The following is a 72,089-nucleotide window of genomic DNA, read 5'->3' as shown; positions in this document are numbered from 1 at the left end:
ATTAGCCCTGGTTCTAAGTCCAGTTTCAGTTGATGAAGCAACATATTCAGATAGTGAAATTTGAGCTAATGTCTCATTTCTTGCACTTCGCAAAGGTAAGTCACTAAAAACAGAGACGTGTATTGTTTTAGCTAATGGCCTGTTATTACTGGCATATCTCTTAAGAATGCCAATACAATGCAAACGAAAATGAGAAACTGAACGAGTGTGGTAAATGGCACAACAATGAAGAACACCAATTCAAATAAAAAATATACGGTTGGAAATAATTAGAACCACCTCAAGAATCCATTATTTTTTCAATTAATGTAAAACGCTTCCATGCTTGAAAATTAACTAAGTACTATAAACAAATTGTGAAACTAAATTTTCTTACAGTCCAATGTTTAATTAGGTCCCAAATATTATTTAGAGTATTGGATAGAATCTGATCTAGTTCAGTGGTAACAATCTCAGAATCGTTGGGAACCTATGGCCTACAGAAAAGTGTAAGCATAGGCCATATTTATCTGATTAACAATCATAAGTAGGAGTTGCGACCTAAAGACACACAGACAATCTGCGACGATTATGAGACTGCTGAGCTCACGGTTTCTCTCCGCTTTATTCGGTAGCTATCCACAACAGACCATTTGTTATACATACACTCCTGGAAATGGAAAAAAGAACACATTGACACCGGTGTGTCAGACCTACCATACTTGCTCCGGCATTTGTGCACCGCCGCCGTCAGTGTCAGCCAGTTTGCCGTGGCATACGGAGCTCCATCGCAGTCTTTAACACTGGTAGCATGCCGCGACAGCGTGGACGTGAACCGCATGTGCAGTTGACGGACTTTGAGCGAGGGCGTATAGTGGGCATGCGGGAGGCCGGGTGGACGTACCGCCGAATTGCTCAACACGTGGGGCGTGAGGTCTCCACAGTACATCGATGTTGTCGCCAGTGGTCGGCGGAAGGTGCACGTGCCCGTCGACCTGGGTCCGGACCGCAGCGACGCACGGACGCACGCCAAGACCGTAGGATCCTACGCAGTGCCGTAGGGGTCCGCACCGCCACTTCCCAGCAAATTAGGGACACTGTTGCTCGTGGGGTATCGGCGAGGACCATTCGCAACCGTCTCCATGAAGCTGGGCTACGATCCCGCACACCGTTAGGCCGTCTTCCGCTCACGCCCCAACATCGTGCAGCCCGCCCCCAGTGGTGTCGCGACAGGTGTGAATGGAGGGACGAATGGAGACGTGTCGTCTTCAGCGATGAGAGTCGCTTCTGCCTTGGTGCCAATGATGGTCGTATGCGTGTTTGGCGCCGTGCAGGTGAGCTCCATAATCAGGACTGCATACGACCGAGGCACACAGGGCCAACACCTGGCATCATGGTGTGAGGAGCGATCTCCTACACTGGCCGTACACCTCTGGTGATCGTCGAGGGTACACTGAATAGTGCACAGTACATCCAAACCGTCATCGAACCCATCGTTCTACCATTTCTAGACCGGCAAGGGGACTTGCTGTTCCAACAGGACAATGCACATCCGCATGTATCCCGTGCCACCCAACGTGCTCTAGAAGGTGTAAGTCAACAACCCTGGCCGGCAAGATCTCCGGATCTGTCCCCCATTGAGCATGTTTGGGACTGGATGAAGCGTCGTCTCACGCGGTCTGCACGTCCAGCACGAACGCTGGTCCAACTGAGGCGCCAGGTGGAAATGGCATGGCAAGCCGTTCCACAGGACTACATCCAGCATCTCTACGATCGTCTCCATGGGAGAATAGCAGCCTGCATTGCTGCGAAAGGTGTATATACACTGTACTAGTGCCGACATTGTGCATGCTGTGTTGCCTGTGTCTATGTGCCTGTGGTTCTATCAGTGTGATCATGTGATGTATCTGACCCCAGGAATGTGTCAATAAAGTTTCCCCTTCCTGGGACAATGAATTCACGATGTTCTTATTTCAATTTCCAGGAGTGTAGTATATTGCTTTATGCAGTTCACACATAGCCCATTGTCAGAACTCCACGTAGCACGACGTAATCCACATAGTATCATGCTAGATGGTTTCACTCTGAAGACTGATGTTAAATAAAGACTGAAATCACTGAGATACATTATGTCTTGTGAATAAAACGATTTTGTTAGTGTTGTGTTCCAGACTGCGCAATTCTTGATTCTATATGCAATTTATGTTGCATAACTTTTTAATTAACTGTATATTGCTTATTGTTGCGAGAACAAAAGAGAACATGCGATTCTCACTATTAGTTTCTGTAGTTGAAACATTTTAACTCTGTGCACCTCGACTTATTATGTGGGGATACGCACAAAACTAAAAGATTTCCTGCTGTCGACGTGTGATTTTTAATTTGCAACCTATTTTCATATAACTCTGATCTGGCCTGTTAGAAATGGAACGCGTTATTATTACTGTAACTAATAGTGAACCTAAACATATCCTTCTCTATTTTCATCTCGGAAATGCACTGAAAATTACTCTTATTTACACGTACAAAAGTTACAGTATGCTATGTTCGCTAAACATAAAAGCTGCAGTGGATTTTTTTTTTTTTTTTTTTACATATGAACTCTATTGATTGCCACGACTGACACGAGAGAATGAAACAAAAACTGAAATTTGACTATTATTATTATTAGCCAGAAAAAGTTTCAGCACAACAGTCTTTGATACCACACAAGTAAAGTTTTACCACTTGATTTACGTAAATTATTTACGCCACTGAGATTTTAATAGCAGTTGCCCATGTCCACCTGAAAATGACACAATAAAATCAAAAATTCTCCTCTGCGGTCTCTGCGAAGCTGAAAGAAATGATTTTATTGTACCATTTCCTGCCCGATTAATTGCGAGAAAACTGCTTACAATCAATCATAATTAGAATTTGCCGTAGCAGCGGCTCCCGTCATCACGGCGCAGCTCTGCTTCATGAAAAATTGTAAATATGCGGAAAACGGCTAAATAAATTATTAAAAGTATTTTTAACAATTTCTATATTTTAAAAAATCTACATAAATTCAAAGTACACACCTTTTTTATACATCGGCCACCAATGGGATCTTTCTCGAAGAAAGAACAAAAGAAAACTAACCAAGCATTCAAGTGAGCGTCACAGGCTCTTTCAGCGTTAACATCTACAAGAAGACATAGAGAGTAACATTTAAGCTCCACTACTTATAATCAATTCAGTATGCTGGTAAATACCTTTGTTACTTTTATCAGTTACCCTTGTCTGCTTCGATTTTCACACTCGCTGACCACAGACGTTATTTGCAAAATATAGGTACATAAATACTGCACAAACACAAAAAATTGAACAAATGATTATTTACTTTTTTACAGACTTTACATATCAGACAATCGTTCACACTGAAATGAAATAATAATAATAATAATATAGACAAATGTTCCACATATATTACATATATTACATCGATTTTGGAAATATCTTGTCAGGAGACGACACAGTAGCTTAATATGACGTAATGGCGCTGTGTTGCGGGTGGGATACAAGAAGTGTTTATTCCATTCACGGAGTGTTGGGGAAGTTTCAGTCATAATCTGGTTGTCAACGAACAGTGTTAATGAATTCTGGAAGTTGAACTTCATGAAATATCAACGGGTGGATAGTCTCAACATATTCCAGCGCCAACTGCCAAACCAACCTTCGTATATCTAGATGTTGCTGTGGGTCGCTTCAGGTTATTTCTTTTTAATCTGTTTTTATTTGTGAGCTTGCTGCCTTTCAGGACTTCATTATAACTATTATTTGTTTTCATATCTACACTCACACTAGCTTTCAGCTGTAACAATTGCTCCCTAGAAGATTCTCATCGGATTATTCTGATAATTTACAGAATGAAACAAAAATAAAATAAAGACAGGCATAATGAGGAGCGCTACACAATTAATTTCCCCTGCTCTTAATTTATGGTGTATCTGTTGGCTCACGTGCAGTATTTCAAGTATATGTCACTTTGGTAGCTGTTACCATTGCGTCTTTGAACTCTTCAATTACTTGGTCGTTCTAGAAACACATCAGCCGTGTAATCATATTCCATTGCGCTGAGACGACGATTCGGGCTTGGCAACATTGTAGAAAATATCTGCTGGCAACGTTGTAGATTATGTCTGGCAACCCTGTGATAGGTTATTTCCTCGAGTGACACAGCTGCTAAATCTGTCGGAAATTTTTTGGTATTTCAATTAAGTAGTCTGACCAAATTTCATTTGTGATGTGTCATCTAACAATGAAGCAGAAATGCAGTCGCTGGACGTCCTGAATGTGGCGAGTAAGTCATGTTAAAGCGATCCTATGTGAAGGGGAAAGACTTTTTTCTGACGTAGTTTCTTCGATTGAAACCACACCATACAAGCCACAAATGTACGAGTTCCCTCCACTGCTTTCAAACTTCTATTAAATCCAGAGAGAACTAAAATGCCACAAACGTTAAATTTTTGTACATGAATGAGTGGATCTGTTCTTTTGGACATATCAGAAGGAACAGAGGGCACGCATTCATATAATTAATCCGCCTAGATGTGTAATGAATTCTTCACGTTCGTGTGCATACATAATTAGGTTTGGTATCCTGCGGGAATACCAAATGTACTGCAGATAGGTGGCACTAGGTGGGAACGTGGGTCGGACGAGGGGCGTGTCGAGACAGTGCACACAACTGCCTGGTGGCTCTGCAACTGCCCACTGAACAGCAGTTGCCGGGTTCGAGTCCCAGACATACGCACTTTTTAATTCGTCACCGCTCAATCCACGCTAAGTCCCAATGCATTTGACCAACAGTTTCTTTACCTTCACCTCACTCCACCCTCAGTTTTTAAAACGTAAAACATTTTTTCTTCTCAAGCTCCAGTTTCTCACTCATAAAAAAGCACGACATAAAACTTTCAAATATGTAACATTCAAGTGTCAAAGAACACTGCTAAATTCTCAAATAAACGGCGACATTTGACAACTACACTTACAACAACTTGTGTGACAGTACACCAAACTTAATCGTCTCGAACTAATGCAGCAATCTCTTATTTTGTGTATAAATTTTTTCCACAGTTGTAGACTATATACCTGGTATTTCCCATGTCGTAATACTGCATGAGGTCAAACGTTATTGCTACTGAGTGGTGTACACAGTGTTTATCGAATACATTTCATGCTGGAATCCAAATTACGTTATTAAATAATCTTATGCTAGGCAATGTGAGCGCAGGCACTTCCATTGTAGATCACAGTCTCAATGTGCGATTCATCGCGATCATCTATGCCGGCTGGCATCAGGAGATCACATGACGATGGTGCAGAGACTGTTCTGGCCAGGACAGGCAGCCACGTACTCTTTCTCAAAAACGTTTTTCCATGGTTTGTGCTCTTGCTGGAGGGTGCAAAAGTGAAGCAGGTCACTTATGAGTTTGCAACAGACTGATACTGTTGGCAGAAAGACGAGGAGTGGTTTACTAATTCATGAAGAAATCTGGTTCAGTAACACAGCTTTTCTTTTGCGGTGCCAGACGTTTACCACGATTAGATATTTCGTTAGAAAAACTCAAGGGGAAGGCGACAATTTCTACCAAAACTTCCGCATTACTGTGTCGGCAGTCTGTGTAGATGGCAGCTATGTGATTTTATTTCAATGATTTAAAAACTAGGTAGAAATTAGGCATTGGTTAGCAGACCCATCTGGTTAATGTCAAGTCAATCCTAAAAGAAAATGGAGGTATTGAACAGGACGTTATTCACTTTAGGGAGTAAGGGAGTCGGAATTTTCGTTCTTTATTGTGAACCTGTTTTACGAGAAAGTCACTACAAACCGACATGTGGAGTTTGCTGTTTTGGAGGATCGCTTGTAGATTTGTGTACTGAGAGTATGTGTACATTACCACCTCATGCGACAGTTTATAGTAATTACAAACAGACTGGAATCATACTTGCCTAACGCCATTTAACAACGTAAGATTGCATCGCAGTTCCAAATTCACATTAAATATGATGACACTTCGCTACCGTCTAAAGGTTAGTTAGGGCTGCAACAGACACCGATGTGTAGAAATTTCTTATACTTATCCCTTTATCTTAGTTATGGGATCAAACGCTATGTAACGTCACGGAACATTTATCCCATTTCCTTTTGAATTTGAGATGTTGAGTATATTTGTTCACGACTAGGATTCGTGGACTTCACTTGTGATCCACGGGTTGTCGGCATGGCAGCTCACCGTGTTCTGTCAGAGGGCTTGCCGCCCGCTGTAATAAGAAAACTGAGTCAAGAAGCAACAATGAAATTGAACGAGTGTCGTGTGAAGTCTGCCTTGACCAAGTGCCATGGAAAATAACGCACAAAATTAAAAAAAGGACAGGTAGCGTGGTTCATTAATGATCTAAACGTTCCTGGTCTCAGGGTATGAATAAGAAGCTGGGCAAAGAGTGAGTTACTGTGAACGGTTCCATTACAAGGATATTCTCATTAGATTCAACAGCAAAACCAGCACAGACATCGATAATTCAGTTGCACATGCCGCCGTCGCAAGCTGAAAATGAAGAGACAGAAAGTGTATGAGGCTAGTGAAAGAGTAATTCAGTACGTAAAGGGAGATGAAAATCTAATAGTCAGGGGGGATTGGAATATAATTGTATATATTTACACAAACAGCAGTACGTTTGAGGAATTTGACTTCAATGTAGAAGAAAGGATTAAGGTAGAATATGGATTTTGTACTAGGAATGAGAGAGGGGAAACACTAATTGAGTTCTGCAATAAATTTCACCTAGTAATAGCGAATACTGTTGTGAAGGATCACAGGAGGAAGAAGTATTCTTGGAAAATGCCAAGAGATGCAGGTCTCTTTCAGTTAGATTATATAATAGTCAGGCAAAGATTTCAAATTCAGATACTGGATTCTAAGACATGCCAAAGAACAGACGTAGATTCAGATCACTTCAGCCTACTCTTCGCAGTAACTATGAAGAGTAGGCTGAAGTTTAAGAGACTAGTCAGGAAAAATCAGCGTGAAAACATGTGGGATACAGACATACTACCGAATAATGAGATACGCTCGGAGTTCTCTGAGGCTATGGAAATGCGGTGAGGAATCGATCAGTAGGCAGTTCAGATTAAGACGAATCGACTCTCTGAAAGGGAAATCACGGAAGTTGGAAACAAAAATAAAGATTCAAAGAAGTGAGTGCGAAGAAATCATTGGAAACACAAGAAATACTTCAACTGATCATAAGGATGTTTGCGATATTCACCCACCAAATAATTGATAAAATTCATGGTGAAACCTTTGGCTATCCTTTGCGCAATTCGCTGCTAGTTTCGGTCTAATGACCATTATCAAGCTAAGCTGGAATAAACGACAGGGAAGTTATATCATAATCTCAAAAAAAAGATGAAAGAAGGAAGTACAGAAATGTTCAGAGCAGAACAGAAATAGAGAAATTCAAGTCACTTAGGAATTAAATATATAGGAGGTGCAAGGAAGCTAAGGCGAAATGGCTATATGGAAAATGTGAAGAATTTGAAAAATATATAGTTGTCAGAATGACTGACTCAGCATGTGGAAAGGTGAAAATAATCTCCCGTGAAATTAAAAGCAAGAGTGGTAACGTTAAGTCTGCAGTGACAATTCCACTGTCAAATGCGGAGGAGGAAGCCTATTGGTGGAACAGTTGTGCAGAAGGACCCTTCGAAGGGACGACGCAATAGAAGTGATAGAAGAAGAGGCAGAAGTCGATGTAGAACTGATAGGGGATCCACCATTAGAATCATAATTACAATAGTTTTGGAAAACTTAAAACAAAGTAAGGCAGAATGGATAGATAACATTCCATTAGAATTTATAAAATAATTGGGGAAACTGGCAAAGAAACGACTATTCATATTGGTTGTAGAATGTATAAGGCTCCGATACACCATCTGATTTTCGAAAGGACATCATCCACGCAATTCCCGAAGACTGAAAGAGCTAACAAGTACGACAATTATCACACAATCAGCTTAACAGCTCACGCATTCAACTTGCTGACAAGAATAATAATGCACAGAAGAATGGAAAAGGAAATTGAGGATGTGTTATATGATGATTAGTTTGGCTTTAGCAAAGATAAAGTCACCAGAGAGGCAATTCTGAAGTTGCGGTTGATAATGTAAGCAAGACTAAAGAAAAATCAAGACATCCACATAGGCTTTGTCGACCTGCAAAAGGTGTTCGAGAATGTAAAATGCTGCAAGGTGTTCGAAACTCTGAGAAAAGTAGCGATAAGTCATAGGCAGAGGCGGGTAATATACAGAATATGCAAGAGCCAAGAGGGAATAACAAGAGTGGACGACGAAGAACAAAATGCTCGGATTGAACAGGTGTAGAACAAGGATGTAGTCTTCAGGTTTTGACGACGCAAAGACTGTTCCATTAAGTTACGGCTGGACAGCCACAAGAATTCTCCTTCTTCTTCTTCTAATATTTCGGCAGTATAATGTTCAGCCATCTTCAGAGTGAGCCGGAAGGCTGCCTCTCCAGTGCTCGCTTCGTCCCTTTACACTCGTTATCGCGCAATTGCGCATGCGGCCACAGATGAAAATGCGCCAGAGACGTTGGTCGGCGGCAAAGACGTGTACAATGCGTGTGTTACATCTATGAGTCCGCAGTCGACCTGTGTTGGCACGTCGATATATCAATGTAAGCTGCACTGAGACGGCGTCTTTGTGAGTTTATTACAGTAAGTGCCGGATTCCATGATTTATCAAGGTTGAAACCACTATCTCTATTAATTAAATTCGACGTCAAGCGGATTTCAATTGCCTCCTTACCTACCGAGTCTCATAAAGATAATGTAGTGGCCAAACTTTCGATGTTGTCATACAATATACTGTAACCAGTGTCAATACAGTGTTCTGCCACTGCTGTCTTGTTAGGTAGTAAAAGTCGTGTGTACCTCCAGTGTTCTGCACATCTTTCTTGGACAGTACGAGCTGTTTGTCCAATGTAAGAAAGGCCACATTCACATGGAATTTTGTAAACTACCGATTTTCGGAGCAGCAAATCATCTTTGACGGTGCCCACGAGTGCCGCTGTCTTGGGTGGAGGACGAAAAATCACTTTTACTATGTGTCTGCTGAGAATCCGTTCTGTTTTTGATGAGAGGCTACCCACATATGGCAGGAAAGCCATCGATTTAAAGTTTTCTTCGTCTTCTTCTGCTTTCGTTGTGGCCTCTTTCATTTTCATTTTCAGTGCCTTCTGTATTTGCTGTGGGGAGTACCCTTTGTCTTCAAACACTCTTTGTAAGTGGGGAAGTTCATTTTGCAGGCTGCTTTCGTCAGAATTAGTATGCGCTCTGTGGGTCAAAGTTAGAAGCACACTCATCGTCTGGGCGGGATGGTGGCAGCTACTTGTTCGTAAATACAAACCATAGAGACCTGTTTTCAACGCATTTAAATGTGCTCGTGTTAACAAATGTGGCGATGACTCACTTGTGTAGTGATTTCTTCGGTACTACTTCCTTCACTGTCACTTCGAATTGCCCAGGAGCTCTTTAAGCTACTGGAAGGCTGTCAGAATGCTGCACTGGCGTTCTTGGTGAAGGCGCATCTGGGCAAACAATTTGCCTCTTCATTTTTATGATTGCGAAACCCAGAATTTTTGTTATACAGAAATAACAATCATTGGTGTGGTCCATGGGTTCTCTCCACGCCATGGACACAGCGGACAACGCCACATATCCTTTACGTTTCCACCACTGAATTAGTTTCCCGTAAGATGTAACACAACAGAAATGTGGTACTCATTCTTTATGTTGGTCACCAGGCTTAATCTGTTTAAACACAGGAACTTAAAAGTTCAACTGTGCTCGAAAATATGACAGAGACGGGTACTTGTAACACACACGGTTACGTGTAATACACACTCGCTAAGATTGGCACAACTTACAGCTAAAACCATTGTTATAAACTCGATGGACCTACCTCTGGGAAGCGTGAAGGTTTAATGCCGAGGAAGTGGTCGGCTGTCGCCGTGCGAGTTAATATGCAATTGAAGGTTGTATTAATGACATGGTTGTGGCGGGGCATATCGCAATGGGGTAAGATTCTTCCCACCTGCTGTTGAGCAAGAAATTGTCACGTTTCATCACTACTGGATGGGGCAGCATACCCGTATTTCTCTATAACGTCCCCGAGTTTGCCATGAACGTTATTAAACTGGTTTAGAAGCACACACAGAAACAGGACCATTTTCGAATAGTGCAATCGATTGTCACATCATTGGTGCAAAGTCCACCGCCAAGTGCTATCCAACTTCAAGCCTTCCTCTTTTTACTATTAAAATTATTGTATGTTTCTGAATCTCTGTACCTTCTCTATACATGCGTGCATAATAATGAGATGTCCTGATTAACACGCTCGTCTCCTTAAATTTTATTTCATAAGCACCATTTTTAAAAACATGTTCCGCTACATATGATTTGTCGGTACGTCCCAGTCGACACTTCCTTTTGTGTTCGGTTAAGCGAGTATTGACGCGTCTTCTAGTCGTTCCAGTATAAAACTTCCCATACGTACATGGAATTTTAAACACCCTACGAGCTGCTAAGGGGTGTCGAGCGTCTTTCGCCGATCTTCCACCACGTTGATCTACTTGGTGGGTCTAAAGATTGCTTCAACTTGATTCTTGGCCACAAGTTTCGCAATACGGTCCGCAATATTGCGAATAAATGGAAGAAAAACTCTACCAGCTAACAGTTATTGCTGATGAATGTTCTCAGGCGCTTTCCTTCTCGGGTGGACTACTCCACCTATCACGTTGTCAGCGTATCCATTTTCCTTAAAAGCTGTTCTCTAATGGTTTAGTTCATCTTGCAAATAAACTAGCTCACAGATCTTATTAGCTCTGTCGACTAATGTTCTAATGATGCATCTCTTCTGCTTGCGATGATGGATCGAATTGTTATGGAGGTAACGGTCGTTGTGTGTATATTTTCTGTACACTTTATGCCCTAGATTCCCATCTGCCTGTTAAATTACTGATACATCCAAAAAATTGGGATTCAGGAACACACAGTAATACTATTAGGAAGGATTAAAGTTAGATAAGGTATGACGGTCGAGTTTGCACCAATGATGTGACAGTCGATTACCTTCAATCGAGAATAATGGCGTTAGTCAGAGATAGACTTATAGTCAGCCTGACGTGACGTATGATGGAGCCCTCTATGCGCTGTGTATAAACGGCAGCCAATGGCCTACAGCCAGTAGTCGACTCACTTCATAAGATATTGCCTACAGCTGGCAACGAAACGTCAGGAATAAGACGTTTGTCACATCGATCACGGTCTCTAAGCTTTTAACCAATGGAGACGAAGGCCTTGAAAGCCTACACGTTATGATTAGACGCCACTACGGGGAGAAGATGTCCATTATGGTACGACCACTGGAAGGGCTACGTAAGAAGAAAACTCAACCACTTTGTGCGCTCACTTTTCTGATACATTGTCGTGACACCGGAACAATTTCTAACCTACGACTCATTTTGTATGGTAGTTACACTTTAAATCGCCAGTACTCATTCTGCTAGCTATTCTCTAGTTATTTACAGTGGTTTTTCTTCTACGATTTTATAATCATACAATAATGGGGCTTTCTAACTGTTTACTCGCGGTTCTAGGCGCGCAGTCCGGAACCGTGCGACTGCTACAGTCGCAGGTTCGAATCCTGCCTCGGGCATGGATGTGTGTGATGTCCTTAGGTTAGTTAGGTTTAAGTAGTTCTAAGTTCTAGGTGACTAATGACCACAGCAGTTGAGTCCCATAGTGCTCAGAGCCATTTGAACCATTTTTTTCTAACTGTTTACGCACAGTATGAAACCCTTGTTTATATCGAGTGTCAACTGCCAATCCGAGCACCAAGCGTTGATACGTCACAAGGCTTTCTGAATTAATAATGATTTATCTCGCTTACCACCCACCCCCAGCCAATCTTTTCATCGATTCTCGATTTTCACATTTCGACATTGATGGATGTGCTTGCTGCATCTTGAGGGTATTTGTTACTATTGACTTTGGTGTGTATTGTGTGATTTTTAGTGCCTTTTGAAGGCGCCCCACCCCCCCTCGCCCGCTATAGGCAAGGTACATATTATAATGAAAGTCTCTTCTGCTAAATGTGTTCCATAGGGTCTTGTCTAGATCAAGTATAGACTTTGTTCTCTGCTGTGGCAAGTTACTGTAATGACACAGACAAAGAGGATGAGAGAGAAAGAAATTCTCTGGACAAAGTACTTCGCTGGCCCTGGTTATCGCTCGGTGATGAATGCGCGTTACATAAACTTGTAGGTACTAGCGAAATGTCTTGCGCCACACTTGTGTCCCGCGAATAATTTTTCAGAAGGAATATGTCAGAACGTCTTATCACGGTCGAATTAAGAACACCCTGAATTCATTGTCCCAGGAAGGGGAAACTTTATTGACACATTCCTGGGGTCAGATACATCACATGATCACACTGACAGAACCACAGGCACATAGACACAGGTAACAGAGCATGCACAAAGTCGGCACTAGTACAGTGTATATCCACCTTTCGCAGCAATGCAGGCTGCTATTCTCCCATGGAGACGATCGTAGAGATGCTGGATGTAGTCCTGTGGAACGGCTTGCCATGCCATTCCCACCTGGGGCCTCAGTTGGACCACCGTGCGTGCTGGACGTGCAGACCGCGTGACACGACGCTTCATCCAGTCCCAAACATGCTCAATGGGGGACAGATCCGGAGATCTTGCTGGCCAGGGTAGTTGACTGACACCTTCTAGAGCACATTGGGTGGCACGTGATACATGCGGACGTGCATTGTCCTGTTGAAACAGCAAGTTCCCTTGCCAGTCTAGGAACGGTAGAACGATGGGTTCGATGACGGTTTGGATGTACCGTGCACTATTCAGTGTCCCTCGACGATCAGCAGAGGTGAACGGCCAGTGTAGGAGATCGCTCCCCACACGAAGATGCCGGGTGTTGGCCCTGTGTGCCTCGGTTGTATGCACTCCTGATTGTGGCGCTCATCTGCACGGCGCCAAACACGCATACGACCATCATTGGCACCAAGGCAGAAGCGACTCTCATCGCTGAAGACGACACGTCTCCATTCGTCCCTCCATTCACGCCTGTCGCGACACTACTGTAGGAGGGCTGCACGATGTTGGGGCGTGAGTGGAAGACGGCTTAACGGTGTGCGGGACCGTAGCCCAGCTTCATGGAGACGGTTGCGAATGGTCCTCGCCGATACCCCAGGAGCAACAGTGTCCCTAATTTGCTGGGAAGTGGCGGTGCGGTCCCCTACGGCACTGTGTAGGATCCTACGTTCTTGGCGTGCATCCTTGCGTCGCTGCGGTCCGGTACCAGGTCGATGGGCACGTGCACCTTCCGCCGACCACTGGCGACAACATCGATGTACTGTGGAGACCTCACGCCCCACGTGTTGAGCAATTCGGCGGTACGTCCACCCGGCCTCCCTCATGCTCACTATACGCCGTCGCTCAAAGTCCGTCAGCTGCACATACGGTTCATGTCCACGCTGTCGCGGCATGCTACCAGTGTTAAAGACTGCGATGGAGCTCCGTATGCCACGGCAAACTGGCTGACACTGACGGCTGCGGTGCACAAATGCTGTGCAGCTAACGCCATTCGACGGCCAACACCGCTGTTCCTGGTGTGTCCGCTGTGCCGTGCGTGTGATTATTGCTTGTACAGCCCTCTCGCAGTGTCCGGAGCAAGTATGGTGGGTCTGACACACTGCTGTCAATGTGTTCTTTTTTCCATTTCCAGGAGTGTATTAATGGGGAAAACTTCCAAGTGTTGCAGGAAATGTAATAACCTCCTTACAGTGTTAACTCTCTACATGAAAAACGATGGAAGTTGTAGATAATAAATAACACACGATAGTTAAGACCCTGTCCCTCAGTATGCAGTACAGTGAACAGACTTTTGTGTAATATTTCTTCCTGCTGTCCGCAACTATTAGTACTGTAATTGTGGCGGTTCGGTTGCTTGGTGCGATTTGCTGGGACGTGGGTCCGACTGCTGTCTGTTCCATACTCCCGTTTCTGAGCGCGTTAGTAAACATGTGGTACTGAGGCAGGAGAAATATCTATCAAATGAACAGCTGATAGTCGACTAAACTATGTGCGTCTGACTGGATCCTAAATAATTCTGATCCTCACCTAACCAAGTACGTGTTACGTGGCAAATAAACATTACAGGCACTGCGCCCCATTAAGTCCTGGCTATCCTTTAAATATTTCAGACAATTCTAACAAGGCGTTCATTGAAATAAGCTGGCCGAGCATAACTAAAATCATTACGTCAGTCTGCTACATACACACATCAAAGACAGGCGTATTCTAGAATTTAACTCTAATGTTCGTTGAATGGTGATGGCCCCTGGACGCTCCTTACCCTCCTACCCAGTGTGACGCTGCCGTCTCCACGCAAAATGCTGCTACCAGATACTTGATTCACCAGTGACTCGAATTACTTTGTGGAGGTGCGCCATTTATTATACGATTTATCAAAATGGTTACTACGACATTTATCCCCACTTGTATTTCAATTCTGACGTTCATCAGAGTTTTTCCACGTCGCCCTAGATTTATTCCTTGCTTTGAGGAAAGCAGATAGGCTATTGGTCAGCTGATATTAGTAGACTGTCACACAGTGAGAAGACTACAGACCTGAAGTGTTCTTTTTGCAATCGGTGTCAAATAGTCGAACAATAGAGTAGAACAGACATGCAAAGTTTATTGTATTAGAAGAAACCATTGCGGTACAAATCAATAAACGACAATACACCAAACAATATGGCCACAAGACACAAAGGAATGAAATACACTAGCTGACAATGACCATTAATTTATATCGATGGGGCAAGGAGAAAATTTTTGCCAGACTTCGACTCGAACTCAGGTCTTCTGAATACTTTTCTTTCAGAGGTGTGGCATGGAAGCGAGGGGGGGGGGGGGGAGGGGAGGGGAGGCAGAATGGGCAGGGGTTGTAACCTCAGGCCTGGCCACAATGTCCCGATCGCCAGTCAAGGTGTCAGGGATGGTGAGAGGAAATCAACTGGTAGAATTTTCTATTTATTTGTTTGTTTAAATATATTTGAAATTTGTATTCACTTTATACTACAACGAAAATAAATGTACCTAGCACCGCACCGTGCTCTGAGTAAACAACATAAACATTTCGGTACTTTCCTACACCTACACCGCGGTAATATATGTGGGGACACGAAAAATGTGCTTCGTACACGATGCAAAAAAGTGTGTCGCTACTTTTCACGCATGTCGTACGTTATTCCACCGATAAGCGGACGTGTTCTTATCAGCTCAGTCAATGGGGATATTCTCCTAGCGGCTAATCATCCAGCTGCCTGGAGGTTCGCGTAGGGCACTCCCTCAATAATTAGAAAAATATTGCCCATATTTTGGGTTCCGTACAATTTTGCAATGACGTTGTTGTAGGTAGTTACAGAAGTGTAATACATCTTTAGGTCCATCGTGAAATAAGTCCTGTACCGCGTTCCCACGGACCCACCTGAGTACATTGGGTTTGGTGCGCGGGAAATACTGTTCATCCGGAAATAGTAGGAAACTAGGTGTGATGTGTTCCGGAGTCAGTAATAGAAAATACGACAAAATTTGCCGCACCAAGAGTCACACGTCTTCTGCCACGCCACATGTGAGACGGTGCTCGTCCGTGTCCGCTATACCGCAATCTCCACACAGAGTCGAGTCCGCCACATTTATCTTGTGGAGGGGTGATCACGTGATCTGTTTACCGATGACTGTGATGTACCATGTGGGTCGGACGCCAGTATCCAGTATAAGCGCGTATATCGTCCGCCACACCACCTTGCAATTAAACTAAGAGTTTTTGGTCTCCACGATGTTTGGTGGGCGCCTCTGCTGTAGGACACGATATATATCCCGCGCCGACCCCTCTTTCGTTGCTGGATCTGCGATACGGATGTAACAGTGTTCAATGTAAAACTTCCCCTTAGTAGTGGAAGGGTGGGGGTATGTCTTGCGTCGTCAGCGGGGGCATGCGGGAGGACCGAGCTAAGGACTCCAGTAGCAAACCTGTCAAACTATCCGAGTAGTGGTGCCAGAGCTTGATGTGCGATCTGACAAACAGGGCTATCGCTCTTTCATGGACATGGACAAGGCCAAGACCTCCCCTTTCTGGCTGAAAGGGTCGGCGTCTCATAACTGACTTTGAAGAGCATGCCTCTACTGACGTAGGCTCCGAATGCCGGTAACATACGTCGAGCCATCAGTAATGGTATTGGAAGAACGCGCGCTATGTGTGGAAGGTGCGATGCGAGTTAACATTGACGAAGTGTGTCCATAAGGAGAATGTCAACGGTCCGCAGACGAAGGCTGGATATCAGGACCCGAATTTATTGTAATAAGTGGCGGCACTCAACCGCCTCACCGCGCCGTATGTGGCCCTGAAACTGTGTTTCGAGATATTTGATGGTGCCACTGAGGTGTACGGGGTCGAAACAAGCTGGGGTCAACCCCTCTCCCATGGCCATGGCGATCGATTTGGTGACGTCGAGGCAGCTGCTGGAAGGCACACCGTATGTGGTAATCGAATCAAGTACGCTGGTTAAATCGTCGCGATTGCGGAGCACGAGAACCGGATGGTCTGCATATGCTGTATAGCGAAAAGTGCCGTCACATAAGGTGAGTCCGGTGAGGCATTGACGGTGACCGCGGAGACTAGGCAAGTGCGCTGACCACCACGGCATTCGGACACAGCGATCACCATAACCGCACTGACAATATTAGCGCGCCTCCCTTCAGACCGAAATTTTCAAATTATTACCCACGCCACTGACGTAGTGACCCTGTTCATTAGCTTCATTACTCGCGGCATCTCCCCAATTCACTTAAGAATTAGGGTTTGGTATATATCTGCAATGAAGGGATCATTGGAAGTCATTACCATAATTAATTATACGTATCCCGTCTGTTCTTTCGGTCATGTTTGAAAGAACAGACACCAAAAATAGTATAGTATGACCACAGCTGAATGTCGACGGTACGAGGCAACAATACACTGACATAAGCGACGTTAATAGACGATAGATAGTTATAGCCCTACGCTTTGGGAGAACATATGAGGAATAGCGAAGCCAGTTGGTTGTTGGCCTCCTACTGTCTTGAACATCTACGGAAAGTCGTTGAAATATGGAGAAACTACGGGTAGGTTCATCACACAAAGTGGAAGCCGGAGATTTCCCCACTTTGTGGTACAGGATACGCAGGTATCTGTGGCAGATCTGACTACAGAGTACAGTGCTGGTGGAAACACAAGTGTTTCGGAGCACACCGCTTAATCCACACTGTTAAACGTAAGGCTTCACTACACACGATCCTTACGTCTTCCATATTAGTTCAGGGACGTCATCAACTACTATTGCACAGGATAATAGAGATTTGACATCTTATCAGTAGAAACAAGTCTCTCGCCAGGTGAATCAAGTTTCTTGCTCGTCTACATCGACGGTCATGGTCACCCAGACAAACGACTAACGATGGGAGCAGTCTTATGCGATGAGGAAAGTTCGTCTAGCCTTACATGTGACCTATGGTAGTAATCGAAGTCATAATGGCGGGAGTGTATTACGTGAACAGCGTTACTGACATCATACATCCCTTCATTCTTGATGTGTTACCCATCGATGACGGCATCTTCCAGGAGGATAACAGTCCCTCTTACAAGAGCAGAATGTTGCTACTGAGGTCAGAGGAGCGTGACAGAGAAGTCTCATTGGTGTCTCGATTTAAAAAAATCGCCTGATCTCAAACCAGTAGATATATCTGCGTCGCTATCAGGCGGCATCTGTCCCACAAACAGCCAGCCCATACTTTGCTGGAATTGTGTGACCTGTGCTTTGACGTCTGGTTCCACACATTTTTTCAGAAACCTGTCATAAACTTGACGAATCCACGCGATGTACAACTGGTGCTTTATTATGGTCCAAAGGTGTGGCTCTGAGCACTATGAGGTCATCAGTCCCCTAGAATGTAGAACTACTCAAACCTAACTGACCTAAGGACGTCACTCTCATCCATGCCCGAGGCAGGATTCCAACCTAGTACCGTAGCGGTCACGCGGCTCCAGACTGAAGCGCCTAGAACCGCTCGGCCACACCGGCCGCCCCAATGGTGTACTAACATGTTATTCAGGAGGTGGTTATAATGTTTTGGGTGACCAATGTTCGTCGTTTTGTAGTTGATCCACTTTTGACCACTAACGGATTGGAAACATCATTCAACGACGCTAGACGCTAGGCAAGCTACAATCTCCAACGACCGCCACTAAGCCAATCCTTCGACAGCATGCGTGACTTTGTACGCTGACGGACAGTAGGAAGAAAGTCTCGCAATGTGATTGTTACTTAGTGAGTGCCACAATCACTGGTGGAGAATATGGAGCTAGCTACTGTTTGGAGACGTGTTACCTTCTAAAAATTCGATGGTCTGTTGCCACGATGGGTGACGGTTTTGGACATGTTTTTCCACCTGCAGTTTATTTCCCTCCTAGAATCCTCTTAAATCTCCAATTACTTCGGTATGAAAGAGAAAAAAATGGTTGAAATGGCTCTGAGCACAATGGGACTTAACATCTGAGGTCATCAGTCTCCTAGAACTTAGAACTATTTAAACCTAACTATCCTAAGGACATCACACACATCCATGCCCGAGGCACGATTCGAACCTGCAACCGTAGCGGTCGCGGGGTTCCAAACAGAAGCGCCTAGAACCGCCCGGCCACTCAGGCCGGCATGAAAGAGAAAAATAATGTGCAAATGGGAACCCTTGTCCGAAATCATTATCCACCAAGGCAACACAGCATGACATCCCTAGGAAACAAGGACTGTCTACGCAAAAGCTGGCTACATTTTTTCCATTGGCGATAGTGGCAGTCACTTGCTAATACTGGATAAGGAATAACATTGCCAGACGTTTCACATACGGGCCGTCAGCGTACGAAGTCACGTTTGCCGCCGAAGGGATGAGCCAGTGGTAGGCGCCGACGCCTGTAACTTCGACGACCTCTAGCGTCATTAGATGACGGTTCGGACACGGGTTACTATTCTCACCCTCCCCTCTAATTTTGTCGTAACTTTTCTGGGACACACTCAGTATTAATGAAATCCGAAAACAAAGAACTATTAACGCATTAACAGTTGTAAACGGACGACAGCCATCATGTACAGAGTGTTGGAAAGAATGCTGTTATGATTTCTCCATATGAAGTATCTACACGGTACTTTCCCAGAAATATGTAAAGATCTTACTCATAGAAGTACCACACAAGTACTTTAATAGAAAACAGAAAATCGTTTTACGATGGGTGTGTAACAAGATCTAAAGTTTCCTTCAGGAATGAAGTTTATTCCTGTGGGCCTGATGGATATGCACAGGACTACAACAAACCCTATGGACGGTATAAACAGGTATAAGATTCGTGCTGAACGGTGCCATAATTATGACGTCATTAAGCAAATGTGGTAATAGTTTGTTACTATCATCATAATGGTCACAGAAGTAAAATTTGTAACGATTGACTAGACAGTCATACAAACTTAAACCACGTTGTAAAATACTACAAGTGGTAATGGAAATCCTGTGGCATCTGAAGGGCAAATATTGTATGGAGATGAATTTGTTACAGGATGTTGCAAAATGATACTTAAACACTTAGAGGTTTTTAAAGGTATGCACAGAGGTAAGTAGCTGCGAATACATTTCTGAAAATATCATTCTAATACAAAGCATGTCTTCCATGACAGATGCTGGGGGATTCTAAACTCAGTACTCTGTGATGAAGAGCTACATGTCATGAATATTTAGCTATTGTCGAAGTAATCAACGTACCTTCTACAGCTGTAACTTAAGCCCAAATCAACTGCTCAAAACGACGACTACCTGTCTTAAAACATGCATTCCACTGTAGCCTTTTTTACAACGACACAGACATCTTACCAGTCTGTTCATCCTCAGTTTATACTGACGATACATTTACCAACGAGGTCACTTAGTACTTGAGGAAGATATCCACCGGTGGTTACCAGGTACTGTTCTTCATAGAAGCCACTAAAATGTCGATGCACAAACAGCAGCTTCATTTGCGTTGCTCATTCAAAAGCTCAAACCGCTGGAATTGCAGTATTTATTTCCTACCATTGCTTCTGTATCTCATAACCTTTGCGATTCTCTGCTGTTAGCGTAATTTTTACCCTATGTGTTCGTGACGCACTGTATTTAGTTGAACGCTAATTGATATGCCATTTAATGTTCAAGTAAATAAAAGAAATACAGTAAGTGCTCAATACCTATAAACTAACCACTAATGCACTCATTTCATGACGTCTGTTATTAGGTAAACAATGTCCCACATTTTACGTATCCTGCCATGTTATTAACAGTCTACAGCTTAGAAATATCTCGTGAGAAAGAAGACTAGGAACTCAGAGATTGGAGATGAAAATGGTATTCGCTATATTTAGGATGCTCTGTAGTGTCCTTGGATGAAATTTGCTGACAGTGTTCTCAGTTTCTTTAGAGACTTTATATCTTAAGGTTTTCCTGTACCATTCTGAAACAGCCTGCAAAATGCCACGTACAAAAGGAGTTTCTTGTCTGTGCCTACCAGTCTTGCAACAACTTTAGTACTTATTGCGTGAAGGCTACGTACAGTAGAGGTAATTTTACAGAATGGCCATACGATGCGAAATGTCACGCATTGCCTTCTAAGTATCCCAACACTAAATTAAACTCCCATGTGTATGGATGGAGTAAATACGTAAATCCAGCAATACTATAGATCTTACATAATTACGTTTTCCTTGCCATATACGAATCTCAGCTTTATGTACGATAATTACAGAATCTAAGGAAATGAATTAAAATGTGTCCTGCGGCCGGGACTTAACCCAAGTCCCCTGCTTTCTAACAGATGTGTTATCCATTTCACTACCGTCGCAGTGTAGATAACAGAACCTCACAGACTGCGTTGGTCCAATGACCTCCACAACAATAATTTCGATTCACGCCTTCAGCCTATTTTCACTGTATTACATGGTTAGTATTGCCGAGGCAGGATTTACCCATTATGTAAAAATCTGGGGGCTACCCAGTACCGAATAGCCTCAGCAAACGTGACGATTTAAGAAGAGGAAAAAAGGATGAAGCATGAACTGAAGTTTGTGTTAGGGAGAGCACTGGATTAGGGTCCTCTGTGCAGCTGCTCTAACTGTACTGCTACAGTGGTGTAATGGCTAACACATCTGCCTAGTGCGCATGACGACTGGCTTCAAGTCCTCGCCGTGGTACAAATTCTGGTGTATTTCTGCAGCTTCTGCCATTATCCAACAATTTTGTTATTGTGAAGGTCTTAACTATAATATTGGCTGTCAAAACCAACATTGTCTGGGTATTCATTTTGCCAATTTTCTATTAGAAATGAAAACAAAAAATTAACTGCGTTTGTAGTGAAATACCGAAAAAATTCTTTACCATGTATACCTTTCAAATTATAGAACAGTTGTACATAGAAATACACACATTGCTCAAATGTATAAGTACAGTGTCATTGACAGTTTCCGTACACTGGCAGCAACAGCTTCGCACATACACAGTGAGATTTTGTAAACATCTCTGCGGCAACGCATTTTCGTAGTTTTTATACATGGCTACTGTGTTCACCTACAGCCGTTTGCACTTCACAGTCGAAAGCTACCAAAAGAGATTTCAGATGTCGGGGACTTCCTTATACTCACTCAGCCGTAACACCTGTAGCGTTATGAGCATGTAGGAAAGTGATGTGGCTGCCCAGAACTGGCAGGGGGTAGGGTGAGGTTGTTTGTGTGGGCCTGGGCCTCAGGGCGAGGCGTCGCCACCTAAGCCAAAGTTCTGCGGCTGGGCTAGCCTGCATTGTTCAACCAGGTGAAGAGTCGAGCAAAGAGCCGGATATGGGTAAAATCCCACTGTGGGGAATTTTGACGACTTTAGGCCGTTCAAGAGGACAGACAATACTCCAAGAAATGGCGGAGCATCGCACAATCTTAAGGTGGCTAAGTTGGAGCTCTTTGAAATTCGATAATAATTCACCGTCAAGTATTAATGGAAATCCAAATACATTGGTGACCTCAGAAAAAATAACTCACATCCAATGCAACAACAATATTTTCAGTATATTCAAAATTATGGAAGTTAATATTTCACAACGAATAAACAGTATCACAATTAATCTCTGAATTCACAACCTTCAAAAGCTTCATCCTTTTCCAGTATACGATATTTCAGATAATAGCATTGCCCTATTTTTATCATCTCTCAAAAGTTACAGATCTGTATCTATTTGATTTCTTGACTTATTATGTTTCTTATATATTTCATTCTGCAAATGTTGTTAGAACATCATATCCTCCACAATTACGCATCAAATGAATAAGCATTGATACTTCATACCTCGTATACTCGTGTATTTCCTTTACTATTTTTCCAGCAACTTTACTAAATATTAGTTACAACTGATAAAGCAAAATAATGGTAATTGTGGGCGCAGTCAGTCACATGTGTTACCTGAAAACACTTTTCTAAAACAGTGCCAAAAGACTCATCCGAAAAGCAGGTCTAAATAATTGTTTAAACAATACTTAACGACACTTTGCTGCCATTTATTGTGAGCACACTTACTCAAGAAAACTGTTTATCTATTTACGAACAAACCTAAATTAATATTTATTGTGAATAGTCTGAGTGTGATGGAATGTTTATAACATTTCTTTCTTTAAATATTCTTGTAATACATTAGTTTAGCCTAGTAAGTGGTCCATTTGGGTCAAATCATGTATGCAGAAGTTACGTACAGTGTATTTTTGGTGGAATGGGACTTCAGCCAATGGAAAATCAAGCAGTATTGGAACACTATCGGAGTCAAGTGGAGGCTGGGGCTTTTTCCAGTGAAGTACTCAAGGGATTCATTCCACACTTTTACGCTGTGTGCTGAAGGAGTAGACATGCCTGTAGTAATGAGTGGTATTTGATCATGTAGGTGATTGACTCTTGACAGTGAGTGGCCACTACCATGCTTTAACTTCTGATGTTACTGATTTTTCGAGTGTTTGAAGGTCCGCCAGTGTAGGATTCTAAATTTTCCCGCTTGTGTTACACAAATGAGGATAGACAGGGTATGAGTTACTCTTCTTTGTACTTCGTGAATCATCATACCGAACTCTGGACTGTTTTGAGCAGGTCAGTATTTCGTCTAATGTGATTGAGAAACTGATTTACTTTTCACGTATCTTTGATGACAATTCAGTTTGGTGATTGTGCTACCATTCACGTAACGCTCTAAATATAACTTCCCTGCATTTTATAAGCGTTTTTCCTGTCTACATTTTAACTAAATATCGTAGGAGCACTTCCCGTTTATTTGATATGTGCTGTCATGAATAAACATTATTCAACGTAATTCCATTTCGTCTACATCGATTACAAACGTTAGAAAAGAACCCTTGTTATCAAGGTATTCAGTAATCTTCCGTTTTGTATTTCTGTGAATTACATTAACTCGCAATGCTATCCGATACATAAAGTACTTGACTGCAGTGTCACAGCTACCAGGTTACTATTTGCAACGAATTAGCTTGGGGGATGAAGGCAGACGTCTGAGGCTTGACCCTATGACTACACCGAGCTCATCTTTTTAAACAGAGCCGCATTTACCCACGGCAAAGCTTTACCACAGGTAAAGACAAAATAGGTTTGCTTGTATGGGCTGCTAATTACAAAGTCATGTACACAGCAGCATTAGACTTCTGGTACCATCGCTCAATGTCTTAGCAATAAAGAATAAATGGATTAAAATTTCATCCACGATGCGGCATTTTTTCATTCATTTCAGCATTTATGACGTTATATCTTTTCAACTATGTGTCATATAATGATGTATTTGTGTAGGCACGGAATATGTGAATACTGTCTGCAAGATATGTTCTGAACAGAGTTAGTAGAAAATAAGTAATAAATTTAAAGGCCACGCTCAATGCACAAGTTTTTTCGTATGTCAGGGAGATTATAAAGTCTTCCCGTGAACCACCCCGATATAATTTTGCTGGTGCATTTAACGGCATATGCAGATACTGTCTGTAAAATGTTTTCCGAATAGAACTAGTGCTAAATGAATAATAAATGTAAACGTCATGCATGACGCAACACTTCTTTAAGCATTTCATTGTTTATGAAGTCACATCTCCTGAAACATGATCGATATCTATTTATTACTCTGCAGTAGTTGGTGCCTGACAGTTAGGAAGAGACGTGGAACATACAAACATAAACGCATACACACTTACAAGTACGTACGATAGGCAGTCAAATGAAAATCGAACACCCATCACAACGTGCCCTTGGGATGATTCCATTCAAAAGTAATCACTACACGTCTTACGACATTCATCCCACTGGGAGAAGAGGCCATCAATTCCGGATTCCTATAAGATGTTTGTCTGCTGACAGTTCTACATCCGCACCCACGCTTGCATATTTCCATCTAAAACCGACGGTCACGTATATATTTCTTCACGTTTCCAAAGATGTGAACATTGCATGGTGAAGGATGCTGCAGTGATTCCCAGTCAAACTACTGAAGGGCGGCCTTCGTTCAGGTGGTAGTGTGAGGACAGACGTTATGGAATGTAAGGGCTATCTAGACGAGCGTGAAATCACAATGAATGTGCAATACTGTGAAGACACTCTGCAGAAACTATGACACGCCTTGAAGTCCAAACGCCCAGGAATACATCCTGTTGCATCATTACGCCCACCCCATGCTGTCAACTGGGCGACGGCTACGCTTCAGCGGTTTGGTTTGGAAACACTGCAGTAACAGCCATGCAGACCGGTTATTTCACAGTGTTATCGCTTGGATGTCGTTGTAATGTGAACGAGGAAGAGAAATACTGGTTGAGGGGAATACATCTGCGGCCAAACGCTTCCTATTAAACAGGGATTGATCGTTTAGTCTCCCAGTGGACTCAATGTCTTAACATGTACAGTGATAGCTTTTGAGTGCATTCCATCTCACTCTTGTGGTTGGTGATTGGTTTTCATTTGACTACCCCTCATACATCCACTTATATAGAATGTGTGGATTAAAATTTGTTTGGGGGAAGGTGTTGGAATTAAAATATTACTGAACAGGTACCCAATTTATGAAATATAACGACCCTTTATCGTTTAGGAAGCTATCTGTTTATAGAATTTTGTTGAGTTGTAGAATTTTTTTGAAGTGTATAGCCAGTTGTTGCCTCTTTAAGGTGGAATTATTATTTAGCTAAGCTATCAGTCATTTATTTCCAGGTAATGGTTGGCAAACTTCCTGTTTCCCAGAATCAGCGTTGCTAATGATCTGATTCCTGCATGATTCCCACAAGAGTTAAATAAGTGGACCTGATAAGAAAGCCTCTGCTGATATCGCTATGTGATCCACAGCTCAACATGTTACTTCAGTACCACTCCGATAATATCGCTAAGAACACAGGCAAACCCTAAAGAAATACGCTGATTAACGAACGATAAAAGAAAATTGTCTGATATTATCTATTTTCAGATATACAAACAACCTCTGACATTTTATCCCAATTACACTATTTATACGCACACCCTGCAGCTGCTCATTCAAAGCCACTGGAGATTTCCAACGATGACGTTGCTGATCACCTTTACGGCCGTGTTAGCCGTTGTTTCCGCACAGACAGCCTCTAATCGATTCCCGGATGACTTCATGTTTGGAGCGGCAACATCCGCATATCAGATCGAAGGAGGATGGAACGAAGATGGTGGGTTCAAAAGTGTGAACTGGATTCATCAGTCAAAGTTCAATATACTGCTTATGGTTCTTATCCAAGACCAAGGCAATAACATATTTCCATGACAATAATTAATAGGTGTGTTATTTATTGTGAAGTTCTTGCGCGCATTTACAGGCAAGGGAGAGAGCATCCAGGACCACTTATTCCACAACCGTCCGCTAGTCGTTGTAGAACAGAACGGGGACGTTGCCTGCGATTCTTACCATAAGTACAAGGAAGATGTTCAGATGCTGAAGGCGCTCAACGTAAGTACAATTTCCATTGGAAAGCATGCTAACTTCTCCTTTTGCAGCGATTAAAAAAAAAAAAAAAACTGGTGACATACTTACCCATTATGAGCTCTGTACCCAGTATATCATGGAAGCTACGCTTTTAAAAAAGGTGCACTTGGTCATTTTCTGATATAATTTGCTTTGTGTAAACAGCTATGGGCGAACTTAATGGTGAACCTGAAATACCTACAAAATTATTAAAACCATGCGTAAGAAAATCTATAATCAGGAATGATATTTCTTGCAGATTCATGTAGCTTTCTGAGGGGAAGACAACAAGCAGTTAGTCTAAACAAATAAAATACTAGGTTCATTCGAGAAGTAGTTACCGCATTTTCACTGTAGCAGACAAAGTAGAACTAAAATAAAAGAATTTCCTTAAAACAAAAACCAATGTAAGGAGGGTTGTCATCTACATCTACCTCTACAGCTTCATTTATACTCCACAAGCCACACAACGGTGTGTGGAGTAGGGCACTTTACGTGGCACTGTCATTACCTCACCGGCCGCGGTGGTCGTGCGGTTCTAGGCGGTGCAGTCGGGAACCGTGGGACTGCTACGGTTGCAGGTTCGAATCCTGCCATGGGCATGGATGTGTGTGCTGTCCTTAGGTTAGTTAGGTTTAAGTAGTTCTAAGTTCTATGGGACTGATGACCTACGATGTTAAGTCCCATAGTGCTCAGAATCATTTGAACCAATTTTTTTTTGTCATTACCACCCTTTCCTGTTCTAGTCGCGTATGGTTCGCTGGAAGAACGACTGCCGGAAAGTTTCCGTGCGCACTCGAATCTCTCTGATTTTACATGCGTGATAAAATGGTTCAAATGGCTCTGAGCACTATGGGACACTATGGGACTCAACTTCTGAGGTCCCCTAGAACGTAGAACTACTTACACCTAACTATCCTAAGGACATCACGCACATCCATGCCCGAGGCTGGATTCGAACCGGCGACCGTAGCGGTCACGCGGTTCCAAAGTGCAGCGCCTAGAACCGCACTGCCACTGCGGCCGGCTTACATTCGTGATCCCCTCGGGAGCTATAAGTAGAGGGAAGCAATATATTCGATACCTCATTCAGAAACACACGCTCTCAAAAATTGGACTGCTTGCTACACCGCGATGCAGAACGCCTTGCTTGCAGAGCCTGCTACTTGAGTTTGCTAAACATCACCGCAACGCTATCACGCTTACCAAATAACCTTGTGACGAAACGCGCCGCTCTTCTTTGGATCTTCTTTATCTCCTCTGTCAACCCGACATGGCACGGATCCCACACAGATGAGTAATACTCATGTATAGATCGAACGAGTGTTTTGTAAGCCACCTCCTTTGCTGATGGAATACATTTTCTAACGACTCTCCCAATGAATCTCAATCTGGCACCCGCCTTAGCAACAATTAATTTTGTCTGGTCATTCCACTTCAAATCGTTGCTTACGCATACTCCCAGATATTTTACAGAAGTTACTGCTAACAGTGTTTGTTCTGCTATCATATAATCATACAATAGAGGATGCTTCTTGCTATGTATTCGCAATACATTACGACGTCAATATTCATGGAAATAAAATACTAAACGTATACGACGCGTAAGGAATTATAAACTTGCAATTATCGTCTGAGGCAAACTATGGAAAATTAGGATGAAAAGTGAATCCGAACCCCGCTCGTCACATATACAGGCTAGCGCTGTAACTAGTGTGCCACATTCCCTTTCTTCCGAAACTCTCATAGGTATGCACGTGGTGTCGTGATATACAGTGGTAAACACACACTAATCATCCAGAAAATTGTGCCCATCTATCTAATAGCTTGTAGATCCACCTCTGACACGGAAAACAGCAGCGACGCGCTGTGGCATGTAAGCAGTGGGACCTTGGTAGGTCACTGGAGGTAGTTGGCACCTGGCGAGCTGGAGGGCCAGCACATCCACTGGAACTCGCCACTGTGTTCCTCGAATCACTGCATCTCGCTCCTGGCCTTGTGACATGTCCCATTATCTTGTTGAAAAATGCCACTGCCGTTTAGAAATATGAACTCCATGAAGGGGCGTATGTGGTTTGCAACCAGTGTACCATATGTCTTGGTCGTCATGGTGACTTGCACGAGCTCCATTGGACCCATAGGTGCCAACATGAATGTTCTCCAGAGCATAATGGAGCCGCCGCCAGCTTGTCTGAGTTCTGCAGTACAGGTTTCAAGAAACTGTTGACCTGCAACATAACGGATTCGCGCCTTCCCATCGGCGTGATGAAGAAAGTATCGGGATTCATCAAACGATGCAACGTTCTGCCACTGCCCCAAAGTCCAGTGCTGATGATCACTTGCCCATTTCAGTCGTAGTTGCCGATGTCGTGGAGTTAACAATCGCTCATCCATGATTCGTCGACTGCGGAGGCCCATTGTTAGTGTTCGGTGCACTGTCTGTTCAGGGATCTGTTCAAGCACACTTACACTCGGCCACGCATTAAAGTCTGATGTTAGTTCCGCCACAATTCTCCGCCTATCCAGTTTTACAAGTCTGCCTAGCCTACGACATCGGACACCTCTATTTAAAGGTGGCTGCCAAACCCCATGACGTCTCGACGTTGTTTCACGTTTGTTTCGCCATGTGTTGAAGACCCTCACCACAGAATTCCTCGAGCACTCGACAAGTCGTGCAGATTCCGAAATGCTCGTGCCGAGCCTCCGGGACATCACAATCTGCACTCGATGAAACTCAGTTCACTCGCCTTTCTCCATTCTGCATACGTTCAAATGGTTCAAATGGCTCTGAGCCGTATGGGACTTAACATCTATGGTCATCAGTCCCCTAGAACTTAGAACTTCTTAAACCTAACTAACCTAAGGATAACACACAACACCCAGCCATCACGAGGCAGAGAAAATCCCTGACCCCGGCGGGAATCGAACCCGGGAACCCGGGCGCGGGAAGCGAGAACGCTACCGCACGACCACGAGATGCGGGCCATTCTGCATGCGGACCTCACACTCTGTGATAGTACGTGATTCGAGTGTGTGTCTGATAAGCAGTCATTCACCGTCAGGTGAAGCTGCTATCACCTGTTCGGCCCTTTACCGCTAGTAGGTCGATGGTCATAATGTTCTGGCTCATGAGTGTACGTGTGCGATGTGTGCTTCTCGAGTACTTTGGTATTATTGCGTTACTGCGGAAATCGGAAGGTCATGCGCAGTCTACGCGTTCCTTATTGTCGACAGCGCCTATGTACTTTCATTGTGAATTTTGTGCGCCGCAGGAGCTCTAGCGGCAGAAACTGAAAAAAATTATGCTTCGATTTGAAACGAATTCCAACTAGACGTTCATACGGGGAGGTATGTACATACAAATCTTCGTGATTATTCTGCTGAAGTGCTGTCTTTCTACCATTCTACTGTCGAACGGCACGCGAGAAAAACGAGCATTTAACTTTTTCAGTGCGAGCCCCGATTTCTCTTATTTCATCGTCATGATCATTTTTCCCTATGTAGGTGGCTGCCAACAGAACGTTTTGGCAATCGGAGGAGAAAACTGGTGACTGAAACTTCATGGGAAGATCCCTTCGCAACGAAAAGCGCCTTTGTTTTAATGATTGCCACTACAATTCACCTATCATTTCTATGGAACTCTCTCCCCTATTTAGTGATAAGACAAAACGAGCTGCCCTTCTTTGTACTTTTTCGACATCACCCGTCAGTCCCACCTGATGCGGATCGCACACCGCACACCAATACTCCAGAATAGGGCGGTCAAGCATGGTGTAAGCAGTCTCTTTAGTAGACCTGTTGCACTTTCTGCAAATGAATCGCAGTCCAGTCTTTGGTTTGCTCTACCCACAGTATTATCTATGTGATCGTTCCAAATTAGGTTATTTGTAATTGTAATCCCTAAGTATTTAGTTGAATTTACAGCCTTGAGATTTGTGTGGCTTATCGCGTAATCGAAATTTAGCTGATTTCTTTTAGTTTTCATGTGAATAACTTCACACTTTTTCTTATTCAGGGTCAATTGCCACTTCTCACACCATACAGATATCTTATCTAAATCATTTTTAAAGTTGTTTTGATCATCTGATGACTTTACAGGACGGTATATGACAGCATCATCTGCAAACAATCTAAGACGGCTACTCAGATTGTATGCCGTTAATATAGATCAGAAGCAATACTGGGCCTATAAATCTTCCTTGGGGAATGCCGGATGTTACTTCTGTTTTATTCGATGACTTTCAGTCTATTACTAGGAATTGTTATCTTTCTGACAGAAAATCAGTCGCACAATTGAGGCGATACTCCGTAGGCACGCAGTGTGGTTAGAACGCGCTTGTGAGGAACGGTGTCAAAAGCCTTCTGGAAACCCAAAAATATGGAAACAATTTGACATCCCCTGTCGATAGTACTTACTACTTAATGAGTATAAAGAGCTAGTTGTGTTTCAGAAGAACGATATTCTCTGAAACCGTGCTGACCAGGTGTTAATAAATCGTTTTCTTCGAGGTACTTCATAATTTTCGAATACAGTATATGTTCCAAAACCCAACTGCAAATTTACGTTAGAGATATTATACTTTAATAAATTCAATGCATACACGTTTTTGAAAGTCTGTTTCCAGTGACTACATTTCATTAAATCAGTTTCGGTTATGTAACTGCCGGTTCTTTGTAAAAATTCGTCGTCAGTTTGTACAGAGAAATGAGTGTTTATAGTAATATAGTACTACGTAAGCGGTATGTTTAGTCCTTAATTTTCGGTCTCCACTATCGAATCCAATCATCCATGTAGAAATTATGAGGTAGCATTGTTATGTGTTACACAAGCTTCCCTATCGCATTCTTCGTTTGTATCACTGCGTATTTCTAAATCTCTGTTCATGATTCTAATAGATTTTCAGGATGGTAAATAACTTTCAGGGTCATTTCATTAAACATTCTCTTGGATTACTAAAAGGCAATGAGGTTTAATGTTAAATTTTCTCAATCATATTGGTTTAATTCACAAAGCTCAAAAATATTATTCATTTGTCACCATCCTCAGGCACATTGTTTGTTCTTCTATTATAATGTGTTATCTGGATGTTTACAGTTTCAGTTATGTTTTATTCAACGGATTCAGCGTTAATACATGATTTAATAATGAAATATTAGCTGTCAGTCCACAGACATTTCGTTGCAACCATTAATACTTCGTTGTTGTTCAGGCGGACGTGTATCGATTTTCCATATCCTGGCCACGGGTGTTGCCTAACGGGGACCTCGACGTCATCAACCAGGCTGGTATCGACTACTACAACAACCTTATCAACGAACTGCTAGCCAACGGAATTCAGCCTCTGGTAAGTAGAGAATGGTAGTATTCGCATACTCTTTCTCTTACAGTAAACCTCTCTTCCCTTTAGAAACACTAATAACAGGAATGTAGTGTAATTACAATTGATCCCAATGCGAAAGAAGGAAACAGCATTGGATATTTAAAGCTATGCCAAAGTTAAGGCGGAACAACATGCTAATTGTTCCCAAGCGTAACGTGGCTGAACCTGCTTTACCTGTTTGGATGGCTAGCTCACAACGTAAATGGTCATCGACCATATCCAGTCACCTGTTTTGCATAAAATGATTGATAAACTATAATTTTTATAGAAACAGTTGAAGCACTTAGGCTATATGTACTGAACAGCGCACCTCACAACTATGTACTGGTCATGGTCAAAATTAACAGTAACTGCTTAAAATCATACTCCGAGAAACGAGTCAATCATGCGTGTCTTTCACAGTATGTCGGGCGTAGTGTCCAAGGAGAGCAGAAAGGACATAACAAGAGATTCAGGCACACAGCCGTATGTCATTTTCTATCTAAGTCAACAGGCCATGCTGGTGACTAGAAAGCAACTATCATTAGCAACTATCAGAGAAGCGAATTCTAGATGGTCCATTGCGTCAGTGAGAGTTCTACTGTCGTTAGCAACCTTGGAAGAAATCTGTTTCTAGGTGGTCCATTGCGTTAGTGAGAGTGCATGACGAAGTTAATTTCCTTTAAGTTACGTGCCTTCGTACAGTGGAATGGTACTGAGTTGTAGCACTGTGACCAATGAATCTTGCTGAACATTGCTGTTGGCTGGATTAGACTCAAGACTATTCCAGAGGGGAAACAACGGCCATGAACAGTTTGCCAGTATTTGCTCTTCAAAAATTTGAGAAAAATTGCCAAATTTATTACATTCTTTTAAAGTGTAGCTTGATGAATGTGGTGATAAATATTCATACCAATGTATAAGGAACAAAAATATTATACACAATTGGTGATCCCCTCTGTTTCGCATGGGTTTCATTAAGTACCTACGACTGGATAACTTGTCTGGCGTAGAAGTGATAAATTATAGGAAAAAAACGTCCTCGTGAATCATTCTGTGTATTAGTAGAAGCTGCATTAAAATCCCCTCGGTAGCGTCAGTGATTAGTCTGAACATACAAACAGAAATCGCGTGGGAGGCTTTGCTGTTGTTGTGGTCTTCAGTCCTAAGACTTTTTTGATGCAGCTCTCCATGCTAATCTATCCTGTGCAAGCTTCCTCATCTTCCAGTACTTACTGCAACATACATTCTTCTGAATCTGCTTAGTGTATTCATCTCTTGGTCTCCGTCCACGATGTTTACCCCCCACGCTGAACTCCAATACTAAACGGGTGATCCCTTGATGCCTCAGAACATGTCCTACCAACCGGTCCCTTCTTCTTGTCAAGTTGTGCCACAAACTCCTCTCTCCACAATTCTATTGAATACCTCCTAATTAGTTATGTGATCGACACTTCTAATCTTCAGCATTGTTCTGTAGCACCACATTTCGAAAGCTTCTGTTCTCTTCGTGTCCAAACTATTTATCGTCCATGTTTCACTTCCATTCCATACACATACTTTCAGAAACGAGTTCCTGACACTTAAATCTGTACTCAATGTCACAAATTTCTCTTCTTCAGAAACGCTTTCCTTGCCATTGCTAGTCTACATTTTGTATCCTCTCTACTTCGACCATCATCAGTTAGTTTGCTCCCCAAATAGCAAAACTCCTTTACTACTTTAAGCGTCTAATTTCCTAATCAAATTCCCTCAGCATCACCCTATTTAATTCGACGACACTTAATTATCCTCGATTTGCTTTTGTTGATGTTCATCTTGCATCCTACTTTCAAGACACTGTCCATTCCGTTCAATTGCTCTTCCAAGTCCTTTGCTGTCTCTGGCAGAAATACAATGTCGTCAGCGAACCTCTGTGTTTTTATTTCTTCTCCATGGATTTTAATACCTACTCCGAACTTTTCTTTTGTTTCGTTTACTGCTTGCTCAATATGCAGATTGAATAACACTGGGGATAGGCTACAACCCTGTCTCACTCCCTACCTGACCACTGCTTATCTTTGATGCCATTCGACTCTTATAACTGCCATCTGGTTTCTATACAAATTGTAAACAGCCTTTCGCTCCCTGCATTTGACGCCTGTCACCATCAAAATTTGAAAAAGAGTATTCCAGTCAACATTGTCAAAATCTTTCTCTAACGAATGCTAGAAACATAGGTTAGCCTTTCCTTAATCTACCTTCTAAGATAAGTCGTAGGGTCAGTATTGCCTCACGTGTCCCAACGTTTCTACGAAATCCAAACTGATCGTCCCCGAGGTCAGCTTCTACTAGTTTTTCCATTTGTCTGTAAAGAATTCGCATTAGTATTTTGCAGCTGTGACTTTTTAAACTGATAGTTCGGTAATTTTCACATCTGTCAACACCTGCTTTTTTTGGGATTGGAATTATTATATTCTTCTTGAAGTCTGATGATATTTCGCCTGTCTCACACCTCTTGCTCACCGGATGGTAGACTTTTGTCAGGACTGGCTCTCCCAAGGCCGTCAATAGTCTAATGGAATGTTGTCTAATCCCGGGGCCTTGTTTCGACACAGGTCTTTCAGTGCTCTGTCAAACTCTTCACACAGTATCGTATCGCCCATTTCATCTTCATCTACATCCTCTTCCATTTCCATAATATTGTCCTCAAGTACATAGCCCTTGTATAGACCCGCTATATACTACTTCAATCTTTCTGCTTTCCCTTCTTTTCATAGAACTGGGTTTCCATCTGAGCTCTTGATACTCATACAAGTGGCTCTCTTTTCTCCAAAGGTCCCTTTAATTTTCCTATAGGCAGTATGTATCTTACCCCTAGTCCGATAAGCCTCTACATCCTTACATTTGTCCTCTAGCCATCCCTGCTTAGCCATTTTGCACTTCCTGTCGATCTCATTTTTAGACGTTTGTATTTCTTTTTGCCTGATTCATTTACTGCCTTTTTATATTTTCTCCTTTCATCAATTAAATTCATAATATCTTCTGTTCCCCAAGGATTTCTACTAGCCCTCGTCTTTTTACCTACTTGATCCTCTGCTGCCTTCACTACTTCATCCCTCAGAGCTACCCATTCTTCTTCTACTGTATTTCTTTCTCCCATTCCTGTTAATTGGTCCCTTATGCTCTCCCTGAAACTCTGTACAACCTCTGGTTCTTTCAGTTTACCCAGGTCCCATCTCCTTAAATTCGCACCTTTTTGCAGTTTCTTCAGTTTTAGTCTACTGTTCATAACCAACAGATTGTGGTCAGAGTCCACATTTGCCCCTGGAAATGACTTACAATTTAAAACCTGGTTCCTAAGTCTCTGTCTTACCATTATATAATCTATCTGATACCTCCTAGTATCGCCAGGATTCTCCCATGAGAACAACCTTCTTTCATGATTCTTGAACCAAGTGTTTGCTATGATTAAGTTATGCTCTGTGCAAAATTCTACCAGACGGCTTGTTAAGGAAAAGGAAAAATGCACTATGTTGCGCCACTTCCGAGTTGATTAGCATGTAAATTATGTTTTTGTGGAGTACTCACGTGCAAGGTATTCGTAATAGTCAGGAATGATCATTTTGTTCTTCACTGCATCGAATGTGGCTTCATAACGTAATTGCAGTTAGTGGTACAACAACATTTTCAAGCATTGTACAGCTTTGAAATTACGGTAAATACGTAGAGAAAGGGTAAAGTAGGATTGCTCTGTAGTTCTAAACACTAAACTGCTGGAAATGTATGTAATGGGACCGATGTGGAAGCATGACAATGAGAAGAGAGCGCTTGGTCATCGCGAACAAGTTTAAAAACGAACAGCGTCCTTGATCTTAAAAAAGCAATTCTTTCAGCTTACGCATGAGCGTTTTTAGGGGAACCAACGGAAATGTATATATGGATGTACGAAACGCCTCCCAGCTATGCTCCTAATAAAGACTACCAATGGCAGTAATGTCAAACATACTTTGCTAACTACCTCGGGGGGACTGCTGGTTAGTACCTATATCTGGCCTACACTTACACAATTTAAGGACTTCCTTGGTGAAGCTCGTGCAAGTAATATATTGCACGTTCTACATGTCAACTGAAGTTAAATGGACTTCGGCGATCTCCAAAAATGTGTTGAAATTGCTCTGAGCACTATGGGACTTAACATCTATGGTCCTCAGTCCCCGAGAACTACTTAAACCTAACTAACCTAAGGACATCACACAACACCCAGTCACCACGAGGCATAGAAAATCGTTGACCCCGTCGGGAATCGAACCCGGGAACCCGGGCGTTGGAAGCGAGAACGCTACCGCACGAGCACGAGCTGCGGTCCGGGCAGCTCCGTTGTGAACTTTTTCCTCGTGATGTTAGCGCAAAGGATAACGGTACATTGGATATTAATATCTGTATGACCGCTTTCTAAGAAGCTCTGAACAAAAATCTCTTTGAAGTATTTACGTCTGGATGGGGTTTCCATACCTTCGTAGAATGTAGAGGGTCTAGTTCTTATCTACAAAAATGGCTTCATGTATAAATTTCACATTGCCTGAATTACTCCCCATAAATGACCGTAAAAGCTTGTGGACTTTCCTGTAATAATACCAAGGTAGACTGGTACAACTCTTATACCTTCGGAGGTGGGCGTGGTCACATAAGACATTTCACAACTACAGCTCTACCAAGGCAACCTAAAATTTTTTTACCAGAAAAAGATTTGGCAATACCGCCATTTATGTCTTCTTAACACTAAAGCTGTTTATTGGACTAGACATGATATTTAGATCTTTAACCATTCCCTTTTGGAATTCCCGAGAGCTATAGATATGCGCCGGCAAGGATGGCCGAGCCGTTCTAGGTGCTACATTCTGAAACCCCGCGACCGCTACGGTCATAGGTTCGATTATGGCCATAGGATGGGAAGTAAGAGACTTTGGTGCTAGACCCATGTGTCATCCACAACCGCAAATCTTTAGGAAATTCAGTATTTCGCGATCCCAGAATACCAACTTCTAGGCGTTACCTCTCACCACGGACAACGCAGTGGCCGATGGCCTTCACGTAACGACCGAGAGCAGCAGCGTTTGCGTAGAGCTGTCAGTCCTAAGAGACAAGCAAGACTGCATGAAATAACAGCAGAAATCAATGGGACTCTTGCAGCAGACGAGCCACGTGAGTGCCTTTCCTACCAACTCGACATCACCTGCGGTACATCTCCTAGGCTGGTGACTCTATTGGCTGGATCCTAGGCAACTTTAAAATCGTGGCCTGGTCAGATCAGTCCCAATTTCAGTTGGTAAGACCTGATGATAGGGTGAGAATGCGACGCAGATCCCGAAGTCTCGGACCCTAGTTGTCATCAGGACACTTTGCAAACTGGTGGTGCTTCCATAATGGTATAGGCCGCGTTTGCGTTTAACAGACTGGGTTCTCTGAATATGCCGCTACCTGGAGACCATTTTCAGCATTCATGGACTTCATGTTCCCAAACAATCCTGGAATTTTTATGAACGACAGTGCGCCATGTCACCGGGCCACAGTCATTCGCGATAGGTTTGAAGAACATTCTGAACCTTTGAGGCGAATGGTTTGGCCACTCAGAGCGCCCGACATTGAACCACATTCAACATTTATGGGACATAAACGAGAGGTCAATTCGAGCAAAACATCCTGCGTCGGCAATACTCTAGCAATTATAGACGGCTATAGAGGCAACATGTTCCAGTATTTCTCCAGGGGACTTCCAATGCCCTGAGGAGTCCCTTCCACTGCAATCTGCTGCACTATGCCGGGTACCAGTCTGACACGATAGTAGGAGGTACATTAACATTTTTCTACATTTACAGCAAGCTGCTATTCGCGAGAAGAAATAAAACTTTTTGTAAATCATTTTATATCCACCTTAGCCGTTGTAGGAAACTACTGTCGCCTACAGTTGACCGGAAGAGAAGATGTAGTGTTGGCGTATAGTTGGTCTTGAACGGACGAGGTAATGATTCCTTTTGTTCAATTTCCTTTACTCAGAGTAATAAGGAATATGTTACACTGCCGAGAATATTCATCGGTTAAATCGAAACGTTAAGCGGTCTGCTCCACGGCGCTTTGTAAGAAGACTAGGCCGCGTGATGGAGATGAATTTGACCCACCATTTTCGCTGACTGCCTTCAACAACACAAGCACTTCATTACACAAACACTTCTGCTTCTAAATAACCTTATCTGAAACAGTGATCGATGATACATGACATGAAAGTATCACACACACCATACTGTTGGCACTTGCCGTGAGGCATACGATCTAATTTCCACGTGATACTGTTTTATCTTACAATGAGTTAGTAAATTATACGAAAAATAACTACCGCATTTGTTGTAAATAAAAAACCTTGAATAAAAACCGTGAATTTATGTTTACTTGTTTACTCCTTTACAATTGGCCTATTACATGTACAACTGCAAAAGGCTTTAGAATCTCATATTAATTAATTATCTCATATTAATTAATTGTTACTGCTTTTATACTATACTATTAGAGAAATTTACTTGCTACTATAGCACAACTGCTATTGACCTCTTTTCTCACCATCAGGCTTATAGTTCTTGCAATATAGTTAACAATACTAAGACTCTCGCCACTGGAAACGGCACCGTGGTTACGATCAAGTATATTGGTTTGGAAGACGATTGTTGAATTCTCCAAATGGCGATCCAGATTTTGTTTCCCGTCATCCCCCTTAATCGATTACTGTTTCAACTGAAAAGGATACATTGGATTTTTTCCAAGTCCTTTCTCATTTCAGTCTTGTCCTCTGCATATAGATACTTCACCGCTGACGATCCTTAAAACTAGTAAATGGAGGGTGAACAAAAAATCCACCGACAGCATTTCGGGAGCTGTTCAGCGATATTTCCTGAGTATTTCCGGTTAAGGGACCGGTGGCCTAAGCTAACTCGTTACAGACTAATAGCAATTCGTTTGGCTCCTTTCCGTCTTTTATCTTTGTATCGTTTTTTTCTCTTCTGACTGGTTTGTGCCGGAACTGCATTCAATGTATCTCTGTAACACTGCTAATGGCGACGTCATACACTGTATGTCTTAATAGAAAACACTTGATCCATTCACTGGCGATACATGTTTTCGACTTGTTGGCAATGGTAAAACACAAGTCACTCTTTTACCTTAAGATAGCATTTATTATGGCCCACATGTGACTCATTTTTTTCGGTTGCATTAGGTGTTTGCTAGAACTGATACACAGCAGTACCTATGGGTTTACTGTTCGTGAGTTTCCCAAAATGTAGTTCGTATAAGGGTTCACTGAATGCAACGGAAGAGTGCCTCTACGACGCCATGTAGAGATATTTACCTTTCAATGCAACCTGATTACGATACTTTGCATCTGTTTCAAGGCTGTTGCCTCATTGAATTAGTGTGCGCTATTACAGATTGTTTCACCGTTGTGAGGACATTTTTCCATAAATGAAAGTAAAAGGGATGACAAATCATAGATATTTCTGGAAACGGAGGAAAAAAAGTCTTATGAAATGTGTCCGGAAATGGTCAGCTGAAATGGCAGATGTCGGTGACGAGTGAAAGTTCCTCTAGCTACGAGGCGTGTGTTACATGTGTGTTGCAGGCGGTATGATTAACGCAGCGTACCTAAGCAGCACAATGGACCGGTATTCATGTAGGGAACAAGCCGACATGGTGTCTGGGTACGGCCAAGCGGATGGAAACAGTCGAGAGGCAGCACGGCTGTACAAAAACATGTACGCTCACTGAGACCGACGACGTTACACAATATTTCAAGTCCTTCCTGGACGCTTGTCTGATCGTGGGTCTCTTCAGACAGATGAACATTGTGTGATATGGTTGGTAACTGCGAGGGTACTTGTTTTGGTGTAGCCGTGCTACCTGTCGACCCGACGTGAATACTGGACCATTCTGCTGCTTAAGTACGCTGCGTTAATGACACCGCCTGCTACACGCAAGGGGATTACGCCTCGTGGTCAGAGGAACTTTCCTGCAACATACAAGTAACACATAGCAAGTGGGCAGAAGAACTTCCATTCATCACAGCCATATGCCATGGGAACGGTGCATTTCGGGATATACGTTCATAGGACGTTTTTCCTCCATTTCCAGTCTGAAATACGTACCTGCTTTTTGTCGGTTCTATTAATGTACACCCCCCCATAACGTACCAATGGAGGCCATGGGTATCTTATACGAAACTGCTCACATAATATCCCTGAACAACCACCGAAATTTTGTTGGTGCAATTCTTGCTCACTCCGCATATACGGAAACAGACTGAAAAGCTTGCAAGGATAATGAGAGGCAGATTGTGCCAAGAAATAATAATAAAAAAACTTCGATATGTTGCACCGTTTCCGAGTTAATTAGTACTGAATTTAGGCAGTACGGCCATTGCGCACGAATTCAACGGCCATCCAGAGACTGTGTCGCCAAATGTGTTCTTCGTTTGGTTTCATAAAAGCGAGCGAGAAAGCGATGAAAATACGCAGTTTTATAAAGTTTGACACTACTGTATGCCGCCTGCAGGTAACGATGTACCACTGGGACCTCCCTCAAGCACTGCAGTACATCGGAGGCTGGCCCAACGAGTTGCTGGCTGACTACTTCGTTGAATACGCCAGGATACTCTTCGAAAACTTCGGAGATAGGGTAAGTAAAAGTTTCAGTGTACCTGCAGCCTCATATCAGTTTTACTTTACCTGGCAGAATAATTGACAATCTATGGTTCCACAGGTGAAATGGTGGATCACATTCAACGAGCCCAATCAGTTCGTGCATGGCTACGTGGTGCCGTGGACCGCACCAGGTCTGCGAGCACCGGGCATCGGCGACTACCTGGCCACACACACCGTCATCAAAGCTCACGCCCGGGTCTGGCACCTCTACGATGAGCAGTACAGAGCCACACAGAACGGTCAGTGCCTCATGACAACATGCATGTCCCTTTCGATAGTGACAAATACAATAAAGAGTTCAAGCTGTCATAAACGCAAAAGGGTGAATACCACCTATTTTAATCTTCGGATTCTTTTGACCAGATTTGTAAGCGAGGTAGGGATGACCTGGGAATCAGGCAAGCATCGTCACTGCCTACAAGTGGTGAAGTCCACTGACAAGTGGGTCTGAGAAAGAGCTGTTTGTTATGGCCTGTCTCATGGGAATAAGAATCTCGGAAACTGCTGTTTTTGCGCAGTTTTCACGGACAATGTCTGAAGGTCGTCCAATTACTAAGTAGGTGACAAGGTTTTCTAAGTCCATGCTTCATTACGGAACGTTGACGTCAGACATTTAACAGTTCTGCACATTACCATAGACGGGGATATGCCGCAGATCTTATGAAAGAGTGCAACGCTGATGCAATTACGACTGTGTCAGGGCACAAGGATTAGTGTACATTGTTGAAAATTAGTCTTTGCATCAACAGACACCGATGGGTTCCCATCCTAACCTAACGACAATGTAATTAGGATTGCGTGTGGGTCCCGCAGTAATCGAAACGTGTCTCCTGGTCGGTAGAATAACGTTACTTGCTACACACTTGGTCCACGCTTGTGCTTGAATACTCCGTCATCCGGGCACCACATGTTCATAGGCCGCTGGGGCTAACAACAGGCTATGGAGGACTTTCCCCTGGCTTACATCGCACACATACCATTAAACTAAGACACCACTAAAGTTGCGGACTATATTAACTTTTTTTCACCTCCAAGACTGGTATGGTGGTACAGTTGTTTGGGAAGGATGAAAGTAAATTCACATTGATTCCTTGGGTAGCAAATTAGCCTCATTCGAACCTGATGAAAATCATCTCTGATGTTATCTGGTCGTAGATCCTCACCCACAGACCACCGCTGTTGCGTAGATATCTGGTGCCATATATCTCTGAAAAACTTGGAAGTACGTGTCGATTCGATGAAAACTGAAACATCTGCTATAACTTATTAAATAGGCCTACAAACATGCTATCAAGCAGGTGGTCAAATTGTTTTGGGTCCTCAGGGCACCGCAAAACATGGATGGAAGAGTGATTCTATAGTTGACGACAGTGGTTAAAGATAAGTTACCAACTGAATTAGAGCTATCTTCCAAACTTCGTTTTCTCCTGACAATGTTGGCGATACATTTTCGCGCGGACTGCTCGAGACAATGAACGTGTAGGGCAAACATTCTCACACATTATTGCTCAACTGCAGCCTTCGTAACAAGGAGACTAGTCTGCGCTGATCTAAGGCATAAACATCTACCTCGACGGCATTGCTATTGTGGCCTCACTTCACTGTACCTAAAGCTACTTCTTACGTAATATGTTTCATATGTCGATACGGCATTGCCATGCACATCAGTTCTGCCTCGGTTAAGCTTAAAATAACAAGAAGCAGGCAGCCAGCACTCGATGCTCATTGGATACTTTACGAGCAACTGACAGTTATATGGCATGTCATTCAGTATTTGACAATTGATGGCTCTTCTCTGCCGCATTACTCGAATAATGGTAGTGAACTGATACTTTGTTGTAGACAATGTACAGTTTGTATTCGAGGTTCAGAAATCAGATTGGTGGAACTTTATTTCCATTAGCAAAGTGTCATTTCATTGTAAAAAAATCAGTCCTTTTACAGCAACCATTGCCCGTGGAATGGTAGATTGTTCCTCATAAAATTATGGCCACACTTTTCGGCTCATGGGTCCACATAGACGATAACCACTGGCGACCATTCTACTCCTTATCCGCTACCTGTCAACCAGCGAAGAAGTATGATAACTCATCGACTGTTGGGGTCCAAAAAACAATCCGCGAATAAGTTACTGAGCTTTGTGTTGTCTACACGCCTATACCCCCCTATTTCGTGAGAGACTATGACGAGACATATTATCAACAATGTGGTACTCACAGAAGTTAACATCTGACTCAAATTTCAGCTGAATTCTGGTACTGAAGTCGTACCTCTGACAAAGTGAGATTTGAAATGTTCAATGCCTGCACCATCTCGGAGATCGGTGAATTGCGGCCTAACCGTAATAAAGCGCGCTGATGTCCAAGTGTGGCACTTTGAATACTTGACTACAACGATGTAGGCCTTTACCAAGTTCCACGATATGAAGTTATTTCAACCAATTCCTTTTCTCGTGGCGCAGATAAGTTGTTTTTCTAACACAAAAGCTACCTCTCACCCAGTAGTTGATGGGCAATCTGTGTTTTATTGTAGTAAACGTAGGTATTGTCAACTTAATATATGAAATAATCAGCAAGAAGATATTGTAATTGGCGCAAGATGGCAGGAGTTCCCGCAATGTATGGACACAGGGAAAACGAAGAAAGCTGCAGTCGAAAAAAAAGTCATACTGGCGAGCAGTATCTTACTTCATCAATAGCTACGAGACAATCAGGTATATTCTCCATTGATAACAGTATGCATTCCCTAGAAATTTTTCAAGAGTTCACTTGAAGTCTTATTCCTTCCTCTATCTCTTTGCTTCGCAAGTTTCTTTCACCATATGCAGCGTTGTTATCTGCTAATATGTAATTAAATGACAAGTGGACTTGTGATCACATGCGCACTGTCCTTCAGAGTGCTCAGTCACATGTACATGTCCTCGAGTGGAAGAAACAGTTACATGTTCCGCTGCCGAGCGAAAATTTCGTTCTGGAAAGTGCCCCGAGGCTAAGCCATGTCTCCGCAATATGATTTCTTCGAGGAGTGTAAGGTTCGCAGGAGAGCTTCTGTCAAGTTTAAGAGATAGGAGACGAGGTACTGGGAGGCTTAAAACTGTGAGGGTGGGACGTCAGTTGTGCTCGGGTAGCTCAGTCGGTGTAGCACTTGCTCCTGAATGGCAAAGGTTCCGAGCTCGAGTCTCGGTCCGACACATAGTTTTAACCTGACAGGAAATTTCCATTTTTTTCGTGACCAGTTTTATCTAAAAGCTTTACAGGGCTATCTTAGAGCTTAAAATTAATCCATTTAATGCAAATTATTTTCACGAAGGATCAGACAATTTTTTTTCTGTGTGAGTCACTATCGGAATTAAACGATAAGCAGAGTACTACTAGGAATCTTATTCGGTTTAATAATATTCATGTTCTGTTCGGATTTGTCGACCTGGAGGAAGTGTTTGACGATGTCAAATGGTGTAAAATGCTATGTATTCTGAGAAAAATAAGTGCAAGCTATAGGGAAAGAAGGGTGATATACAATATGTGCAAGAGCAAAGAGTGAACAATAAGAGTAAAAGATTAAGAACGATGTGCTCAGATTAAAAAGGATTGTCATATATTAGACAATACTACTTTTTCGTCTTCTGCGCATGACACAAGTTTAGTTTTTAAAGACGTGAATGGCAGTACAAATAATATAGGAAAATTTGTAGTAGTCTACAGCTAGTTAACTGTTGCTTATGTGCATTAAATTTCGTTGCTTACACTTTCGGTCCTGAAGTTGTGTAATATATGTTTTTGTGTACTAAATGTTGTAAATGAAACTGAACGCATTACGTACCTTAGGACTGGAGGTTATGTATTTAAAACTACCTCCAGAGCTACTTAATGATCGGCATGAATATCGATGGTGGTCGATCTGCTCTTCTAAATAACGAGACCAAGATAAATAAGCCATTTCCACTGGGTTTACAAATCTAGAAATAAAATTATTAATATATTATTTATTACAGCACTTAATTTGTACTTACACCACAATAATTTCATATAACGAAATAAAAGTTTTGGTAACTAAGTTACGAAGTACACAAAATAAAAATGTGGATAAAAGTCTGTTTTATGTCGGAGAACTTTGGATAAGTTGAAATTACAGTTTCTGGTCCATCAGTATTACTATGTGCACCACTTTAATGACTTCACACACTGCTCTATGTAACATAATCTCATTTATACGCACGTGTTTGCTTTGACATACTTCGCAGGAAGCGTGGGAATTACGCTTAATATGGATTGGCCTGAACCAGAGACCAACTCGACAGAGGATGCAGAGGCAGCTGAAAGAGCACGACAGTTTGTGGTGGGTACTGTAGCTATGTCGTCAACAAGTTGGATCCCGTGTAACTTTCAAGTGTAGTGTTAGTTTGTTAGAGGTTGTTAGAGATAGTATTCACGTGACTTAAAAAGTGTGTATGTAGGACATTGACGATTGTAAGAAAACTGACGTGTAATTCTGTATTGCAGATGGGTATGTTCGGCCATCCTATTTACAGTCAGGATGGGGATTATCCAGCTGTGGTTCGACAGCGAGTGGATGCCAACAGCAAGGCTGAGGGACGGCCCCGATCAAGGCTACCAACCTTCACACAAGAAGAGATCGAGTACATCAGGGGTGAGTAACGAAATGCACAGCAGTAGGAGACGACTGGGGTTCAACAACTGGGCACACAACGATTCCTACTTCTGTCACGCATGATTGCAATGTAAATAGTAAATATGTTTTTCCATCTTAGGTCCGTTAATTCTAGCGATACTTTGCTACTGAATCTTGTCGCTACGTGAAAGTGATAGACAATGGACGTTGCGTCCCACTAGAAATTCTTTGCAATCATCAACACGTTTCGTTGCCAACATACAGAGCAAAACAGTGATCTTGCTAAATCACACATTTGGAAGAAATAAAAACCGGTTTACCAGGAAAACTTCCATTTAAACATCATTTAGTTTAGTTTGTTTCACACTGTGACGCTGCATGTGAGGAAGCATTCTTGACTGCTTATGGAATGTCAAGTAAGGCTCAAGACACAGATTTTTGAAACTTCTTCCTTTGTAATTCATCAATCTGTCAAGCACAGTTTTGGATGCTACACGAGTGTTGATTGTAAAGGCAATATACTGCCGACACCGTCATTCTTATTGGAATGTTAACCACATCTCCTACAATACTTGTCTAAATTATTTCACTGTATTTGCAGTTAGCTTCATGTTGGCGGAGGGGGGGGGGGAGTGACTCTAGCTTCTTTAACCACTTCCTGTACTGAAAGTGGACCTCTATGTCAGCTGCTTTCTGAGATTGCCGGTCGTTTACGAAATACAAAATCCTTAAATGTGCCATTAACTTCACGTGGGGATTATAAGGATAGACTGTCTGAAGAAGACATAAGTGTGAAAACTGGGCTTAGGCCATAAAGAAAATTCTGAATATGATGGCAAATGAAGTAGTTTCGAAATAACTGACAATCACTGACGTTCTGCGAGCATAAGATTAATATACGCAAATCCTTTCACTTTAGATGCTAATTGATACACAAATACTAACGAGCGTATGTTTCAGGTAGGTCTCTGATATCTCGGTACTTATAGAAAAAAACGAATACATGTTGCTTGAAGTACAAACGCAAGATACATTTTATGTTTCCCTGTACTCTATGCTGTTGAATAATTGCTGTAAAATTCACTCAGATCGGCACAGATTGTTCGAGTATTGTTTTCCTTGAAATCGCACTACGCTCCGTTCTATCAGTGGGCTGCCAAATTTCGTTTTGCCTTCTGCGGCGGCGTGCTATTGTACTGTGTTACGGTGATTACAGTGTGTACCTGTGGGTACAGACCCACATCTGCAAGCAAACTCGAAAATATTGCCGCAACTTGATTATTGTCGAGATGAATATTACAACTTTATGACCACCCCCTGCGTGTGACAAAAATATTACACCACATCATTTGAACCATTCCGTGTTACGTCTGCCTACGCAACCAAGAGTGTAAGACAAAGAGAATCTGTAAGGATTCTCGTCTCTAAGGAAACAGTAAATGTTTTAGAGGATTGGGGCATACGGAGTCAATACTATAAATGACTCGTTTCCCTGGAATTACCCACTCTGTGACAAATAATGTGGGAGCAGCAGCTTCATCCGTATCAATTACAGAAAACATCATGTTTTTCTACTAGGGACTTCGATCTTCTCGTCCTGTAGCGTCAATGAACTATGCAGCTGGGTGTGAGTGATTCTCTCTTTGTCGCCTTTGTACGTACCTCCGATGGAACTTATTTCTCTAGAGATGATATGCCCTATAATCGCAGCACTCAGGTACCATCAGCTAAAAAGCATCACACTACAACATTCCATAACTGTTGAGAATGATTTACATTGAACCTGTGTAGTCACTCGTCAGTACACTGAATGTCTGTGAGACCCCTCCCCAAGTAGATTTTTTCGTCTAACATACCCCACTTGAACTTCGTTCCATATCCCCCGTTATGCACTATCCATGTACGTATGTATCATAATCATCAAGGGTGCACGCTGAACAAAAAATTTTCAAAGCACATTGGGTTCCAGAATATGATGTGGCACTCGCATTAGTACCTGAGTAGCGGCAGGGAAATTCAGTGATGGTGGTACTGTAAGTGATTGTTTTCGACAAATGGTAACATTTGAAATTGAATAGATTTGCACAAAACAAAGCCTACTCCATTTGTTTCCTCACATCACCACAACAGCTTTCCATCTTGCATAATGAAGAACGGAAAATAATTAAACAATTAGTGCGTTCGAACATAGTGGAAGGCCTTCACAATGGTTAACCAATGCAGTAGTAGAACGCTACTTTATACCTTCTGCCTTCAAATCAACGTCTACATCTACATAGATACTCCGTGATTCACCGTACTGTGCGTACAGGGGGGTACCCCGTACCACTGCTTGCCATTTCTCCTCCTGTTCCACTCGCAAATACAGCGAGGGAAAACTGACTGTCAAGACGCATCCGTATGAGAGTTAATTTCAGGTATCTTATCTTCGTAATCCTTACTCGCGATGTTAGTTGGCGGCGTAGATTCACAAGTAATAGCAGTGTCTCTCGAGAAACAAAAGTGATATTGTTGTGTACATAGTTCCGCGTAGTCAGCGCGTACACAACTTTCCCACCAGAGCACGCCCCGCCAAGCCCAACAGCGCAGGCGCACCGCTCGTCCGTCTCCGCACTACGAGATGGCGCTGTCTTAGAGACGGACCAAATTCTGCTTCCGCCGATCCGCGTGTTAATATGTAACGCAGCCAATGAGATTGCTGCTAACGTAGAACCTTTCCTCCTCGCGGATCACACTCGCGCAGTGATACATGAACGCGCAAGGTAGTATAACGAGTGCACAGACCTCCGATTAGTGTCTGTATGAGTCTGCATTAGTCTGTACCAGTCGACAGAAAAGTTTCAGTCTGCGCCTAATAAGATTACCATATTCCTCTACATAGCCATGAAGAGAAATGAATAGACTATTTTGTCAAGTACCAGAGATATGTGAGGATAAGATTAACGTACCAAGACCAAAGGAACTTCAGACTGTCAATTGTAAATAGCATCCAGAATCAAGTTAAGTAATTTTATGTTATTATTTTAATAAATGTGTGTGAAAATTAATCAAGTTCTGTTTAAAGTTGGTAACCGTCAATCTGATACTCTAAGCGTGCAAGTGGCATTTCTATCGTCTGAACTAACGGCAGAAGATAAACACGCCATGATAAGACCACGAGACATTTTGCTGACACTCGCCTACTTCGTTAGAGGGACAAGTCAAATAATCTGATGGTGTGTGTGCCGAAGGTCTTACAGTACGCCCACCACAGATATGATTCCAAAATATTCCAGGAAACGCTGAACAACTACAGGTCCGCTATGCATGTCACAATATTCTATCTTTTTGTAACACATAGCAACTGTTTCTTGCAATAGATGTGTTCTGTACCATTTTATGCAGGCGTTTACCAAGCGTATCCTGTAACACAGGAAGCTGATGGTTTTCAATATTTGGATCATAGAATCTTTTAGAAACATACGAAATACAAATGGCTGTAAGTATTCGCTGTCCATTTTTTAATTAATTGCTTATTGCTGGTGACAAATAGTTGCTAATGTAATATTTGTTGATGATACAAAACAATTATTATACCATTTTTTTCGCGACAGGGTAAAACTGTGAACTGGACAAGACTTTCGTACTCCACAGCAGCCTTTAGCGCGCTGTGACTACAATTTGCACTGTCCGAGTCGATATGAGGGACTGAATGAAAGATTCAAATCGGCATTGCTTACTTCTTTATGTATATGCTTCCTGATACACATTCAAGTAAATCATTATACGTATTCAGTTTTTATAGCATTGGCACTACATAATAGCAGCATCCCTTACTTGAGAGAGTGTGAAACAAAATCTTCTACATTTGTTCGAAACGCTAGCGTTTTGTTTTGGTTTATCAGTTACTTGAAGTCAGGGGAAATAATCCTTGTTACAGGTACGGCAGACTTCTTTGGGATGAATCACTACAACACGACTTTCGTGACACCAGGCCTCACAGGCCACAACCCTTCGAAAAAGCGGGATACCGCCGTAATTTCATCGGCTCCTGAGGTAAGCTGAAAGTACTCCTTGTACAGGGGTAGCATTGTGTTAGTGGAAAGACATTTGACGACATCAGAGTGTTCACAGATTGGCGATTACTAAGACAAGAAAATGGTGATAGCACATGTGCTCCATGGCTCCATCCAGTTAAGGGATTAGGCTTCTCCATTGAAACACTGTAGGTCGTCATACACTGCAGAGCCAAAGAAACTGTAACATGCATGCATATTAAAATACAGAGATATGTAAAGATTCAGAATACAGCGCTGTGGTCGACAATGCCTATCTAAGACAAAAAGTGTCTGATGCAGTAGTTAGATCGATTATTCCTGCTAAAATGACGGATTATCAGATTATAAGTGAGTTTGAACGTGATGTTACAGCCGGCGCACGAGCGACTGGACATAGCATCTCCGAGACTGCGATTAAGTGAGCATTTTCCCGTACGACGATTTCACGAGTGTACCGTGAATATCAGGAATCCGGTAAAACGTAATATCTCAGACATAGCTGAGACGGGAGAAAGATTCTGCAAGAACGGGACCAGCGGCGACTGAAGAGAATCGTTCAACGTGATAGAAGTGCAACCCTTTCCCTAAGTACTGCAGGTTTCAAGACTGGCCTATCAACAAGTGTCATCGTGCGAACCACTTCTATGAAACGTCATCGATAGTGTCTTCCGGAGCCGAAGGCTCACTTGTGTAGCCTTTATGACGGGACGACACAACGCCAGTCAACACCAACATTGGACTGTTGATGACTGAAATCATGTCACCTGGTCGGACGAGTCTCGTTTCAAATTGTATCGAGCGGCGAGCGGATGGACGTGTACGGGTGTGGAGACAACCTCATGATTCCATTGACCGGGTGTGTCAGCAGCGGACTGTTCAAGCTTGTGAAGAGTCTGTGATGGTGTTGGGCGTGTGCCGTTGAAATGATGTGGAACCCTTGACACGTCAATTTACGACTCTGACAGGTGACACGTACGTAAGAATTCTGTCTGACCCCATGCATCCGTTCATGGCCATTGTGCATTCCGACGGACTTGGGCAACTCTGGGAGGACAATGCGACACCACACGTCCAGAATTACCACAGAGTGGTTCGAGGAACACTCTTCTCAGTTTAAGCACTTACCCTGGCCACTAAACTCACCAGACACGAATATTATTGAACATATATTGGATGTCTTGCATCGTGCTGTTCGGAAGAGACCTCGACCCGCTCGTACTCTTATGGATTCATGGACAGACCTGCTGGATTCGTCGTGTCAGTTCCCTCCAGCACTACTTCGGGCATTAGTCGAGTCCATGGCACGTCGTTTTGCGGCACTTCCGCGTGCTCGCTGGGGCCCTCCACGATATCACGCATGTCTACCAGTTTCTTTGGCTCTTCAGCATAGAAAGGCATGGGTTACAAACTGGAACGAAACATCTCTTAATACTGGAAGCTAATAATCGTGATGAAAGATTGTAATTTCGTTCTCATTAATAAAAAAATTTACAATCTCCATTGAAAGTACACTCAATGTCCATAGCAGATTGTCATAACTGTTTTACATGTACAATCTCTTTTCAAATAGTTTGTAAGAAACAGTGCATAATATGCGACATAGGATCACAATCTCCTTTAATTTATTTATTAGTACATTTTTAGTATTTTGTGAATCCCTCTAATAATTTAAGCCTGCAGTTATTTATAATTTTTTGAAAAGTTAACAATAATGATAATAATAATAATTATTATTATTACCTCAAAGATAGATAACAAGCCTAATTAGTTCTGTGCACTTTATCAGTGCACAGTAAGTGCATTTCACAAGCTCACAAACGTAATAATAAAGTTATCCTTGAATTTAATGATTAAATACATATTTATAAGTTGTCTTCTTTGTTTTCCAGTCTCTTTTTCCACAGTCCCAGCTATACAAATTGAGTAACCAATACCGTGTTTTGCGATTGTAATGAAAGTCTTGGTTGGACTTTTGTTACAATAACAAAAGATGGTAAGAACATGTATAGCTTGCAAACATAATTTGCTGAACTAAAAAATCAAAAGAAGGATCACAAATGGTGTCAATGAATAGTTCAGTAGTTTCTAAACGTTTTAGCTTTGCAGACCACCTACTTTATAAAAAAAAACTTAGAGGCCCAGTAACCGAATATACAACTATACAAATATAGAAGCGACATATATAGATACGGTGTGGTCAAACAATACAGTGAACCATTTGGTGTAATTCGTCCGAAAGCCTGATCCGTTGAGACAAGCAGCGTGAAAGTGGAACATGTTCTGAGTCGTCAATCCGCGTCTAGAGACGTTAGAAATGTGATATGTTTACGGTGTCCATTACGCATCTTGGATTTTGAACAATACCTTAACATTAAATTGCAAAGAAGTGCCAAAGACACTCCTGAAATGTTTTAGTTGTTTAGTTGGCGTAAGACGATAATACTCTAACGCTGAAGATTGTTTGCAAGCGATATGAGCGATTTAAAAGCGGAAAAGAATCGAGCGAGCAACATTCAGGACGTCCTATAACCACAACAACAAGACAATGTGCAAAAAGTGGCAAAAATTGTCTATTTCAACGGGCGAATAAATATTCTAGCGCTTACTGAAAGTCATAGCAATTCATTCAGGTCCGTGAAAAGTATTTTAACCGATAACTTATATGTGAAGTGAGTGAGTGCAAATTATGTTCCCATACTTTTGAATGATGAACACAAGGGAAGTCGTGTGTCCGTCTGCATGGAATTCAGGTTCGTCTTTATTCATATCGGGCCTTCATGTCGAAATTGTAATTGGATTTTAAATTTTGGTCCTTGAGTAAGACCCTGAGACGAAAATAGTGTATCATCTCACTCTAAAAAGGCACGGCAGTTAATATATAATCTCAAAGTCATACTCTTTTTTTCTTTCGATATTTAGGGCATAGTTGTATGAGCGTTCGTTCCACGGGGGACAACTGTAGACGCGTACTGCAAAGTTTGGGAATCGATATAAGAAGGAAAAGACCAGAAAGATTGCCTAATAGCTTCCTTCTTCATCACGACAGTGTGCCGTGCCACATCTCACGTTTGATTCCCGAGCTTTTGGACGAAAAACGTGTTTCTGTCAGTCCACATCCGCCACATTTATCACCATGCGACTTCTGGCTCTCCCCAAACCTAAAAACGAGCTTAAAAAAAAGTTTTGACACCGACGCAGACATTGAGAGGGTGACGACAGAGCAGCTGAACGCCCTTCTAAAATAAGTCTTCAAGAAATGCTTCCATATTCAACGTTGAAGAAGATTTAATGAAATTCAATTTAAAATTATTAATTTTGTTAGTAATAAAATTATTCATTGCGTATTTAGGTCACTCCTCGTATATAAATCATATTCACGATGTCAATAGGCATAATTATTAAATGATACTGTACATCCCCCAAAAGCATTGAAAAATATTTGTCTTTTATAAAGGCAATGTTTTTGTTGTCTTCACTTAACTGTCACTACAATATATAAACTCAAAGTCGAGTGGTCAACGTTAAAACAAACCAATAAGGTTTCTTATATTGTTTGTTCTTACTCAGTACCTTTAATTTTAGCCTCAAATCATCTTCCACATTTAGTCGATTTTTGTACCGATTTTTTCCAAAAAATGAAGCTGAGAAGTATCATTCACATAAACAGGTTGGTGAAAAGCCAGTCATTGTCTCAGCACAGTTTTGGCAATTGCTGCCTACTATTGCCGAGCACTTATCCAGAACGAGACGAATGGTGTTGTTTCAGAAATGGATTTTACAGAATTGACACGTGTTATTTTAATTAACCAGTCTTCATTACTTGATGACATTTTCAATTTTTTGTTGGTACCATTTTTCAAAGAGATTTCTGATGCATTGTATTCCGCCCTCGTTTTTAGGGAAGTAGTTCCGAAAATAAAAATGAAAAGGCTTAAATACTGCTCTAGTACGTATAGTTAAGGGATTTCACATTCATACGAATGAACAAGAATATATGTAATTATGGTATACGACAAATAACTAAAGTTCATTAGTATTAGTTATACAAAATGTAGTATTTGGGAAATTAACTGTTATCAATGATATTTCTGTTTAAGGGAATTTCATGTTTACAATTAGACCTACTAAAAATATTTGCATAATATTCAAGAAAACATATAATTTTAAATTACTTGAGGCTGGAATTCAAAGATTTTAGCTGACCTAGTATGGTTGCAGCTGTTGTTTTATTGATTTTCTTTTCGTTGGTTCCCAGAAAGTCATATAAGACTGGAAATACGTTCAAGGATCTTGTTCCACATTTTAAGCACATAGCTGAAGCTTCCCTATCATTGCTTCTAGTTTGTGTTGCACAATAAGCTTATGAAAGTCGTTGCCCTCAAGAATGTCGAGGACACCGACAGATATGCAGTCTGCCTAAAACGGTTTTCATCGATCACAATCTCCACCAGTAAATAAAGTCCTGACAACACTTCACGTCTCGCCAGCCAGTAAACTTTGTTAAATAAAGTTGACGATTTCTACTACATTGCCAAGATCTTTACGAGACATTCGTCAAAACCTTTATGTTCAATAGCCTCTCGATGCTAAATTTGTCGACTAAGCTAGTATAAATGCTACCTCACACACTCCCGTCAGTTGTCAAACCTACACTCTTTCTAATCTACTTCAGTTCCTTCCACAGGTTTGTCAACCGATTTGAAAAGCCCTTCACCAAACGTTTTTGGCGGAAAAGATAGCCGAAACAACTGTTGCGCTTCAGCATTCGACTCAATGTCGACCAAAATTACCCTGTCGAGGAAAACTTTGTCTCCCGACAAGAAGCAGCGAAAAATATTCGCTTTCTTTCAAACCAGTAATAAGGGTTTCTTTCCCATTTTGCGACATATCATCAGTTATTTCCATAGGCATTTCATTTATTTCTTTGGCTACATTCTTCATCAAACAAAGCATATTTATAACTTTTCCTGCAGGTGTGCTAAGTTCTTCTAGCACAGAGTGAAGCTTACCCCTTATTTGAAGTTAAGAGAGGTAGGTAATAAATGGCTGTTGTTAGTACGCTCCACTTTGAAAAGTTTTAAGCGCTGGATTTAATTGTAGAAAAATTCCTAATGATGACTTAAAAGACATTGGGAGACTTCCCTGTACATGAAGGATGTTTAGTTGATAGATGCGTTACAAGTTTTGATAGTATGATACGTACGTTTCATAGCGTTTCGTAACGAATCTTCCACTGAGATGCAGGCTGTATCTCGGTACCAGAATTCACAATCCCGAGTTTTGAAAAATCGGAGCTATATTTACGAAAATATGTTTTAGTCTTCTTTGCTGTTTCGCTACTACTTTAACTCGACACTGACAATTTCACTACTCACCGAATCTGATGTGGCAGTTCTTTCGTCACTTCACTACTTCGTTCCGACCGAAATTAAGCATCTGTATTGACGTGGGGTAGTAGGCTGGCTCTGAGCACTATGGGACTTAACATCTGTGGTCATCAGTCCCCTAGAACTTAGAACTACTTAAACCTAACCAATCTAAGAACATCACACACATCCATGCCCGAGGCAGGATTCGAACCTGCGACCGTAGCAGTCACGCGATTCCGGACTGAGCGCCTAGAACCGCGAGACCACCGCTGCCGGCGGGGTAGTAGCAACTAACAGCAGACACAACCCTACGACACAACACACAGTCACTGATAAAAGGTCGATTTACACATGTAACTAACGCAACAGTGCCGTGGGTAGTTTTATGCTACCGACGTGGTTGGAAGTAGGAAGTAGGAACTTAAATGGTACTGTCCAGACACACACTCCGTGGCGTGGCGTGACCGAGCTTTCACCGACGCCGCGGTATTTTGGGCTCTACATTAACATATCCCTTCTTCAGTGAGTTTCCTCACGTTGTCACAAAAATTCTGAGTCATCGTTAGATGCGTTTTGGCACACTGGCAAACTATTAACTTGAATTTGAATTGTACAAGTGACTCCCAGTTTTTGAAAACTTTTACGTCTCCATTGTTAGCGATTATTCGCCAGCGCTAGGAATTTTTGAAAAAATTAACAGAGAATCACGACAACCTTAGTCATTGCAGTCACTTAAACATTTCCCATTATATTTCAGACTTTTCCACAGCTCATTAAATCTGCGCCCTCAAACTAAACATATCGGCGTTTTTGCTTTCTCTGTGCAGTTTTGTGTAAAAGTCTCGAAACAAAATATGCCAGCGATAGTGCTTCATGTGTGCAGTTTTGTATAGAAGCGACAAAGAAAGCGAACAGTAGAGGGAAACGTCTGCTGTCTGCCGCGCATAAGCAATATACACTTTCGCTTTCCGAATTGTACTAAAATTTTACCCACGAAAATTACAGGTAATATTGGGTAACACCCCTCTCTTTTCAGTCCCTGTTTAGTGTGCATCGACTTAGCTATAAAATGGCAGTGCCTATACCAAAATCAGGTCTGTAAACCCGAGATGATGTCATGGCTAAGGCCTTGAACTCACATTCAAGAGACCTTGGTTCAGTTCCTGGGTCAGGCATCCAGTCATCGGATTTGTGCGATCATCCATGCAAGCTCTGGAGTGTTTCTTTCACATGGCCTTGGCCGCTTCCTTCCCCTCCAGTAGTAATAAATCTGATCAAAGCTCCATCTCCAATTAACTTACTTTGTAATCAGGACGTAAAACTTCAATCCTCATTCGTCTGTCTTCTTTTGTTTCGATATTAAATGAGGAAATTCAAGGCAGTCGTTCATGCAAACTGCTGTGTCCGAGAAACTACCAGTGAGTGGATAGTGGCGTGTTGTGTGTTTACACCGCTAGCAACCAAGCAACGTCGCGCGTCAGGCCTATGGCGAAGTACTTAGGGGTATACAATTCCGGCCGCCTGTCATGGCATTTAAACTCCTATTTGATTCTGTCATCATGGACGCTGACGACTGAAAGCCCTGATGCTGCCGACAGTTTTGTTAGTACGATATTTTCCACATATCCACCATGCGTAGCAATAATATGGCGTAGTCTCTGAATGAAATTACCCGAAACCTTTGACAACGTGTCTGGCGGAATGGCTTCATATGCAGATGAGATGTACTGCTTCAGCTGTTCAATTGTTTCTGGATTCTGGCGGTACACCTGGTCTTTCAAGTGTCCCCACAGAAAGAAGTCACAGGGGTTCATGTCTGGCGAATAGGGAGGCCAATCCACGCCGGCTACTGTATGTTTCGTGTGATCATCGAAATATTCATTCAGGAAATTGAAGACGTCGGCCGTGCGATGTGGCCGGGCACCATCTTGCATAAACCACGATGTGTTCGCAGTGTCGTCTAAGGCAGTTTGTACCGCTACAAATTCACGAAGAATATCCAGATAGCATGATGCAGTAATCGTTTCGGATCTGAAAAATGGGCCAATGATTCCTTTGGAAGAAATGGCGGCCCAGACCAGTACTTTTTGAGGATGCAGGGACAATGGGACTGCAACATGGGGCTTTTCAGTTCACCAAATGCGCCAGTTCTGTTTATTGACGAAGCCGTCCAGCTAAAAATAAGCTTCGTCAGTAAACCAAATGCTGCCCACATGCTTATCGCCTCATCTATCCTGTGCACTATATCGTTAACGAATGTCTCTCGTGTAGCAATGGTAGCGGCGCTGAGGGGTTGCCGCGTTTGAATTTTGTATGGATAGAGGTGTAAACTCTGGCGCATGAGACGATACGTCGACGTTGGCGTTATTTGGACCGCAGCTGCACACGGCGAACGGAAACCCGAGACCGCTGTTGGATCACCTGCTGCACTAGCTGCGCGTTGCCCTCTGTGGTTGCCGTACGCGGTCGCCCTACCTTTCCAGCACATTCATCCGTCACGTTCCCAATCCGTTGAAATTTTTCAAACAGATCCTTTATTGTATCACTTTTCGGACCTTTGGTTACATTAAACCTCCGTTGAAAACTTCGTCTTGTTGCAACAACACTGTGTTCTATGCGGTGGAATTCCAACACCAGAAATATCCTCTGTTCTAAGGAATAAACCATGTTGGCCACAGCACACTTGCACGTTGTGAACAGCACATGCTTACAGCAGAAAGACGACGTACAGAATGGCGCACCCACAGACTGCATTGCCTTCTATATCTTTCACATCACTTGCAGAACCATCTGTTGTTGAAAATTGTAACTACTGTAATTTCGAAAGTTTGTCAGCCTGAAAATGTACTGTTGTCCCAAGCATATTGCAACAAACGGTGTATTTCTATCCCTGCTGGTTTAGTTTTTATTTCCGTTTCAAATAAACCGGTCATTTTTGAAACACCCTGTATATGTGTAATAGAATGTAACGCTGGCCAATATAAAGAACTGTTTATAAATCAGTATAATGTTTGAAAAACAAATAACTGAGGAATTAGTAGGAGCTATACACTACATCGAAGCAATTGAGTAGGTACGTTTTAAAAAAGAGAATATACTTTACTTGTTATTAATATCTTCAGTGTCTGCAATGTAATATTAATTATCTTTGCTAAATGGCTCGTAAATGTCTGTAAAATCTTAAAGAAAATGTGTTATACACTAAATTACGAACTTGAAAATAAACATTATACTTAAAATATTTGTCACTACACATGAAATATACCGCACGAAGAGCTTATTTGTACACAACAAAATGTAATTTAATGCCAACATTATTTTACAGCTTATACCAAAGGACTGTTAACAATTATGACTACATTCTGTACCCATCTCATACGTAATATTATTCGTCATTTGATCGAACACAGGAAGGTACGGAATGGCACTGGAAATAAGTGAAACTTAAAAAACAAGTTATTCAGAACGACTGTTAGTAGTGTCGACTTGATAGTCAGAGAATCCCACTCAGGTTCCGGGGTTGCCAACGCACGCCTGCGTAGTAGCACTCACATCAGAGGTAACCGGTTCGAATACTGGTGGAAGAAGCAGTTACTAAGAGGAAGAGAGGTGGTGGCGTAAAGTTCCTATCAGTGGGCATTGTACTATGCTGGTGGCACTTCTCCCAAATTTATCTTAGTATGGAACTAACGCTGACTTTTTGTTCTGAGAAATTTCCCTACACACATACATTAGTGTTCGCTATAGACCTAAGAGTTACCGAGAGAAGAAACGTGTTGGAATTAGTATTCTGTGTTACTACCTTTAAGAACCTGCAAAAAAACTACTTCCATTTTAAATTATGAGCCGATTTAGATGTTTTTCTATGCGAACGAGTATTAGAACAAAAGGATGTGAACAACAAGGACACCACATTGTAACTATTATGGAACTAAAACAGCTGAGCATCCGTATCGAGAGAACAGGTGCAAATAAGAATAACTTATATAACAAGTATCTTAATTTTCAGCATCATGCTTGGGGACTTCGGAATCAACTTAACTGGGTTGCCAATCAATATCCAGGATATCCGATCATTATAACAGAGAACGGTTACTTGAATCTCGGAGGACGCAACGACACTGACCGCATCGAGTACTATACTGTAAGTAGTAATTTCCACACAAGTATAGTAACCTTTTTTATCTTCCGGAACTCATTTCATTATCTGAAATGTGCCGTATTACTTGTAGGAATACCTCGGAGCCGTCTTAGAGGCGATATACACTGATGGTGTTCCGGTTATAGGATATACGGCGTGGAGTCTCATGGACACCCTGGAATGGAACAATGGATTCACGTGAGTAATTGTCGTATTTTTACGTGACAGATGAAATAATACAGATAATCAATACGTACTAATCATTAAAGCACTGCGCCATTCTGTGAGCTTGGTACAAAGCAGTGCCGAAATGATTTTTCTACTATATTATCTGAAAGGCTTCACTTAGATTGTAGAAGATGATAAAAAAATTTATGACGCAGAGAAGAGAGAAAAAGGAGAGGGGTGATACCTACTCTACAACACTGTGGTAAAGTGCCATGTGCTGGTACATTCACTTTTACGTCGCTACAAAGTGAATCGAATATCTCTAGTAGTATAAATAAAATAGTTTCGGTGTTAGGAAGAGTTACAATAACTACAAAACCGACGTTTCGACAATCTATACAGCTATCCTCCTCCGGTAACCAGTTAAAGGCCCTGAAGAGGGCCACTGCAGACAGGCCGAAATGTTGCTGGTATAACTGTTTAATTTTGACAATGGGGTAACCTATCCGAAAGGCGTTTATTCAATCTTGCATCGGTCTCAGCAGCATATTTCTCTAGCAACGGTTGTGGAAACAAACTAGATAACTGAGAGACTGCGATGCACGTATTACACCTAATTGCTCAGACACTTTATTACCACTTTTTTCCAAATGGGTAGCGATTTCGCTACTTCAATAGAGGTATGTAGAGCCACACGTTTACACACACACACACACACACGACACGCAATTCCCGTAACTTACGGGTCTGTGGTTTTCGGGCGCGGAGTTGACCGACCACAGCGTTCCAGATGTATTCCACTGGGTTCCCATAAGGCGAATTTGTTGTCCATGACGCTAAGGTCATTTCACAGTCACTCTTATAAAACCACTACAGCACGATTCTGTCCCTGTGGCACAGACAGTTAGCCGGCATCTCGTGGTCGTGCGGTAGCGTTCTCGTTTCCCACGCCCGGGTTCCCGCGTTCGATTCCGGGTGGGCTCAGGGATTTTCTCTGCCTCATGATGGCTGGGTGTTGTGTGCTGTCCTTAGGTTAGTTAGGTTTAAGTAGTTCTAAGTTCTAGGGGACTGATGACAATAGATGTTAAGTCCCATAGTGCTCAGAGCCATTTGAACCACAGACAGTTACCTTTTGGGGAATATGCCATCGTCGTCAGAAAAGACATCAGACGTCAGAAGATACAGATGGCCTTCAAATACGTTTAGGCAGTCCACAGCCGTCACGGTGCCTTCGGTTGCCACCACAGGTTCCGTGGCAGTCTATATGAAAGCCTCCCATAGTATAATACCGCGCACACTGGCCGGCGTATGCAGTGTTGTGGATGTCTTGAGTAGCCGTTCCCAGGTATGACGGTGTAATAAGAAGAGACATTCATCTGACCAGACCACACGTTCATACTGAGCTAGGATCCAGTATCGATGATTCTGTACCCACTCAAATCGTAAATAACGATGAATTGTTCAACATGGAACGATAATGAGGTCATTTGCAGAGACTGTTGTTCGGCAGAGTGTGCTGTAGAGTGTGCTTAAATACACTTCTGCATGCACAAGCACTGTAATCCATTACAGATTGCCATAGTTCATGGTTTACAGAGCAGAATTTTCTCTACGCTATAGAGACTTGGCTGTCCAACACCTTGTCGCCACCTCGTGGTATCACTCTCATTCAGCCACATTCTACGGACGATTACGGCAGTACCACGCGAACAGGCGGCCAGCTGCTCTTTCGCATTATCCGGACCCCAACAATACACCCCATGTCGATGTTGATTATGTCAATGAATCTCCTCATTTGAAGCACGTATCGTTGCTAGAACCATTCCCCATTTCTTCGGGTTACCACTTTCCACAGGTCTGCTAACGTACGAAATGTCACAGCTGTGTAAGTGGAGTACCAACATTGTTTCATTTAGAGGGACACGGTGTTTCCTTCTGAAACTTCCACAGTCGGAGCTTTTTTCCGTCATCAACGAAAGTTAAATGCTTATCTTCCTTTTTTTTCTTTTCATATATATATATATATATATATATATATATATATATATATATATATATATATATGCCGTTTATCTTCAACCTACACATAGACTACTGAAGGTGGGACACTATATATGCACTGAATAACATTATTTCTTACTTTGTAATACTGCTGCAGTTAAGGTATCACTTCCTCCAAACACGTTCGTTTCAGGACTGTTTTTCTGCATTCTGCATCTACATTTCACTACGAAAGATTACTTTTGATGAAAATAGTTTCTATCAGTGGTGTCTTGATGCTCTATGTCATCATTACGCCATCTGTAGTACAAGATCTGTCTTCGTTGATCCATGAGCAGCATTCATGTCATCTCCCGTCTTTTCAACAGTTGTGATCTCCTAATTCTGCGGGGTAGTCGTGTCTTCTCTACCGCTCTTACTGTTCAGCAACAAATAACCGGGCTCAGGAACTGAAATTTCTGTCCCCTTGAGGTTCGAACTTCCTTTTTCACTTTCTTGGATGTTCGTTCGACCCAGAAAACTGCATCTTAACGCAGCGGAGGTATAACACTTATGGGATTTGACTTGTAAAATTTAAAATTAGTGAACAGAAACATGTGTATAAGCAAGGCAGTGCTTCCAGACAAACGTTGGACCATGTCATGCTAATACTCTTATCATATGCTACAGCACTACTTTTCACCTCACAAAAACACTCATAGTTATCGATACACGCCAACCCAGATCAACGGTGTACGAAATAACATTGTTTACGCATAACTAAATGTTTCAGTTTCAGGAGTCATGTTAGAGGAATACAAATATCTCTTAATTGTTTCTTGCACTTAGAGGTTATTACCGTGACTGTCGTCGTTTTATTAGACCCAACGATCTACGTCAGTACCTCGCTTCTGGGTCAATGAGTTTCGTTTTCTTCAGTTGCTGAAGCAGGCCACTAAACTCTGGGTAAAATTTTTCTCGATACGCCTGCCTGATTAGTAGGTATGGCGGTGTGTGCAGCAGCTAAGTGATTACAGCGGTTTTCCAGCCATCAGAGGCTGTAACATCCAGCGGAATGCTATAGCGACGCATCGCTACCTGAATTAGGAGTGTCAGACATGCAAAATATTACAGAGGCGTTATATTTCAAGGGGAAAGGACTTCAGAATGACACACGTAACAAACAAAAACCAGGAGAGTCGTCTTTTTATCAGAATATTCACAATTTGTCATCTGCATGCAGCGTCCTACAGTTAACTAATCGTTTAAAATTTACCGTACTCGGTTACACTTGTATCGTGGGATATTTCATGATGTTAACCGCCAATCTTACAGAACCATAATACACACAGCTTTGTATTTGTTGTTATTGTTTCGGACGTCCTGCTTCCACACAGTATTCAAGAAGAATTCGGCCGTTATTTAACGTAGATAATAAATTCTTTGTTGTTCAAATCATGTATCATATTAATTACAAATATTTGACATTTTTGAATGTTCTTATGTTGATGGTAAAGATTAATATCGATTATGGTGGAAAGTCATTCCTGTTGATCCATATGAACACAATACTGCTACTGTGTGACGTTGTGTAGAGGATACTACACCGCAGGTTAAGTTGACATTGAATTATGTTGTTGCTGAATGTGTATCCTCTTAACACTAACTGAATTTAATTGAAATCAGAATTCCTTGATATAAATGCCGTCTCTGATTTCTTTTTTGTTGTGAGCGTGTATACAATGTTGGTCTCTGCACGAACTGTTTCCCTATTCTTCCCTTTGTTTTATTTCGTGTTGATTGTGAAAGAAAAGTGTACCTTGTTACCTGACGATTTATATATGGTAGTGCAGCTGTACACGGAGATATCCGCTTTAATCTGCGCAGCTAAGGACTTTCAGCCAGCAGCTCAATTATTTATGAGTTACAGTCCCTCGTTATTAAAAGCTTACCACATCATGGAAAGGGGCGTCTAGGTTGTTGGACTAACTCAATATCCCTGTCGCATTATATGTTTGTGGTAACATCATTAGTTAGAAATAATTGTGTAAGCTTAGCCTAAAAAAATGGCTCAGAGCACTACGCGACTTAACTTCTGAGGTCATCAGTCGCCTAGAACTTAGAAGTAATTAAACCTAACTAACCTAAGGACATCACACACATCCATGCCCGGGGGAGGATTAGAAACTGCGACCGTAGCGGTCGCTCGGCTTCAGACTGTGGCGCCTAAACCGCACGCTCACTCCGGCCGGCTTAACCGACAATTCACGCAACTAAGCCATGCAAATGTCTTCAACAAGCTACCAGTATTGGTAAGGTAAGATATTTGAAACCCAAAACAAAACTAAAATTAATTGAGAGCACTTATTATTAGCCGGTCCTACTTAGTTTGTGAATGTGGGGAATACGGAAACGCAAAACCGAGTGTGACACTGAACGGAACAAGATTCGTAGTTAATGTCTTGTACAGTACAACATAGCTAGCTGTAGCAGCTGATACTCTGAGGGTAAGTGATTGTCCCATATTTTGACATATGCATCGCCGCATAGTGACATTTGAGTGAGTGAACACTTTCATATTTCTCAATGCAGGGTTACGTTCGGGCTGTACGAGGTGGATACTAGCAGTCCAAACAGGACGAGGACACCCAAGGAATCAGTTGGATTTATGGCAGAAGTCTTCCGCACCAAGCAGCTGCCCAGCCAGTACAACCTGTAGGAGGTTCCGCACTCACCACACAAGACATAAATCAGTATGTCAACGCAGTGTTTTGTTAAATCAGTCACAAAGCACAGTGCAGTGAAATAAAGTAAAAGATGTATTGTCAACAATATATTTCCTATGTAAACAAATTTCGAAATATAAACTTTGTACTTTGATGTCTTGTTCCTCTTTATTTCAGAAGTTATAGGATTGAGTAGTAAGAGCATGCGAAAGCTGCATTATAATAGTCTCATAGACTCACTTGCTGAAAGAAGTAAGAAAACAACTGGGAGACAACAACATTTCCGTCGTAAGACTGGTCACGTAAAGAATATCGAACACACATATTCTAGTCTGCAGGAAGGTTTACACAAAAGTCGAAATGTATACAAAAATGCAGGACATTTCCTTTTAAAGACTAAAGTAAATGGAAAAATTGTACAAATAGGATGATAGACTGTCGCCCCTGCTGTTCAACCTAGTACTCGATAAGACCCCCAGAAGTCGGGAGACAGATAAACATGGAAGAAATACGGGAAAGAAAGGTAAACGAGTCAACGCAAAGTGCCTAGCTCTTGCTGACGACATAGCAACAATTATTAAGACTCTTGAAGCCAGTCAGAAAATCTGCATAAGACCGCCGTCAGGACTAAAATCTAAATCCCTTTCAAAAATACACAGTACGTAGAGTCCCAGAGGCCAAATTTTGCATTTATTGCAACCACGTACAGCGATATCAAACAAGTTAAACGCTTGAAATACCTAGCTGGACTTATTTGAAACACTAAAAACGAAAGAGTAGCAAATAAAACTCGTGGAGAGAAACTGCATTAAGTCTACTTAGCGTTGATCTTGGTCGTTATGAAACCTCTTCTCGCTCTGTGTTTAAAAATATGTACAACAACAAATCGCTGTCTATCAAAGCCAAACTTTGTCACTACCGCAGATTCGTTCTTACAGAAGGACTGTACTACCCAGAGGAGACGTCATTAGTAATCACCAACGTCAAAGATGTCGAGAAAATAGAACGACATATACTAGCTACTGATGTGGACATATCCAATGGTGAGCACAGAATGAGGCTACGGAGCATGTTTGAAATTATTCAACATGTAATACATAACAGTTCTGCTGTAACAGAGGTGATGATAGAGACCAGAGCAATTGCAACGATAAACAAAGCAAATATTTCACTATATCTTCAATCACATTCTTGAAATTGACATTTCGTCAGAAAGGAATTACGAAGAGTGAGAAAGAAGTGGCAGATGATATTTTCGTGTTTCTGCAAGATGTGTCAGTGCAATGTGTGCTGTCGTATACGCTCCACCGTATGGACAATGTTAATCAGGAGTTCACGATATGTGCTTAACAAGTGATAATGAAACAAATGTCTCGCCATGTAGTTCATCATCCTTGTCGGTCAGGGAGCCACCGTTCACATCTCCAGTAGAAGGTAGTAAATAATATATATATATAGTCTGGATGGACTTCCGAGTACGTAGCTAAGTTTACTACCCGCTTCTTGGGCAGCGATTATATATACTCCTGGAAATGGAAAAAAGAACACATTGACACCGGTGTGTCAGACCCACCATACTTGCTCCGGACACTGCGAGAGGGCTGTACAAGCAATGATCACACGCACGGCACAGTGGACACACCAGGAACCGCGGTGTTGGCCGTCGAATGGCGCTAGCTGTGCAGCATTTGTGCACCGCCGCCGTCAGTGTCAGCAAGTTAGCCGTGGCATACGGAACTCCATAGCACTCTTTAACACTGGTAGCATGCCGCGACAGCGTGGACCTGAACCGTATGTGCAGTTGACGGACTTTGAGCGAGGGCGTATAGTGGGCATGCGGGAGGCCAGGTGGACGTACCGCCGAATTGCTCAACACGTGGGGCGTGAGGTCTCCACAGTACATCGATGTTGTCGCCAGTGGTCGGCGGAAGGTGCACGTGCCCGTCGACCTGGGACCGGACCGCAACGTCGCACGGATGCACGCCAAGACTGTAGGATCCTACGCAGTGCCGTAGGGGACCGCACCGCCACTTCCCAGCAAATTAGGGACACTGTTGCTCCTGGGGTATCGGCGAGGACCATTCGCAACCGTCTCCATGAAGCTGGGCTACGGTCCCGAACACCGTTAGGCCGTCTTCCGCTCACGCCCCAACATCGTGCAGCCCGCCTCCAGTGGTGTCGCGACAGGCGTGAATGGAGGGACTAATGGAGACGTGTCGTCTTCAGCGATGAGAGTCGCTTCTGCATTGGTGGCAATGATAGTCGTATGCGTGTTTGGCGCCGTGCAGGTAAGCGCCACAATCAGGACTGCATACGATCAAGGCACACAGGGCCAACACCTGGCATCGTGGTGTGGGGAGCGATCTTCTACACTGGCCGTACACCTCTGGTGATCGTCGAGGGCACACTGAATAGTGCACGGTACATCCAAACCGTCATCGAACCCATCGTTCTACCATTCCTAGACCGGCAAGGGAACTTGCTGTTCCAACAGGACAATGCACGTCCACATGTATTCCGTGCCACCCAACGTGCTCTAGAAGGTGTAAGTCATCTACCCTGGCCACCAATATCTCCGGATCTGTCCCCCATTGAGCATGTTTGGGACTGGATGAAGCGTCGTCTCACGCGGTCTGCACGTCCAGCACGAACGCTGGTCCAACTGAGGCGCCAGGTGGAAATGGCATGGCAAGCCGTTCCACAGGACTACATCCAGCATCTCTATGATCGTCTCCATGGGAGAATAGCAGCCTGCATTGCTGCGAAAGGTGTATGTACACTGTACTAGTGCCGACATTGTGCATGCTCTGTTGCCTGTGAATATGTGCCTGTGGTTCTGTCAGTGTGATCATGTGATGTATCCGACCTGAGGAATGTGTCAATAAAGTTTCCCCTTCCTGGGACAATGAATTCACAGTGTTCTTATTTCAATTTCCAGGAATATATATATATAATGACGAAGAAATTGAAGAAATTTTTGATTAAATAAAAGAAATTATTCAGATAGTGTAGGGAGATCAAAATTTAATAGTCATGGGTGACTGGAAACTGGAATTCGGTAGTAGGGAAGGGAGAGAAGGAAACGTAGTAGGTGAATATGGACTGGGGCAAAGAAATGAAAGAGGAAGCCACCTGGTAGAATTTTGCACAGAGCACAACTTAATCATAGGTACCACTTGGTTCAAGAATCATAAAAGAAGGCTGTATACATGGAAGATCCCTGGAGATACTAAAAGGTATCAGATACATTATATAATGGTAAGACAGAGATTTAGGAACCAGGTTTTAAATTGTAAGACATTTCCAGTGGCAGATGTGGACTCTGACCACAATCTATTGGTTATTATTGCTCCCCAGAGCGTAAAGGAAAGCCTTGAATACATCAGAAAGTCTTCTTTCTACGGGATATCCACTGATGCCACTACAATATTTCCGTTTGTTGTTCAGTTTTTTATATTAATCAGGGAATTCAGACCAAACTTTTGAAGGTGAGTACTCTACCTAATGAAACGTCTGATGAAATTTCAAGATTGTGTATGAATACTATCACAATGTTTGATCTTGAGAAAAATAAATGTGTGGCATTTTGTGGAGAAAACACAAATACAAATTTTGATGGTTTAAAAAGACAAGGCAAATGCAATGTATTTATTAAATTAAAGGCAACATTGCATGAAGACATTGAGGGCATAGGGTGCCCTACACATGTTTTACACAATAGCGTGCAGACATCTGCTGACAGTTTAAGCTGTGATGTTGAAACTATCGTCACGAAGGTATACTCACACTTTTACATATATACCATTAGAACAGAGGGGCTTAAGGAGTTCTGTGATTATGTGGGAACTTAATATATAAGTGTAATGTGTCACTCGAAAACTCGCTGGTTATCACTGTTTCCAGCAGCTGAAAGAGCAATCCGCCTGTTTGAACCGTTAAAAGATATTTTCCTAAATGAAGACAAAGCCCCCAGAATATTTGTTCAGTTTTTCAGTAACCCTTTAAGAGAAGCCGACTTATGGTTCATTCACAGTCAGCTTAGCACTTTGCAGCATGGGTTAAAGGAAATTGAGGGAAGCACGAAAAGTTTAAAAAAAAGTAAATGATGTTTTGAAAAATACTCTGGAAACTATTGCTAAGAGGAGAGAACAGCAGTTCATTTCTTTTAATGGTAAATCTGTCCTTAAAAGAGCAGAAGTATCAGAAGCAGCGGAAAGGAGTTTTAGAGAAGAAATTAACAAGCTTTATTACACTTGTGTAGAATATCTCATTAAGTGGAGCGCCTCATATTTACCCTCATCGCCGGTGTTTGATTGGGTGTTACTGTAGAGAGTGCCAAAATGGAAAAGTGTTGAAGAGACAGTTTCTTATTTGAAGAGTAAAGAGATTGAAATCGATGATTCCATTCTCTTTGTTCAGTTCGGCATACTGACAAATTTTGTTGAAGTCTTCACAAGTGGAATGATGTAAAACAACACCATTGGAATGTCATGAGAGATAGATGAGTTTTTTTTAAAAAATCTGTGACTGTCTTCAGCATTACTCTGAGATGGTAATGATTGCAAGGTATTTATTTGCTATCCCAGCACATAGAACAGTGGGAAACAGAATGGAGATAGACTCTCTTGAAGCAATCATGCAGATAATGCACAACTACAAAATGGATTGTGTCGAGTTTTATCACTGAGTCTCAAAGAACAAAGACATGATTAAGAAGGCTGGAGGCAGTGAAAAGTACACTGTTTTCCAAGGACTGTCAATTCCATCTACAAGTGCTCAGTAATATAAAAGCTCACGTTAATATTAATTGATTAAAAGTTGAATTACTGTAAAATTTTGTAAAATCTTAATACATTTCTTTATTACTGCATACGTTTATTAAATGCCATTAATTATACGATAATCTAGATTACATCAATCTTTTGTATCCTCTTGTCAGTTATAATAATCGGGTTAACAAAATGTTTCAACAAAACGTTAATATTTAAAATTAAGAAACCTGGGTATATGTGGAATGAGGTGTCCATTGGCACCTAGGTGAATGTGTCACCGTTTTCTCCGAAAATAATTTGGTCATCCTATACTAAGGCATAGTGCGATGATACCTAAAGTCTACTTCTGTTGTGTACTTGCTTTTCTAATTAAAAGACTTTACCATGGGTAACTGCGGCTCCGTTTGAAAGAGAAGAGCTCGGTGTAGTCATAGGGTCAAGCCACAGACGTGTACCTTCATCCCCCCAGCTAATTCGATGCAAATAGTAACCTGGTAGCTGTGACACTGCAGTCAAGTACTTTATGTATCGGATAGCATTGCGAGTTAATATAATTAAGAGAAATACAAAACGGAAGTTCACTGAATACCATAATAACAAGGGTTCAATTCTAACGTCTGTAATTGATGTAGACGACAAAAAATTACGTTTAATAATGTTTATTCATGTTAGGAAATATCAAATAAACCGGAAGAGCTCCTAAGATATTTAGTTAAAATGTAGACAGGGAACACGCTTATAAAATGCAGAAAAGTTATATTTGGAGCGTTACGAGAATGGTAGCACAATCCCCTAACTGAATTGTTATCAAAGATAAGTGAAAACTAAATTATTTTCTCAATCACATTAGACGCAATATTCACCAGCTCTATACACTCCAGAGTTCAGTATGATCATTCACGAAATACAAAGTAGAGGAAGTCACTGTCTGTCCTCAGTTCTGTAACATAAGCGGGAAAATTTAGAGTCCAACACTGGAGGACACTCAAACACTCGAAAAATAAGTCCCATCAGAAATTAAAGTATGGTAGCAGCCACTCACAGTCAAGAGTCAATCACCTAGATGATAAAATACCACCCATTACTACAGGCATGTCTGCCTCCTTCAAGCACACAGCGTAAACGTGTGGAATGAATCCCTTGAGTTCTTCACTCGCAAAAGTCTCAGCCTCCACTTGACTCCGATAGTGTTCCAATACTGCTTGCTTTTCCATTGGCTGAAGTACATTCCCACCAAAAATACATTGTTCTTGAGCTCTGCAGGCATGATTTGACTCAACGTGACCACTTACCAGGCTAAACTAAGGTATTAGAAGAATATTTAAAGAAAGAAATGTTATAATCATTCAGTCACACTCAGACTATTCACAATAAATATAAATATAAGTTTGTTCCTAAATAGATAAGCTAATTTTTTTGTGTAAGTATACTCACAATTAACTGCAGCAGACTATCGTTAAACATTGTTTAAGCGATTATTTAGACCTGTTTTTCAGATGAGTCATTTGGCACTCTTTTAGGAAAGTGTTTTCAGGTAACACATGTGACTGATTGCGCTATCAGTTACCATGAATTTGTATTATCAGTTGTAACTAATATTTAATAAAGCTACTGGACAAATAGTAAACCATTCATTAAGGAAATACACAAGTATACCAAATATAAAGTATCAATGTTTGTTCATTTGCTGAGTAATTGTGGAAGATATGATAGTCTAACAACATTTGCATAGGCCTAATGAAATATATAAGAAACATAATAAATCAAGAAATCAAATAGATAAAGGTTTGTAACTTTTGAGAGATGATGACTAAAGTGCAGTGCTATGATCTGAAATATCTTATACTGGAAATGCATGAAGCGTTTGAAGATTATTAATTCAGAGATTAATTGTGATAATGTTTATTCATTGTGAAATATTAAGTTCCATAGTTTTGAATATACTGAAAATATTGCTTTTGCATTGGATGTGCCTAATGTATCTGAGGTCACCAATGTATTTGGATTTCCATTAATACTTGACTGTGAATTATTGTCGAATCTCAAAGAGCTATAACTTAGCCACCTTGACATTGTGCGATGCTCCGCCAATTCTTGGAGTATTGTCTGTCCTCTTAAACGGCCTAAAGTCGTCCAAATTCCCCACAGTGGGATTTTACCCATATCCGGCTCTCTGCTCGACTCTTCACCTGGCTGAACCATGCAGGCTTGCCCAGCCGCAGCACTCTGGCTAAGGTGGCCACGCCTCGCCCTGAGGCCCTTGCCCACACAAAGAAACTCACCCTACCCCCTTCCAGTTCTGGGCAGCCACATCACTCTCCTACATATTCATAACGCTACAGCTGCTACGGCTGAATCAGCATAAGGAAGTTCCCGACATCTGGAAGATCTTTTAGTAGCTTTCAATTGCGAAGTGCGAGCGGCTGTAGACGAACACAGTAGGTTGGTTGGTTGTTTTGGGGAAGGAGACCAGACAGCGTGGTCATCGGTCTCATCGGATTAGGGAAGGATGGGGAAGGACGTCGGCCGTGCCCTTTCAGAGGAACCATCCCGGCATTTGCCTAGAGTGATTTAGGGAAATCACGGAAAACCCAAATCAGGATGGCCGGACGCGGGATTGAACCGTCGTCCTCCCGAATGCGAGTCCAGTGTCTAACCACTGCGCCACCTCGCTCGGTGAACACAGTAGCCACGTGTATAAACCACGAAAATGCGTTGCCGTAGAGACGTTTACAAAATCGCCCTGTGTACTTGTGAAGTAGTTGCCGCCAGTGTACGGAAACTGTCTATGATACTGTACTTATACATTGGAGCAAGGTGTGTATTACTATGTACAACTGTTCTATAATTTGAAAGGCATCTTCACGACTACATGGAATATAATTTTTTTTCGGTATAGCACTACAAACGCAGTTAACATTTTGTTTTCATTTCTAATAGAAAATCGGCAAAATGAATACCAAGACAATGTTGGTTTTGTCAGCCAATATTACAGTTAAGACATTCACAATAACAAAATTGTTGGACAATGACAGAAGCTGCAGAAATACACCAGAATTTATACCACGGCGAAGACTTGAAGCCAGTCCTCCTGCTTACGAGGCAGATGCGTTAGCCATTACACCACTGTAGCAGTACAGGTAGAGCAGCTGCACAGAGGACCCTAATCCAGTGCTACCCCTAACACAAACTTGAGGTCATGCCTTCAGCCTACTTTCCCCTTCTTAAAACGTCAGGATTGGCGAGGCTCTTCGGTAATGGAATAGCCCACAGCTTTTCACAATTTTGGTAAATCCTGCCTCCATAATACTAACCATTTAAGAAAGTGAAAATGGGCTGAAGGCGTGAACTGAAGCTATCGTTATGGAGAGCATTGGACTAACGCAGTCTGTGCAGATATGTTATCTACACTGTGACGGTTGTGAAATGGCTAACACATCTGTTAGAAAGCAGGACAGCCGGGTTTCGGTCCCGACCGCGGGACAAATTTTAATTCATTTCTTCACCATAGCCGACAGGAACGATTTAGGACCTCCGGTACAGAGCCGAGTGGAGGGTTTTCATCAGAGGCCCAGACAATTCTGCGACCGTGTAGCCGGCAGATTGCTTGACTTGCGCCAAAGGGTGGTTGTGTTTCGGGTTCCGCTGAATACGTCAGATTTCCACTATACGCAGGAGGAGGCTACACGGGTAGCAGGGGCTGTGTGGCGTGGACTGGTTATTTTTTGTTTCTTTTTAGGTTAGAGGGTCTCGAGAAAACACAAGAAGAGCTTCAATCATAAAGTGTTGAGGCTGAACACAGGAGGAACGTAGATACAGGGACCATTGGTATAACAGTTGTAAATTGTCGTAGCTGTGTTGGGAAAGTACCAGAGCTCCAAGCGCTAATAGAAAGCACTGATGCTCAAATCGGTATAGGCACTGAAAGCTGGCTAAAGCCGGATATAAGCACAGCCGAAAT

General features: G+C 42.2%; 1 protein-coding gene across 1 annotated transcript; it reads left to right on the top strand.

Annotated features, from left to right (window-relative positions):
* The first annotated feature begins 25,747 nt into the window (after nt 1-25,747).
* LOC126281670 (myrosinase 1-like) lies at nt 25,748-63,510 on the top strand. The gene is made up of 11 exons (XM_049980821.1): nt 25,748-25,927; nt 26,075-26,205; nt 31,431-31,565; nt 40,158-40,280; nt 40,365-40,545; nt 44,547-44,641; nt 44,806-44,953; nt 48,855-48,970; nt 58,351-58,485; nt 58,574-58,680; nt 63,223-63,510. Exons 1-11 carry the CDS (start codon nt 25,792-25,794, stop codon nt 63,347-63,349), a joined length of 1,434 nt encoding a protein of 477 aa, XP_049836778.1. The 5' UTR covers nt 25,748-25,791; the 3' UTR covers nt 63,350-63,510.
* The last annotated feature ends 8,579 nt before the right edge of the window (nt 63,511-72,089 follow it).

Source organism: Schistocerca gregaria, chromosome 7, assembly GCF_023897955.1.
Source record: "Schistocerca gregaria isolate iqSchGreg1 chromosome 7, iqSchGreg1.2, whole genome shotgun sequence".
Taxonomy (NCBI): Eukaryota; Metazoa; Arthropoda; class Insecta; order Orthoptera; family Acrididae; genus Schistocerca; species Schistocerca gregaria.
The sequence above is the reverse complement of the archived record's forward strand: the minus strand, read 5'-3'. Positions and strand labels throughout refer to the sequence as shown.

Excerpts from the sequence above, each read along its gene's own strand:
- LOC126281670 (XM_049980821.1), top strand. The coding sequence starts at position 25,792 with ATGACGTTGCTGATCACCTTTACGGCCGTGTTAGCCGTTGTTTCCGCA. Across the intron at positions 26,206-31,430 it reads AGATGCTGAAGGCGCTCAAC|GCGGACGTGTATCGATTTTC; the intron begins GTAAGTACAATT and ends GTTGTTGTTCAG. Across the intron at positions 40,546-44,546 it reads GTACAGAGCCACACAGAACG|GAAGCGTGGGAATTACGCTT; the intron begins GTCAGTGCCTCA and ends CATACTTCGCAG.